The sequence below is a fragment of the Callorhinus ursinus genome, unplaced genomic scaffold, assembly GCF_003265705.2.
Source record: "Callorhinus ursinus isolate GAN/ISIS: 27379988/994484 unplaced genomic scaffold, GSC_fseal_2.0 scaffold44, whole genome shotgun sequence".
Taxonomy (NCBI): Eukaryota; Metazoa; Chordata; class Mammalia; order Carnivora; family Otariidae; genus Callorhinus; species Callorhinus ursinus.
The window spans coordinates 6,804,597-6,863,843 of record NW_027397106.1 but is presented as its reverse complement, the minus strand read 5'-3'; the positions used below and the strand labels follow the sequence as shown (position 1 = coordinate 6,863,843).

At 58.2% G+C, this 59,247-nt stretch overlaps 4 protein-coding genes across 6 annotated transcripts in view; 1 reads left to right on the top strand and 3 right to left on the bottom strand.

The window, feature by feature from the left end:
* The window catches only part of RAPGEF3 (Rap guanine nucleotide exchange factor 3), a 29,042-nt gene extending 22,967 nt beyond the window's left edge, over nucleotides 1-6,075 (bottom strand). Inside the window, exon 1 of the mRNA XM_025883153.2 lies at nucleotides 5,965-6,075. The gene's annotated coding sequence lies outside the window, so the exon portion shown is untranslated. The remainder of the gene's footprint in view (nucleotides 1-5,964) is intronic.
* Nucleotides 6,076-12,591: 6,516 nt separating this feature from the next.
* On the top strand, nucleotides 12,592-20,527 carry SLC48A1 (solute carrier family 48 member 1). The gene is made up of 3 exons (XM_025882726.2): nucleotides 12,592-12,839; nucleotides 18,519-18,686; nucleotides 19,304-20,527. The coding sequence occupies exons 1-3, from the start codon at nucleotides 12,704-12,706 to the stop codon at nucleotides 19,438-19,440; spliced, it is 441 nt and encodes a 146-aa protein (XP_025738511.1). The 5' UTR covers nucleotides 12,592-12,703; the 3' UTR covers nucleotides 19,441-20,527.
* Nucleotides 20,528-21,571: 1,044 nt separating this feature from the next.
* Nucleotides 21,572-57,333, bottom strand: HDAC7 (histone deacetylase 7). 3 transcript variants are annotated; one of them, XM_025882724.2, is made up of 26 exons: nucleotides 57,194-57,333; nucleotides 41,242-41,292; nucleotides 38,126-38,310; nucleotides 37,908-37,998; nucleotides 37,528-37,639; nucleotides 36,778-36,893; nucleotides 36,460-36,585; nucleotides 36,014-36,105; nucleotides 35,711-35,821; nucleotides 35,376-35,556; nucleotides 34,960-35,156; nucleotides 34,539-34,712; nucleotides 33,141-33,360; nucleotides 31,641-31,774; nucleotides 31,368-31,488; nucleotides 31,110-31,159; nucleotides 29,783-29,890; nucleotides 28,710-28,765; nucleotides 28,455-28,542; nucleotides 27,294-27,413; nucleotides 26,988-27,085; nucleotides 25,631-25,749; nucleotides 24,797-24,930; nucleotides 24,407-24,491; nucleotides 22,959-23,097; nucleotides 21,572-22,827 (listed from the first exon to the last, which is right to left on the bottom strand). In XM_025882724.2, the coding sequence occupies exons 1-26, from the start codon at nucleotides 57,210-57,212 to the stop codon at nucleotides 22,782-22,784; spliced, it is 2,973 nt and encodes a 990-aa protein (XP_025738509.1). In that variant the 5' UTR covers nucleotides 57,213-57,333; the 3' UTR covers nucleotides 21,572-22,781. The 3 variants fall into 3 exon arrangements, with proteins under 3 accessions (XP_025738509.1, XP_025738508.1, XP_025738510.1); XM_025882723.2 differs by lacking the exon at nucleotides 57,194-57,333 and adding an exon at nucleotides 47,075-47,341; XM_025882725.2 differs by lacking the exons at nucleotides 35,711-35,821; nucleotides 57,194-57,333 and adding an exon at nucleotides 47,075-47,338.
* On the bottom strand, nucleotides 48,760-56,451 carry LOC141370747 (uncharacterized). Its single transcript, XM_073881859.1, has 5 exons — nucleotides 56,410-56,451; nucleotides 53,899-53,956; nucleotides 51,747-52,552; nucleotides 51,036-51,269; nucleotides 48,760-49,274 (listed from the first exon to the last, which is right to left on the bottom strand). The coding sequence occupies exons 1-5, from the start codon at nucleotides 56,449-56,451 to the stop codon at nucleotides 49,125-49,127; spliced, it is 1,290 nt and encodes a 429-aa protein (XP_073737960.1). The 3' UTR covers nucleotides 48,760-49,124.
* Nucleotides 57,334-59,247: the final 1,914 nt, after the last annotated feature.

Genomic DNA, 59,247 nt, shown 5'->3' with positions numbered 1-59,247 from the left:
TTTCTTTCTTTCTTTCTTTCTTTCTTTCTTTCTTTCTTTCTTTCTTTCTTTCTTTGAAAGAGAGAGAATGAGAGAGAGAGAGACCATGAGAGGGAAGAGGGTCAGAGGGAGAAGCAGACTCCCTGCTGAGCAGGGAGCCCGATGTGGGACTCGATCCCGAGACTCCAGGATCATGACCTGAGCCGAAGGCAGTCGCTTAACCAACTGAGCCACCCAGGCACCCCAAAATCTCAGTTTTAATGTGTATTTAAAAATCCACCCGGGAGCTTATCAAAATGAAAGTTTTATCCTCCCCACCCCCCAAAATTCAGATTCAGTTCTATTGGCATGTAACGGAAAATCTGTATTTTGAGCAAATACACAAGGTTATCTGCTGGGTTCACATTTTGAGAAATGCCCCTTCAGGGAAGGAGGGGAGCCTGGGAATAAATTTGGCCCCAGGCCCAAACCCACCCACCCACCCACATTCTGGGAATTTGGAAGAAGCGAGAACAGCTTAGTTGTTGGCAGAAAAGAATAACAGGCTAGGGGCACAAGGGTGCATGCAGAAGAGAGTTGAGGGGAGTTAAGGTTTTAGGTTGCTGGGGTTAGTGACCTGATCTAGAAAGTCTTACAGCGGAGTTTCAAGGGATGGGCAGTGGGGTCAGAAAGAGGTCCCCCATTTCGTCTTTATACCTGCCCTTGCTCGGGCAGGTGGAAAAGGAGCTGGGAAATGAAGCAGGGCATCTGCATACCTGCAGACTTCTCAGCAAGCCATGAGAGCCTGTATGTGCCTGGCACTGTTCCAAGTGCTTCATGTATGTAATCTCTGCCACTCGCTACCCTGTGAAGCCGCACTACCCTTATTCCCACTTTATATGCATGGGGAAACTGAGGCTCCAAGGTATTAAGTGACTGGCCAAGGTCACATAGCTAGCAAATGATGAGCTGGGGCTTCAACCAGGGTTGCCAGGCTCTACTTAACCCCCATGCTGTACAGCACTGTGCATCCACCATATTCATTCTCCTCTGGACTCTATGCCTAAAGGAGAAAGCTATGGAAAGGGAAATTGAGCATGTGCGCAGGGATTGGGGTGGGGGTGCGAGGGTCCAAAGAAAGCCATTCAAATCGGTGCAAATGGAAGTGTCTCAGACCCACTTTCCCCCCACCTATGTTCAGAAAGAGTAGTTCAACACTACTCTTTCCTTTTCTCGGGGCTCTTTCTCATTCCCCCTCTCCTGGGAGACAGGGAAGATGGCTGGGGTGATTGCCTGTTCACTGGCAGCCAGGGCGTTGGACCTCCCACTGGTCTCGTTCTCATTACTGGCAGGCAAAGCCTCCTGCCTTCCCCCCAACCCCCCCCACTCCCACTTCCCAGGCAGATGATGGGCCTGGGTTTTTCCTTCTTGGCGTTCCTGAGTGAGGGCTGCGTCGTCGTCATAGAACGACCACTCAACAGATGTTTAATCAGGGCTGAGGCCTGCAGGTGGCAGGGGACAAGGGGAGTGTGTCTGAGGAAGACATCCCAAGACAGATGGAGAGGCATCTCCAGAACAATCATGCCCTGCCCCAGTGCAACCTTCACCCTCCCCTGACTGTCATTAGATGCCTGGAGATGTGTTAGGACAGATAAATAAAAACAAGAGTTACCCTGCCTCAGGCCCTGCTCTTGATTCGTTACATACATGCATGTTTGTTATCATTACAGCAATCCTATGAGATAGGTCTAATTGTCATCCCATTTCACAGATGAGGAAGTTGAGACACAAGAAGGTTGGATGGCCTACCCAAGTTCCCCTAACTAGGAAGATGTAGAGCAGTGGGTTCTACCCAAGCCGTCAGGAGTCCTGTGTGCTTTTCCATTCTGCAATCCTGCCTCTCAAATACATCAACAGTTCCCATGAAGGGGAAAACGCCCTTATCCAGAGTCATTTCCCCCACAGCTGGATGCACAGGCTCCAGAGGGAAGGGAAGGGAGAGGCAGATGATGGAAGCTGAAGGGCAGGGCCCCTTGATGCAGTCTCCCCATACAAGGAACTCTCCGCCAACCCTGCACGTTCCCTTCAGGCAGATGGCAGGGGACTACAGAGACCCCCAGAGAAGAGTGGAGGAGGGTGCATGGGTAAGGAGAGGCCTCTCGGCCAAGCTGTCCACTCACGAGCTTCCTGGATCCTCCCAGGTGCCTCACAGGCGGGGGTGTGGGGGGGGGGGGGGGGTTGTCTGGACTCCCTCCTCCTGCCCTGCCTCCCCTCCCTGCCTGCTCCCTGCTCCAGGAGCCCCCTCCCCACACACACACACACACACTGCCTAAGCCACCAACTAGATTCCTCCCTCTCTCCTCCCACATCCAATCAGCCGTGCCACCAGCTCTGGCCGAGTCAACGAGTAATAATCTGTTACATTCAGCCCTTACGCCCCGCCTGCTGCAACTGCTCTGGCCCCAGAGGTGGCCTCTTCCAGCACTTACTACGCGCAGGGTGCTAGGTCACTTCATAGATTTTGTCTGAGAGAACACTCTCCACTTGCAGGTGAGGACGCTGAGGCACAGAGGGGTGAAGTAAGCCACCGGAAGCCCCACCATGGAGTTTGGTAGAGCCAGACCCGGGCAGCCCGACTGCAGAGTGCACACTCCACCACTCTTGGGGACTGCCTCCCCATCGCTGCTCTCAGCCTTGCCCTCCTCGCCCTCCTCACTCTATCCTGTGCCCTGCTGCACAATCCTCAGGTCATTCCCCCCCCGCATATACCCGGGCAGCGCTCCTCTCAACTGGGATCCTAGAACTGAGCAGACCCCCGGCTGCACGGGCACAGGGCCAAGTGGAATTTTCCTTATCTCCTTAACACACACATCTGGTCAGGCCTCCCTGCCCAGCACAGTGTCTGATGTAGAGATTAGCGGTGGAAATGAAATGAGTGGGAACTGTGGGAGACCAGCTTGCCCACCAAGGGCTGTACCCCAGGGCCAGGGGAGGGAGAGGGGCTGCTTTTCCAGCTCTCCGTGGTCCAGCTTCCGAGGCATCTGCTTCCATCTCCCTCCCTCCTCGCTGCTTCCCTGCCACCTACTCGGTTCTCCTGTCCTGTGCTGCAGACTTTGCTCACAGGCTCAGCTCTGTCATCTGAGGTTTGTTGGTGGGATGCATGGTGGGAGGTTAGAGGAAGGTTTAACCAATGGGCCGGCAGGACTGCAGGAAAGGGCCGGCTTGGAGACCAGAGGTTGGAAGGGCTCTGCCTGGGAGCCCCAGCCTGCTGCAGCCTCCCTTAGCATCCCTGGGATTCTCCCTGGGCCGGGGCCAATTGACAAGGGAGAGGAACTTGAGCCCAGTACCCTCATGGGGGCTCTGCCTCCTGGCCCTGGAAGGTTTCAAGTCCTCCCGTACTTGCCCAGGTACCTTGCCCTGAGGGTGGTTCCAGTTCAGTTCCCGGCTCCCCTCCCTGCCCATTCCTGGGGTGGGGGGCAGAGGCAGGGAGCCGGCATGCTAATGCTCACCAAGCCAAACCTTCTCAGGACAAGCAGGTCCCAGGCAGGCGCTCAGGGGCCACTCTGACAGCAGTGGCGCGGGAGGAGAAGAGCAACGGGCTCCTGCCTTCTCCGGGTGGGGGAGGTCAGCGAGCTGGGAGGGAAGGCTGGACAGGGCTGGGGGCCGCTGGGGATCTGACCCCATACTTTCCGGGAGGCACATTCTCCTGGCTGGTGCTCAAACTAGTCATGTGCGACAGGGGCAAGGAAACAGTCACTGAGCTGGCCCCTGGTGGTGACGGTAGTGGCTGGAGGGTGAGGAGAGGCGGGGAGAGCAGGAGGGAAGGCAGGGGCAGGTCTGGAGCTGTGTGGGAGGGAACAGGCCTGCCTAGCAGGCAAATGTGCTCTTCTATGAACGTGCATAAATAAGGAGCTGCTTTTGTTTCTCAAGGGCTCTGTGTGTGTGTGTGTGCGCGCATGTGTGTGTGTGTTTGCACGCTCGCGTGTGTGTATCCCAAATACTCAGGAGACACTGCATCTGACCTTGAGTGATCAGTGCTGGGAAGTGGCAGCTCCAGGCCAGTTGTAGCCACTGTCCGTCAGGCTCAGAGCGCCTCTCCTTCTCCCTCGCTCCTGCAGCTCTGTCGGAACTTCCAGCCTACACTTGCCTTTACCCCAGAGCACACCACTCCTAGCCTTTCCCTGAGGCTCACCACCCCCACCCCCTCCTCCCCCTTGCCTCTTCCCAACATTCCCGGCCTTCCCAGAAGCCCAGTCTCAAGTGCTCCAATCTCCCAGCCCATCCTAGGCTCACGGCCTTTGTTCAGGATTCAGACTCTGCACCCACATGACCCTCATGTTTTAGACCCCTGGCAGGAGCAGCTGCGGGAGCCTGAGGGAGGGCTCCTAGGAGGGCCCCAGCCCTGCTCATGAGATGCCCCGTTCTCTGCTCGTGAGATGCCCCATTCTCTCTGGATCTAGAGCACGGGCTGAGAAGGGACAAGGGTGTGTAATCAGGCAAGCAGGCCAGGGAGAGAAGCCCCTTCCTAGCCTCAGAGCAGACCTCAACCTGCCCCCAAATCCCAGTCAGGAAGTGTTGGGGCCAGAGAAGAAGCTGAAGAGTCCAAAGACTTCCTGGCACCAGAACCACTGCCCATTTCCTCTCTCCTGAGAGGACCTGGGAACAGCCCAGAGGAGGTTGCAGAGATGGAGTCCAGAGAGGAAAACAGAAAAGAGAGGGGTCTGCAGTTCTGACTGAGAGAGAGAGCCATAGGTCATTCCCTCTGCTCCCAGTATCAGTTTGTACCTCCAGGACAGGGAGACAGCACCAGCTGCTCAGACCTCCACCCCAGGCCTGGGCCTCAGGAAGTCCTTCCTGCCCTTAGCCTTGGTGCCTCCTCCTCTAGAGGCCTCACCTCCGGAGAAATGGAGAGTCACCTCCACTTAAACATGATGCAGGGGCAGGTAGAGAGGCCACCTCAGCTTTTCTGTTCTCATTCCACAGAGGCCTACTGGGGCCACACACCTGACACTCACCGCAGCCAACATTAAATCACTTCCTAGTTATGGTCAATGATTCCTCCTTCGAGAGAAGGTGAGCTCCAAAGACCGGGCTCTGCATGGCCAAGGCTGCATGCCCCGCCCAGTCAGGGCCTTGTGCACAGAAGGTCCTCAAGGGAGGTTTCTTGAGTTCAGCAGGTAAACGACCTTCCCCTTCTCCTGCATGGGTCCTTTTCACCTTCCTCGAGGCTCCCCCACATCTGCCTTCCTTCCTGGTACCTTCCCACCCACTCTTGACCACTCTCCACTCCTCACCCTGTGGCAGGCCATCTCTAGAACAGCCCTCCCTCCTCCAGAAAGCACCCTCAGATGCGGCCACTCTCCAGGCCACTTTTCTTGGGTCCCATGCTCTCCCATGCTCTGGACCAAGCACAGGTGTCGGCCTTATTTCTAGTCTCTCTTTTTTTTTTTTTTTAAAGATTTTATTTATTTATTTGAGAGAGAGAGAGAGAATGAGAGAGCACGAGAGGGAAGAGGGTCAGAGGGAGAAGCAGACTCCCCGCTGAGCAGGGAGCCCGATGTGGGACTCGATCCCGGGACCCCAGGATCATGACCTGAGCCGAAGGCAGTCGCTTAACCAACTGAGCCACCCAGGCACCCTTATTTCTAGTCTCTTTACCTCACCCAGTGTCCCTGCAGCTGGACTAGGGCAGGACCCACATGTATCGATTAAACCTCTGTGATGACTTTCTCATTCAATCAATCCAATTACCAAACTCAAAACAACGGGACAAGCTGTGCACCTCCCTGAGCCAGGCTGTGTCCTGCAGGAAACGTCAGCAGCCTCCCCTCCTGCCCTCAGCCCCGCTGGTCTTTCACTCCCCACAGCTCCGGAGTAGGTCCACCTCCACGTGGAGGTGAAGAGCAGTCTCTCTCTCCCTCCCCCCTCTCTTTCCCTCTCTCCCTCCCCCCCTCTTCCTCCAACAGCAAGCCCACAGGGAAAGAGAAAGAGAGTTGGAGTAGGTACCTGTGATGGAGGGTTCTGGTCGGAAGATGGAGGTCACCAGGACACACCAGGAGAGGCAAGCCGGCCTGGGCCCCACGCTGCCCTCCCAAACAGTACTGCGGCTGTGAACACACACACACACACACACACACACACACACACACACACACACACTCTCTCTCTCTCCCCCTCCCCGCCTGCTGCCTCTGGCTTTGCCTCCGATGCTCACTTAGCACTTCTCACCCTGCATCCTGCCCACTCTGTGGACTTCTAGGCCTTCAGTGGGCAGGTAGAGGAAGTGGGGTCTCAGTGAAAAGGCAGACTCTGAGCAGTTTCACTCTCGCCCTAAGAAGCAAAGACATCCCCTTCTAGGGGCAGAAGGCAGCCACAGCCCTGGGGAGGAGCCCGGGGGCCAGGGGGGCAAGGTGGCCCCCAAGGAGCCCTCAACTCAGGATGTTTTTCTACAACCTGGGCAGCTGGGACGCTTATGATGGGGCCAGATCCTCCCTTCAGTGAGGCACCTGCTCCCCCTCTTAGAACAGTCCTTTCTGCTCTGGTCTATCAGTCTGGCCTCAGGAGGAAGACGAAGCTTCAGGAGGTGGGACTGGAGTGAGGGGGTGATCTTATTCAGGGTCCTCGGCCTCGAACTGCACAAGAGCTGGGGGTGGGCAAGGGGGCCATGCGATGTCTGGGGAGAATCTTGTGGAACTCACCACCTAAATTCAAGCACAGGAGATTTTTAGCCCAACCTCGGAAAGCTGGGCCTAGAGGCCCAAGGTTGGAGAAGGCCGCCCCCTAGAGCTAGGATCAAGGAATTCTTTATGGACAGCCAGCCATTGTTACGCTGAGCATACAAATTTTATTGAGTTCCTCCCTGTGCACCTGGCCTTAGACTAGGTGCTGGGAATGCGGAAGCAATCAAGACAGGCAAGAGCGGTACCACGGTTTGCTCTAGACCAAGGGACTTCCCGGGGGGGGTGGGACTTCTAGTGGTAAAACCAGGACGGTCCTGGGCAAACCAAGAGGAGTCAGACCCTATCACATAAAGCCCCTGCCTTCATGGAGGTTATATTCTGAAGGGATAGGAGAAGTGGGGGCTAAAGGTAAACAAACACAATTTCACATAGTGATGGGTGCCATGAAAACATATAACCGGGTGGCAGATCGTGCTTGATATAGGGAGGACAGCATTGCCTCTCTGAGGAAGTAGAGTCTGCGCTGACGAACGATGAGGAGGAATCAATCTTCTAGGCACTCAGAGAAGAGATTTCCGGGCCCGAAGTCCAAAATCCCTGGGGCAGGAACAAGTGTGGCATGTTCGAGAAACAGAAAGAAGGCCCGTGCACCGGAATTGGAATGAATGGTGAGAATAGCTGCAGCCAGCAAGGCCCCGGTCACTTTACTCCACGAGAGACGGGAAGCTCACGGAGGGATTAATCGGGAGAGTACCACGTTTCGGCTTGTTATTTTTAAAAGACCGTGCCAGCCGCTGGCTGGAGAATGGACTGGAAGGGAAGGGACAAGCAGAGGAAGACCAGTTCGGAGACCCTTGCCAGTGGGCAGGGGCTGGACGAGGGTGGTGACAGGGAGAAGAAGAATGACAGGGCAGACTCCACTGTACTCGCTAATGAATTGGATGCGGGGAGGAAGGAAAGCAAGGACTCTGAAATGACGCTGGGGTTTAGGGCTGGAGCCCCAGTAAGCAAGGACTTGCCCCGGAAGGCACGCAAGATCCCTCTGTGTGGGGAGTAAGGAGCAGAGAGGAGGAAGCCCTGGCAAGTCCAATAAACTCAGGCAAGCCGAGTACAGCTCAGTGGGGTTATCCTTGACGCAGCACTGTGGGGCGAGAGATGTGTCTGGAATGTGCCTGCTTTGGGGGAGTGAGGAAGGAATGTCTTGGGAGGCAAGATGCCTGCAGGTGGGAGTTAGAGCCTGTCTTAATATTGGTGGAGCCCAATTTAAAAGTGACTCCTGAGGGACTGAGAGTTCAAACCGGTTAGCCACATGGGCTGTGTTTACACAACCTGAAATGGGATGAGGGATGGTGTCTTAGGGATGGTAATCGGGTAATTGTAACAAACAACCTGCAAACCTCAGCGGTTTAGTACAACAAAGGTGGGCTTTTTGTTACCGTTGCATGAGGACAGAGTGAGAGGTTTTGTTCCATTCATTCATTCAGGGGTCCCAAGCTCCTTCCATCATGTGGTGCCACCATCGTCAACATGTGGCCTCCCAAATTATGACAGAACGGAAATAGGGAATTGAGAAGGGACAAGGGTGTGTATGGGTCCTGCCTGGAAACGGCACGCATTGCTTCCGATTAGATTCTGTTGTTCAGAACTCAATCCCATGGCATCAGTTTCACCGCAAGGACACTGGGAAGGGTTCCAAGTTCAAATTTAGTGGGTGATGTGCCAGAAGAGTCCCTAATGGTGAGCATTAGTGAGCAGGGAGAGTGGCTATCTGTCTTGTTGGAGGGAGCAGGCAGCGGTGTCTTGTCTTGGGTCGGGATGGGAGTGTGCTCTCTGAAAGCACCTTGGAAAGGAAGCTAACGTGGAAAGACGTGTATGTGTGGACACACTCATGTGCTTTGCAGAACACAACAGAATCCTTTCATTCTTTCCCATTGTCATGGCCTTTCTCCAGATAAGACCTTAATTATCCCACACCTTACCACTGAAATAGTCTCGTGACTGCTTTCTCTTCTACAATTTTCTTTTCCCGTCGAATCTAAATTAGACATCACAGTCTCAATAATCTTCCTAAGACATGGCTTATGTCCTGCTACTCCTATTCAATGAGGACAATAGCAACAATCTTAAGAACAGCGAAAATAACTTGTTGGATTACTGTGTTGAGGGCTCTAACTGCAGTATGTCAATATATCTCAATTGTTGTAACAAGCCTACTAAGCATCATCATCCTCCGCATTATACGAGCAGAGCAACAGGGCTCCCGAGAGCTTCCTGGGCTATCACAGTAGCCACTAGCCACCTGTGGCTATTTAAATTTAAAATTAAAAACAATTAAACACTCAGCTCCTCAGTCACACTAGCCATATACCAAGTACTCAATAGCCACATGTGTGTAGTAGCTACCATTTTGAAGAGCAGAGACATAGAGTATTTTCTTGGCAGAAAGTTAGAAAGTTCTGTTGAGTTATGGGAACCTGCCTAGGGTCACACTTTAAGTGGTGACCCCATCTGAGTATGAAATCTTTCAACAGCTCCATATTACCTCTACAATCAAGAGGAAGATTCAGGGGCCCCTGGGTGACTCAGTCTGCCTTGGCTCAGGTCATGATCTCAGGGTCCTGGGATCAAGCCCCGCATCGGGCTCCCTGCTCATCAGGGAGTCTGCTTCTCCCTCTGTCTCTCCCCCCCCCCAACTCTGACTTGTGCTCTCTCTCGCTCTCTCTCTCTCTTAAATAGAATCTTAAAAGAAGAAGGTTCAGCCTGCTTTTAACCTTTCTGTATGACCTGGGCCAGCTACAGTTAGATAATTTTTTTCTCATTAATTTCTTGTACGATCTCATACTTCGGAGCGACACATTTGCTCACTACTCTCCAACACTCCCACTATGTCCACTCAGAATATTTTCACCCTCCTCATTTCTGTCTGCCCAGATAATGAATTCCTAAATGACCTTTAAGGTTCAAATAGCTTCAATATCTGTCAAATCAGTTCCCACTTTTCCCTTCTCATTCTTTCAGCCAGAACCACCTTTCAGCTTCCCCTCATCTCTTGCCAGGGCCTCTGTACTGCACTGCTATAGCTAATCATAGTTACTGAGCACCTACTATGTGCTAGGCACTCTTCTAAACACCGACTCCTCGTCACAACACTGGAAGTAGATATCCCTGCTGTCCCCATTTTGCAGATGAGGTCACTAAGGCACAGCGAGGGGATGGACTTGTCCAAATGAGCTCTCTGCTTCCAGTCTTTGCACAGGCAGCTGGTCCTCATGCTATTACCCCGGCCACATTTCTAGAACACGGAGCTCTTACTTCCCTCCCCTTAGCAGAGCACAAAGGCCCTTTATGTTCATAATATTTCTAACTTCAAAACCCACCACTCCACCCACAGACCACAAACTATTTACAGTTTCCCCAAATCTTTGCCAGGTTATTTCTTCCCTCCGGGCCACACACATGCTGTTCCCACCGCCTGGAGTGTTACCCAGCCAGCCAGGGCTGAAGCCATCCATGGCAGTGTACTCTGGACCATGGGGCTCGCTCTCTTCTCTGACTGCATCACTGGCTCCCAAAGAAGGGCTGAGTGCTGAGCTTACCACATGAAAATTACTTCTTATTAAAAAATACACTTCCAGGGCACCTGGGTGGCTCAGTCGTTAAGCGTCTGCCTTCAGCTCAGGTCATGATCCCAGGGTCCTGGGATCCAGCCCTGTGTCAGGCTCCCTGCTCAGCGGGGAGCCTGCTTCTCCCTCTCCCTCTGCCTTTAGCTCCCCCTGCTTGTGCTTTCTCTCTCTCTGTCAAATAAATAAATAAAATCTCTAAAAAAATAAAAAATACACTTCCCAAGATTCAAATTTAATAAGCCATGGATGGATGGGAGCCTGTTTTTTTGTTTGTTTTTGTTTTTGTCTTGATTGAGCTTTTATTTATTTATTTCTATTATGTTATGTTAATCACCATACATTACATCATTAGTTTTTGATGTAATGTTCCGTGATTCATTGTTTGCCTATAACACCCAGTGCTCCATGCAGTACGTGCCCTCTTTAATTTTTTAAGAAGCTCCCAGACTATTCTTAAGTGAGGCAAGTGTGGTTTACACTGGTTTATATCACTCCCTGGGCAATTCATCATGCCCTGCCTGGACTTCTTATGACGATCACCTTTATCATTATTTAATGCTTACCTCATTCACTGCCTTTACCTATTCAACAATGTTCATTAAGGGGCTACTAGGTGCCAGGCACTCTTCTAGGTGTTCATGTGAATGAAAGTGGCACAGTCCTTATTCATACAGTTTACATTCTGGAAGGTTGTGGTAGGCAGAATAATGCATCCCTAAGATGTCCACGTCCTAATCTCCAAAATTTGTGAATATGTTACTTTACATGGCAAAGGAGATTTTGCTGATGCGATTAAGGTAAGGAAGTGGAAAAATTAGCTTGGCTTATCCAGGTTCTTTTTTTTTTTGAGATTTTATTTATTTATTTAAGAGAGAGAGAGAGAGAGAGAGAGCACTTAGGCGGGAGAGGCAGGGAGGGGGGATCTCAAGCCCAGAGCCCCATTCGGGGCTTAATCTCAAGACCCTGACCTGAGATGATGGCCTGAGCCGAAACCAAGAGTCAGACGCTTAACTGACTGAGCCACCCAGGTGCCCCAGATTATCCAGGTTCTTAGTCACAGTGTCCTTACGAGGGAAGAGGGAGGCTGCAGAGTCATCAGTGGACATGTGACAACAGTAGCAGAGATCAGAGTAATGTGATTGTTAGCTTTGAAGATGAAGGGAGAGGGCCATGAGTCAAGGAATGTGGGTGGTTATAGAAGCTGGAAAAGGCAAGGAAGCAGATTCTCCCCTCCAGCCTCCAGAAGCAGGGCAGGCCTGCCATCGCCTTGATTTTAGCCCAGTGAGACCCACTGTGGGACTCCTGACCTGCAGAACTGCGAGAGAATAAGTATTTGTTGATTTAAGCCGTTAGATTTGTGGTGATTTGCTATAACAGCAAAAGGAAACTAATAGCCAAGGGCACCTGAGTGGCTCCGTGAATTAAGCATCTGCCTTTGGCTCAGGTCATGACCCTGGGGTCCTGGGATCAAGCCCTGCATTAGCCTCCCTGCTCAGCTGGAGTCGGTTCTCCTTCTCTCCTCTCTCTCTCTGTCAAATAAATAAATAAATCTTTTTTTTTTTTTTAAGGAAACTAATAGGGATACTGGCTGCTTATTTTGTGCAGGGATGTGATGGGCCTCCTCAACTAGATTATCTGTGCTTGAGGGCTCTGTGTTAAGTTTGGTTTTCCCTCCCAGCTTCCAGGAGGAAGCCGGGCTCACAGTGGAAGCTCAACATACTCCTGCTATAGATTCTGAGAGTCGGGGTGATGTTTGCTAGGGATTTGGGGTGGGGGTGAAGCTTTTGGGGATGAAAGGAAGGGGAAGCTATCAGCCTGGGTGAAGTGTTTGAGGTTATGAGGTGATGGTCACAGTGCCCGGGGTTCTCAAACCTTGGTGTGAAGAACCTTCTGAAATGCGCATAACGTCTAGGGGAGGGCATCTGGTTCATAGGGACAGGGTGGAGGGAATCTATTCACTGTGTACTTACATGTTTCTCAATTTTTATATCTTAATTTTAACGAGAAATTTAAATTTTAAGCGAGAATTTTATTCAGAGAGAAAAATGTTAAGTCTTGGCCGCAGCTGGCTTGTGTACCTGTAGATTGCCGGGCCCCGCCCACCCCGAATATCCCGACAGGGTAATGAGGATGAGCCCCCGAACGTTCCTTTTTTTTTTTTTTTTTTTTTTTTTACCAGGCACCCCCAAACGCCCCGCGGCCCCAGGCCCTCACTTGGCGAAGCTCCGGCCGCGCGGCGCGGTTCCGGGCGCGGGCGGCCTCCGGCCGGGGAGGGCGCTATGCCGGAGGCTCGGGGGGGGGGGGGGCGGGCCGGGGGCGGAGCGCGGGGCGGCCGTCGGCTCCCGGCTCCCGGCTCCCGGCTCCCGGCTCGCCGCCCCGGCCCCGGCCCTGCACCTGTGACTGTCGCGGCGCTCGCCCTCCCCGCCCGGCGCCCGCAGCCCCATGGCCCCGTCCCGCCTGCAGCTCGGCCTCCGCGCCGCCTACTCCGGCCTCAGCTCTGCTGCCGGCTTCTCCATCTTCCTCGTCTGGACCGTGGTGTACAGACAGCCGGGGACGGCGGCCATGGGGGGGCTCGCAGGTACCCCGGGGCGCGCGGGGGCCGGGGGTGGGGGGGGCGCGGGGTCACGGCTGCGGGCGCGCGGCGGCGGGAGGCGCTGTCTGCTGCTCCGGGAGGCTCCTCGCGGGCGGCGCTTCCCCGGGGACCGGGGCGGGAGAGGCTGTTTACCCAAACCCGTCCGTGGGCAGCGCAGGCCCCGCGAGGGCCCGGGCGCCTGCGGGAGCCGATGCCCCCCCCCCCCCCCCCGCCCCCTCTGCCCTTGGCACCCTCCTGCCGCGCCGCCGGCCCAGCCGCCCGGTGACAGCGTCCTCGCTGCGCGCCTGCTTGCCTGCCACCCTTCGGCCCCCCAACCGCGCGCGCGCTTCTGCCCGGGGACCTCCGCTCCTCAAGCGCCCCTTCCCTGGGGTCTGGGTGAGGCAGAGGAGGAGTAAGTGGAAAGGAGGGCGGGGGGGTTCCTCAGGGAACCCGTCTCCTCCCGCCAGGGCGGACCCCACCCCCCGCAGAGTCCTCAGCCGAACCCGGGGGACCGCGCTAGGGATCTGACGGAAACTGGACATTTTCTTCCTACCGCGTCGGTGTCTCTTTGCCACACCTCCGCTGTGGCTCCTCTGCCAAGGTCTGCAGAAGCCTGTGCTGGGTGCCTTTTCTGTGCTTTAAAGAGCAGAGGGGAGCCAAGTGCTAGAGGGCGAGCGTCAGGGTGCTGGGAGGCGGGATCCGCACCAATGCTGTGTCTTCCCTGTGCACCTGCGGACACCCGATGAACCTCTCTGTGTTGTATGTAGCATTGGTGTGAAGACAAAACATATTCTTCCTGCTCGCTAACACTTTTTTCTAATACTTTCTGTGTGTCAGTCACCGTGTTAAGCGGCGGTTCCATCATCTTGTTTCATCTCTACCTAAGTCCTATGCAGTGGGCATTATTATTGTGTCCATTTCACAGATGAAGCTTGAACTGAGACTTAGAGTAAGTAAGTAGCTTCCCCAGGGTTACACAGCTACACGAAACACTGTGTGTGGAAAAAGAACTTTGGAGAAAAAAATACATGTAAGGATATTACTTTTACATATGGTGATCACATTCCATTCCTAAAATCCTCTGCCCGAGAGAGTCCTGAGTGTACTCACTGAAAGTAACTAGATTTAGTCATTGCCACCAAGCCTACTAAGTGCCATCCCTGGGCAGAGAAGGAACGGGGCGGGGGGGTTGGGTTCTGCCTTAATCGAGGGGCATACAGAGTGACAGCCTGAGCAAGGCCAAACAGAGCCCTCTGGGAAGCCCCCTGGCTGGGATGCTCTCATGCCTGCCTAGATGCCCCCTCCCCCACCTGTGGGTTCCTGTCCTCCCTGGAGGCAGCCAGCCCGGCATTGCTTAGTTCTCTACAGACCCCTGGCTCCCCCTCTGCACCCCCACGAGCTGCTCTGTTCCTCAAGGTTCTCTCCTTGCAGTTTTGTGTGTTTGTTCCTGGGAAGGAGGTGTCGTCAGACCTGTGGCTGAGTGACACCTGAGGTGAAGGGACTGGTCGTGTGGAGGAGGGAGGGGAGTCCATCCCTGGGATCTGAGCTGGTGTTGTTAAGAGTCTGGTCCTGGGGAGCTGAGCCCGGTGAAGCTGAGCTGAGCCGATGCCTCCTGGACCTGTTTACTCATCTGTAAGGAGTGGGAAAAGATACCACTGAAAGGGGTGATCTTGGACACCCCCTCCCGGTTGGCAGTAGGACAGCTTAGAAGGCTCCATAGCATTCATCCCACAGTCTTAGGAGGCCGTGGAAAAGGCACCGTACCTCGAGCTCCAGGGAGTGTGGGCTTTCCCTCTGACCCAAACCCTGCCCTCTCTCCCTCCTTGAATGCTTCCCTCAGGCAGGCCAGCTGTGGAGTCGCCTGCGGGGAGGGGTGCAAGGGCAGCAAGCAGCTGGAGCAGGGCCTGGTGCCTCCCTGACAGTCTGGCCTTGCAGACAACCAGGAGGTGGCAATGGACAGGCAAAGCCACTTGGTAGTGGTGGTGCCAGGGGCGGGCGGGCGGAGGGCTGACCAGGTCAGAGCCACCAGCCCTCTCCACCCCGAGTGTGTTCTGAGAAAGTCTGTAGTCAGTCAGCCTCCTTCCTTTTTGGAGGGGGTAAAGCATCAGCAGATTTACTATTACGTGTGAGCACCCCACTTCTGACTCAGCATTTTCCAGCCCAGAAACTGCTGAGTCACCAGAGGGCAGCCCCAACATGCTCCTTCTCCCCTGCCTACCAGGCAGGGGCTGATGGGGGTGCTGGTTTCTGAGACAGGGCTAGCCCCCAGGGGCCCCTGGGCCCAGCGGGAAGCCTGTTCATGGGCGGAGACCCACTGTCTCCCATCCTGATGGGTGTCTGGGAAGAAGCGGCTTGGAGGAAAAGCCATTGTAGAGAAAATGGCTTTGCTGGGGGAATCCTGGGGAAAACAGAGACTCTTGTTCCGGGTCTAGTAGACCAAGAAAAGGTGAAAAGAATGGAAAAGTTGCCCCAGGAGTCTAAATGGCTTTGTGTTCTTCCCACCTGAGCTGGGAGGGAGAGGAGCCCTGGGGCTCGGGCCTGGCTTTTCCCCAGGGCTGGTATAGAGGGTAGGGGTGCACTGGCCCAGGGTCCCACTTGTCTGAGTTTCTCTGTGGGCTCCTCTGGCCTCCTCCCGGCTCCTCACCTCCAACCCAGACCCTAGTGATACTCTCACTGACCAACTCCGACCCTTCCTTGCCCTTGGTTTGTCAGCTGCGAGCCCCCAGTGGAGCAGGGGCTCTGCTCGTTGAAGCGGTGGGGTGGGGTGGGGTGGGGGTGAGGGTGAGCACGCAGCCAGGTGGGCCTGGGGAACTGACCATCCTGCCCTGAATTGTACAGACCAGGCTTCCTAGAGTCCAGAGTGGCCTCAGGAAGAGAGCAAAGCTGAGGGACAATTGCTTCCTGCTTGAGGTGTGGGAGGGGACCAGTCAGGGCTCCTGCTCATTCACTGACCACCTTGGTGGAGCTCCCTGTTCCAAGGACAGCGGTGGGAGCCTGGGTGGGTAGGAATGGGCCTGCTTCCAGAAGTGGCTTGTCTTATCTGGAGGCAAGGCCTGTGCGCAGCGGGAAGTGAGAGGTGTTAAGGTTGTGCCTGCTTATTAACAAAGAACTAGTACATGGGACACCCAAAATGGCCATCTTCCTTTTCGGTACGTGGGTGTATGGCGGCGGCGGCGGCGGCGGCGGCAGGGAGCTGTCTGGGGGCACTCCTGCAGCGCGCCCAGTGGACTAACACATGGCATTTCCACAGGCCCCTATTTCAGCATTTCCTAACCCAGAAATTGCTGAGTCACAGAGGAATTACTCTGACCTTATTTTTCTCCTGAGCTGGCTCCAGGGTCTTTGAGTGGTGACGGATCTTAGAGCTCATCTCCTCCAGCAACCCCCCCCCCACATGGCATACTGAGGAGACAGAGGGCAGGTGGAGCTGTCCCAGACAGATGCCCATCTGACCGTTCCTTGGATGCGCTCAGTAACAATACGCCTTCTTCCTAAGGACCCACACGGCATCCCCAGACGAACACTTAGGATGCATGTGAGAGGTTTGGGAAATGCTTCTGGCATATGCTGCAGATCGTGTGAGATGTCAGCGGAAAAGCCATGAGATTATCATTCTGTCCACCTCTGGCCTGCTCCAGCTTCCTGTCTGGGCGGGGGTGGAGAGACGCTTGTTCTGGCTCACCCTGACCTCAGGGGTGGAGGGACCCACGTTCCAGGCCCCAGAGCCCCGCAGAAGGTTGCGGTGGGGAGGGGCAGAGCTGGGAGAGCGGGGGTCAAACAGGGTGGGACGGGAGGCTGGGGGCGGGGGGGGGGGGGGGGGTTGGCTGGCAGGGCTGAGCCCTCACTAGGGAGGAACCCTGGGGTGGCCAAGTTTCCGGGCTGGCAGGACCTTTGGGCTCACTCGTTTCTAGACGTGGAAACACCAAGGCTCTGCGAGGTCACGGGCAGCACAGCAGTGCCAGGCCCCAGACTTCCTGGCTCACAGTCCCGTGGCTTTGCGTCCCGTGCCAGGCTGTCCGGAGTTGTGACAACTGCTGAGCTGACAACCAGAGCATAGTTCTGTGACAATGCCCCACCCCCCCCACCGCCGCCACCAGCCTCTTCTCCCCTCCTAACTTAAAAAAAGAAAGAGAGAGAAATATCTTGGGCATATAAAAAAGGATAGATGATTTCATGAACTCCCTTATACTTAGCACCCAGCCTAAGAAATAAAAATACCACAGAGCCAGTCAAAGCACACTGCCTCCCCCAATCTCCCGTCCACTTCCCTTCCTTCTCTCCCTCGCTCAAGATAACCACTCTCCCCCGACTAGATGCCCGCCCTCCCTAAGCACAGATGCTCCCCTGTGTGTAGTGTGTGCGGCGGCCTGCTGGAAACGTCCCCCGACTCCTAGGACCCAGCAGCCTAGGAGTCGCCTAGTCGTGTGTGTCACCCCCACACACGGACAGAACTCGCAGCCGGCTCTGCCTCTTTCGTCTGTCCTTCCTTGCCGGGACCCTGTGGCCCTGCTCCAGACCCTTGCCAGTGGGACTGATAGTTGTTCCACTCCCAAGGCTGCGCCGGCAGGCATGGCCTGGCACAGAGAGCACTGACTGTGTCGGCCGAGTGGTAGCTGGCTTCCAGGGGAAGTGCCCAGCCAGGCCTGGAGGGCAGGCCTTGCAGAGGCTGGGGGCATCTGGCCTGCCCTCTCAGCAAGCTAGCGGGAGTCACATGGAGTCTGGTCAAGAGCAAGACGGCCATGTGGGTGCTGGGTGGCCTTGTGGGGGGTCTCACTGCTGGGCGTCTTCGCTCTGCAAGAGCAATCCGCGGAGTTCTGAAAGGGCCCCGCCGGCCTAGAGCTCAGCCACAGGCCTCTGAGGGCCAGGTGGAGCTGGAGCGTCAGCCCCCCCACCCCCGCCCCAGGTGGTCGCAGGTCCCGGAAAGCAGGCCAGACTGCAGGATTCCCAAACCTTCCGATGTCAGGACTTCTTCACACGCTTGCAAACTAGTGAAGCCCCGAGGAAATCTTGCGTATGTGGGTTATAGATCTCGAGCTGTACCACACTAGAAATTAAGACTGAGAACATTTCAAGCATTTTATTTTTTTAATCTAAAAATATCGATTGTTGTTTATTGTCATCAAATATCCAGTGTCCTAATTTTTCCACTTGTTTCATAACATTTAAAAAAGTCTTTTTAAATTTTTTAAAAATTTAAATTCAATTAATTAGCATATAATGTATTATTTGTTTCAGGGGTACAGGTCTGTGATTCATCAGTCTTATAGAATACCCAGTGCTCATTACAAGCATTTTAAAGTAATATTAAAAATAACACTGCGTTAGCGTAAATAACATGTTTGTGTAAGAAAGTCATGTTTTTTAAAACAAAAAAATGAGGGAAAAGAATGGCATGGTTTCCTATCTTTGCAAATCACTTTAACATCGGGCTTAACAGAAGACAGTAGATTCTCTTATCTGCTTTTGCATCCCTGTCCTGGTGATGCCAGAGGCCTCGTAGCCTCCAGAACATTCCACTCCACAGTCAGAGAGTAATGCAAGTGGAAGGCCAGCATGATCTTAGTATTGCTATGCAGACAGCCCTGGCCTCTGGGGCCGGAGGGTCCGCGGGGTCCCCGGGCTGGAGGCCGGGGGAGGCGGAGAGGGGAGAGGCGGCTCCGTGGGCTGACGGGTCTGTCCCGGCAGGTGCGCTGGCGCTGTGGGTGCTGGTGACGCACGTGATGTACATGCAGGATTACTGGAGGACCTGGCTCAAGGGACTGCGTGGCTTCTTCTTCGTGGGCGTCCTCTTCTCGGCAGTGTCCATCGCCGCTTTCTGCACCTTCCTTGTGCTGGCCGTCACCCGACACCAGAGTGAGGGCCGGTCAGGGAGGGAAGGGCGGGGGAGGGCCCCTGGGGGACTTAGGAGTAGACGCGGGATTCGGGTCCTGGTTCCAAAGCTTGTGTCCAAGGAGCTTGGGCAGATCACTTAACCTGCCCGTGCCCGGGTTTTCTGTGAGGAGAAAGGAGTCCCCAGCCGCCCCTCGGGTCGGAAGGGTTCAATGAAATGCGTGGGAGGTGTTGAGCGGGGTGTGCTCTGCAGGTCCTCAGCCCGGAGTGCTCTTACTGGCCCTACGGGGTTAGTCCTTCTGCCCAGCTCTGGGATGGGAGCGCCCCCTGGTGGCCACGGCCAGCAAGTAGGCAAAGGCCCTTCCTGCCCCTGAGGAGTCTAATGCTCAAAGCAAGTTGCAAGTTGCAAGTGGCCCAGGGTAAATGTAGAAAGGCAGAGTAGATGATACAGACCTGGGACTGGCCAGCCCTGACCTTCCCTCAGCCCCAGGGCCTCCTGCCTGCAAACCCTGAATGCTCTAAAAGTGCTTATCACATTCCACCTCTCCTGGTGGGGAGGGGTGGCCCTGCACTTGTGGCATGGTGGCTGGGGTCCAGGGCAAAGCCCTCTCAAGTCACCGTGGGGTTCCTCTCCCCTGCAGGCCTCACAGACCCCAACAGCTACTACCTCTCCTGCGTCTGGAGCTTCATTTCCTTCAAGTGGGCCTTCCTGCTCAGCCTTTATGCCCACCGCTACCGGGCTGACTTCGCCGACATCAGCATCCTCAGCGATTTCTGACCCAAGGGGTGAGGCCTCTGTACCCTGGGGGTCCTCAGGACCTGGACTCAGCCTCTGAGACACTGGGCAGGCCTGCCACACCCCCTGGAAACCCTGGATCTGTGGCAGAAGAAACACAGCAAGAAGACTGCGGTCTCCTAGGAAGCTGTCTTGTCCCCTTTGCGGGACACCTGGGTGCAGTGGAAAGGGGTCCTTCCTGCCGTGTTGCTTCTCATCGGCCTGGCTGGAGGGCAGTTTTAGACCTTTTCAGATGGATCTATTTTCTTAGCACTCAGTGAGGAATCTTCATAAGCAGGGCCAGGGCAGTGAGTCAAGGGGTAGGGCAGTGAGCCTGGACCTCTGCCTGGGGGCACTCTCCCTCGGGCCAGGCTGAGAACCTGGGAGGTCAGGTCAAGTGAGGGATCTCTACGGGAGACCTCCCAGCCCCGGTCCCAGCACCCCATCCTCTTGTCCTCTGAGGGTCAGGTAGCTTAACTCCTCAATCCCAGGGATGGCAACACTTGGCTCTCTTTTCCCAAGGCCTGGGGACCTGAGTGGAGAGGTGAGTGTCCCTCTCCCCCCCAGAGCCGGTCTCCCATGAGTGCTAGAGCCAGTCATCTCCTTCACCATACCACACACCACACCCCCCCCAAAGAGGGCTCCCCGAGCGAGGCCAGACGAGGTGTCTGGGGAAGGTGCCATGCCCCCAAAAGGGCTCCAGGCAAGGGGGCAGCATGGTGCAGGCTGGAGGGAACCCCACAGATCTGTGCCTGTGCACCCACAGCCCTGTATTTCCGTCACTTCTCACACGTATCACCCCTGGCCACGAGACGTCCCCCCACTGCCCCGCTCACTGCCCTTTGCCTAGAGCGTTCATCTTTTTAAATCTCCCTTCTGAAGGACAAAATCTGCTTTTCTGCCTGTACATGGGCACAAGGGCTCACTAACTCGGGAGGGAAGGAGCTATTGTTACGAATATCTTTTTATGTTAGGTTGCCATTTTGCACGGTCTACCCTTTTCCCACCTGATGTGTCCTGCCCTTCAGCTCTTTTGCCTTATCTGTGTCACTGTCACTTTAGCGGAAATACATTGGCCCTTTGTATCCCACAGCCTCTGGTGGTTTCTTGTGGGGCGGGAATCTTGCGGGGAGTGGGAAGGGGGGGTGCTGTAGGAGTGGTAAGCGGGACGGGTGGGGGTGGCGGCGGGTCTCAAGGTGTCTCAGGAAGCCATCTCCTTAGCTCACCTTGTGCCCTGCAGGGCAGAGGAGGGATCACTGTCTCAGGGGCTGGAGGCCCTCCCCCTCTGGCCCCTCTTGGCACAGGGGAGCCCAGCAGCCTGGCTCTCAGGCCACGCCGGCCAGGGGGAGGATGCTCGGAGGCACGGCCTCAGCACCACTGGTGGCATGTAGTGTCTGTCACCCAAGGGGCTAGGACAGACGGAAAGGGGCTGAACTTGCTTCCCTTCATATTCTCCCGGGCTGAGGGCTTGGGGCCCGGTCTGAGGGGATGAGGCTGCTCCTCCTACAGGCTGGAGAAGCCTGGCTGGCTCAGAGCTGTAAAGACAGGCGCCGGCAGCCTGGCACCTTCCTCTCCGGTGGTTGGATGAGCTTGTCCCAGCCTGCTGCCTCATGCATTGTCTCTTCTAGGCTCAGTATATGTTAAGAAGCCATGGTGCAGTCGAGCGGGAAGGGACCAGAAACAGTGTCTATTCCTGGAGCCTTTAACTGATAAACAGGGGCCCCAGGAGGTGACGTGACTTACCTGAGCTCCCAGCTGGGACCTGAACCCAGGTAGGTCTGATTCACCACTCTCTGGGGATGCCTTCTGGGTCCGCGTATCTCTAGCCCCGCCCGCTCAGTGGGCCTTCTGTCTCTGGACCCAGCCCAGAGCTGCTGCCTCTTTATTACCCCAAGGTGGGGCGAGTGGGGGCCAGCTAGGGTGTGTTCAGAATGGGTTCTTCCTGCAAGGGAGCTACCCACAGAAGGGCAAGGAGCTAGAGGGGGGCTGGCCCGCAGCCCAGCCTGGTCCCTTTTTTTCCCCACATCAAAGGAGACGCACACTGTGCTGTGTGGCCGAACGCCCGCCGCCCGCCCCCGCGCTGCTGTCCGCCCGCGGTTCACCCCGCATCCCCAGAGGCCCTTTCACAGGCACCTTTAAAGCAAATAAAACATTTATTGTTCAGATTTTTTTTCCATTTTTTTTTTCTTTTTTACAAAAACATGCATACATACACAGGGTATGGTGGTCCTGGGGAAGACACACACACACACACACACACACACGTTCTCTCTCTCTCTCTCTCTCTCTCTCTCTCTCTCTCTCTCTCACACACACACACACACACACACACACACACACACACACCCCAACACTTTCCTTCTTGGCCCCAGGCCCGGACCCCAGAAGCCTTGAAGACTTTGCCAGGGCAGCCTCCCCTCCCCCAGGTCTTGCGTCCACTCTCCCACCCCCTTTCCCCTCAGCCAAGCTAGTCCTATGTAGGGCAGGAGTCAGAGCTGGGTGAGGGAGACCCCAGAAAGAGAGAAGTCTCACGGAGGGGGGCAGTGACTGAGGGGCCCCTGGTGGTCATGCCGTGCCGCTGAGGAGAGATGAAGAGTTTGGCACCATTGGCTTAGGAAGCACGGGACTCCCAGAGCACCTGTCTGCTCCACCAGGGCACTGAGATGGCTGACGTAGGGTGGCCTCTGGTGGGGCCAGGGACCAGATGGGAGGCCTGCTGATGGCTGCTCCTGGAAGGAGCTTTGTCTCCCTGCACAGTGGCGGGGCGGGGTGGGGGTGGAGGGGAAGCTTCCAGAGTCATCTGAGGAAGCAGGCAAGAGGGACGCCCCCTGCCCTCAGGGATGGCAGACCCCCTGGCTCCTCCTACCCAGCCCCCTCTCCCCCACTCCAGCCCAGCCCTCAGAGCCTAGGAAGGACCACCCTGGCTGAGGCCAAGTTCACATTTCTGTGTGGAGCCTGGGGCTGTGTGCAAAGCCCAGGGTCTACAGAGCCAAGAATAGTGGTTATCGGTGGGCCCGACTGAGCTAGTCCTCCTCTGTGCAGTCCTGAGGAATGGGGGCCCAGCCAGGGGCCCGGACCCCAAAGGGGTAGACTCTGTTCTTGAGAGAGCCCTACTGAGGCCTGCCTGGCTGCCCAGCCTGCCTCCTCTCCGGGTCCTCTTTGGTCCCTATCCTAGACCCAGGGCCCTTCTCAGGCTCCTTGGGGTGACTGCAAGGGGCTGTTCTCTGGCCCCAACTACCTGCCCGAAGGCTCTCTGAAGACCCCGGGAACGGGTACTGTTGCCAGAGGTTAGAAGAGAACCAGGTCCAAAGGGCAGGGTGGGCAGGCAGATCCGTTCTGGAGCCTTAGAGATTCATGGGTTCTTCCTCCTCCACCAGCTGTTCTGAGGGCCTGGGGGAGAGACAAGGGTGGGGGCTGCTGGAGGACCTCAGGAGGCTGGGGCGGCTGTGCTGGGATCTGGGGTCCTCGAGTTGGGAGGGTCCGAGGGGTGGAGAGGCTGGGGGCCAGGGGGCGGGCCTTACCGCTCTTCAGCCAGGATGCCCACGGAGAGGGACGCCAGTGCCGTCACTGCCTCCACTTCTTCTGTGTCGGCCCCGGGCACCCTGGGCGCCCAGGAGTCTGGACAGGAAGCCAGGCGCTGCATGCAGCCCCAGTATTTACCTGGGGCAAGAAGCCAACTCAGGCAGGGTCGGGGAAACGAGCCCCCCCACCCTGCCACACCACGCGCCCTAGACTGATCTAAGGCTGGACCTCTCAGGCCGAGGGCCCGACAGCGGCAGGCACACCCTCAGTTTGGGGTCAGCGTTCTCACCCGCTTCTACCCTCAACATAACACGTCCCCTCACCTGCCCCCTCGGCCCCCCGCAGCCCTGCCAGGGGGAGCAGAGCTGATTCGCTGTGGCTGCTGGGGGGCCCTAGCAGGTGCCCAAGCTATTCCCCCACCCCTGAGCCATTCCCACACTGTGGGGTTCACTCTTCCCTAGACGGGGTCCAGCACGTAAGGCCAGGACAGCCTGGGAGGCGCGAAGGACACGACCCAGAGAGCTGACCCCCACCACGCTGCTCTGTGTGGCCGCCAGCGGGTCACTCACGGCCCCGGGCTTCCACCGCCCCCGCCAAGCCATGGACACGACCATCCTGCCCACTGTTGTCAGAAATAACGTCCATGGCACACGCCCAGCCCAGAGCCTGGCCCAGCGTGAAGACGCCATACAAAGGACCAGCAGCATCGCTACTGTTACGCGCACTTCCTCTACTGGATGTGGGGAAATCTACTTTTATTCCGTTTTTGTATCCCTAGCATTGAACCCCTTGAACACGGGTCTTTACATAAAGTGCTCCACAGATGCTAAGTTGCAGGGAAAAATTTAAAGTGCTTTCCAAATGTAGGGTTATTCCTTTTTTTTTTTTTTTTTTTTTTAAGTAGACTCCACGCTGGGCGTAGAGTCCAATGCAGGATTTGAACTCATGACCCTGAGGATCAAAACCTGAGCCAAAATCAACAGTTGGATGCTTAACCTTCTGAGCCACCCAGGCACCCCCAGATGTGGGGTTATTCTAAGACCAGCCCCCAAAGCAGGCAGAGCTCCCAAGATCCCTGTGGACAGGACTGAGGGTCAAGGTAGAACCAGGGCTTTTGGCAAAAGGCCTATTGCTATTGGCCTGGCCCTGGCCTAGGGCTGCAGCTGGGGATGGGAGGCCCGTTCTGCCTTGAGGAGGCAGGTGGTCCCCACTGACTGGTGGTCCCCACTGGATCCATCTGGAGGGCGCTGAGAGTACCCATTTGCAGGGAGGGAGGCAGTCCCACCATTACCGTTGGGGTAATTCATAGGAAGCCTACTCTGGCGCAGCAGCGGAGCCCCTCGCCTGGCGGGCACTGGAAGCCATGGGGCCCAGGTTACTGAGGGCAGGAGATGCCCTGAGGTTCTCCCAAGTCTGGGGCCAGCAGGTGCCCCCTCTCCGTACTCACTGTGCACCCGGATCACGGCTTCCAAAGAGCGGATGGCATTGAGGTTGGGTTTCTGTTTCCAGCCCTCTTCTGAGAGAGGATCCACCTGTAAGAGAAAACAGCACGTCAGCTCTTGGGGACCCACAGGCCCAGCTCTCTCCCACCCCTAGGGCCCTGGCTTTCCAGGAACAAATATGCATGTGCTTCCGGCTCTGCCTAGGGCTGGAAACACTGGTCCTAGACCTGACCTGGGGAAGGGGTACCCACTCTATCCCCCTCATTCTAGGCCTGCTACCCCGGCCCTATCTGCGAGCCCTCTGGGGGCACCCCATCTTCCTGCTTGCTGGGGCCATCCTCGGGGAGCTGGGCTTCCTGCCCTAAGGATGCACAGACCGGGGGCGGGCTGCTCACCTTGTTGCCCAGAAGAGCAGCCACACAGGCCTCAGAAGCATCACAGATGGCTGTGAGGTCATGACCACCTTCCAAGGCCAGCACCACTGCACCTCCCGCCAAGCTCATCAGCTGCTGTGTCATGTACCCAAAACCTAGATGGTTGGGTAGGCAGGGAGAGGAGAGGCAGGGCTGGAGGGGAGGTGGACCCTCTCTGTGATTTCCCTGCTGCCGTCCTCCTTTATAAATAATGATCAGATGCATACATCTCTCTTTCTTCCAGGCCTTTCACACGGACTCCCAGGCCAAACCTATTCGTATGCCCCAGTCAAGGCTTGTGGAGCGTGAAGGACTTGCATGAGGCCCACAGCTAGTAAATGGCAGGGCTGGGACTGGAACCCGGGGCTTGGACTCCAGCCCGTCTTTTCCACTAAGCCACACCATCTTCTCTTTCTGTCCCCCAAGCCCTGGGGCCCAGCAGGCTGAGTGGGCTCCCTCTGTTCTGAGAACATGCTCCTTCCCATCCTCCTCCAGGAGAAGCTGCCAGCCCAGCCGGGGATGCACAACCGGGGTATGCATTGGGAAGGGCATCCCATGGCTGAGCTTCTGGGCTACCAGACTTCACCCCCGGATTGTGGCTTAGGCCTCCCATGGTGATGGCCCTGTCATGAGAAAGGGCTCTGGGCAGGGCTAGGCGAGGAGGGCCTAGGGAACGCCAGGGCCAGCTGTCACCCCCCAGTCCTCACTCATGGCCCTGGGCCGGCCATTGCTACCTTCCTCTGGACTTGGGCAGTGCCTCTCCTCCCAGCCTAGCCCTCATTCCCTACATCGCCTCCTGGGCTGGGCCCTCCTTACATTTAGCAGAAACATGGTAGCCACCCAGTGGGGCTGGGTGACCATCGGCGGCATCAAACCCAGCCGACACCAGGACCAGGTCCGGAGAGAACTCTCGGGCGATGGGCATCACGACCATCCTGTGTGGGTGCCAGAGGCAGGGGCTCAGCACTCTGTGCAGGGCTGCCAGGGGCAGACGCCCCTGCCCGCCAGCTTTACTGTGGGTACCCTGCTCTTAGGACTCCAAGACACCCAACCTCCCAGCAGGATAAATGGATCCCTCTGACCTCCTTGACCTGGCTGGCCACCCATATCCCTAGCACAGCCTAAGGACTCAGCCACCCAGAACCGAGGCAGGAAGGAGTCAAGGAAGGGGCACCAAAGGGAAAGAAAGAAGAGGGTGCATGCACGCATGGGTGCGCGTCTGTGTGTGTGTATGTGTGCGCACGTGTGTGTGTGTTCATGTGTGTCTGTGGGGTGCAGTTGGGCAGGACCACAGTGGGGGCACGTCACTAAGCCTCGGGGGCTGAAACTATTGGTCCTCAGCTGTCACCCGCTTTGGACTGAGTTGACCACACCTCACCACTTGCTACCTGAGAGCTGACTCTCTTGAGGTCCCATGCCACCCAGATCCATTCTCTCATCCTCTGCCCCTCCCGGCCCCCCACAGCTGCCTCCCTCCATCCCTCACCCAACTCTGGGGTCCATTTTGATGTGTTTCAGAGCCCCGGGCTCAGGGCACACAGACACTAGGAAGCCCAGTCCAGGGCTCTTACAGAACTAGCTCTCAGGGTGAATATTTCCAGAAAAGTATTTGAGACCTACTTCCAGGGTTCTCTTTTCCCAGAGTATAGGCATGCCGGAATGAAACATATAAGGGCTCCTAAACAGAGCCCAAAGCCCCTCTTCTAGAATGCCCTTTCTTAAGCAACTTCCCCAATATGAACATCATCTGCTTTCTGTCTTTCTCCACAATTTTAAATTTCTTATCTCCTATGCAAAGCCCACCTCCTCCGGGCAGCCTTCTTTGACTGAACGTGGCAGCTATGCTCACTACACCCTGCCTCTCTTCCGGCACTCAATTCAACATTGGCTTTGGGTAACGTGTGACTTTATAAAGCACCCTTGACTTTTTCATTCTGTGTTTCCTGTCTTCTCATGGGGACGGGAGGCTCCTAGAGACCAGTGTAATAGTGCCTTTCCTTTTGTTTGTCTCAGTCTGGAAGGCCCACCCCAGGACTGGCTTATAATGTCCAGTAATTGGATGAGGACGGGCTGCCAAGCCAATCCATCACCTCCGGCCTGGTGCTGTTGGGAAAAGGGGCAGGAAAGAGTGGCCTTGCTGGGCAGACCTCCCCTGGGCCCCCAGAGCACTTACCTGAAGGCAGCCAGATACTCAGGATCCCCCATTGGGGGGTCCAGACCTCCGGCCCAGGCCACGTTGACATTGAAGCCCTCACCGCTACCAGCTCCCACCTGGAAAATAGGAAGCAAGAGACAAGAGGAGAGCAGAGTCCCAGGAGAGGAATCCCAGGATGCCAGTGCTGCGAGACCAGCTTGTCCGACCTCTTCACTTCCCAGTAGAGAAGTGGAGCATCAGAGAGGCTAACCAACCTGGCCCGGATCCCACAGCTAGCTGTGACAGAGGCAGAGTCCACGGGGCTGGGAGGGAGCATGTCGTTACCTCATCCACGGCCCCGCTGCCGGGGAAGAAGTTGCCGTCATCATGGCGATGCAGGGAGATGTAGAGGACACTGGGGTCCTGGTAGAAGGTCTGCTGAGTGCCGTTGCCATGGTGAACGTCCTGGGCAGGGAGATGGACAATGATTAGGGAAGGCCTGAAAGCACACAGATGGGGGCCGGCGCTGCTCAAAAGGGCTGTGAGCGTCCCTCTTCTGAGGGTCAGGATCCTAGACTGGGAGTAGGGAGACTGGGGTTCCTAGAGCGACACTGCTCGGTGGTCCCAAGTAGTCCGCTGGCCCTCTCCATGTGCGCACAGAAGGGGAGGAGGCGTGCCAAGGGCCAGCCGGCCCGCAAGAGCAAGACACGTACGGCAGAAGAGGGAGGGGTCTGGGCTTACACGTGTCAGGAACCTTCACTACTGTGTCTTGCCCAAGGTCAAGGAGTGATAGGTGATGGGAAACCAACCTCAGTTACAGAGGGGCAGGTCCATGAGGCCCGGGGCCACGACGGCTAGGAAGAGCTGTGGCCTGACACTCGGTAAGTCAGAGGGCCACACGTGGGCACAAGGGTGGAAAGTTCCTCCACTGTCCTCAACTGCTGCAGAGGCATGTCCCATTCACAGACGCTCATGCAGAGTATACAGCTTCGTTAGATGCATGGACTCCAGAGCTAACTGGCCTGGGTTCAAATCCCAGTCTCAGGACTTACTAGATGTGTGGCTATGTGCAAGTTACTTAACCTCTCGGGGCTCACATTCCTCATCTGAAACCAGGTAACAGTCAGGCTCAAAACCCATCACAGGTCAAACCACAGGGTCTGGATGTGATTAGGGGCACATTGAGGTGACCTGCTATCACACTGTGACTGTAGGGGCAATGTAGCCATTATGACACCTGCAGAAAGAAGCCCCTAGAGGCCAAAGAGCACTCAAGTGGCTCCTCCCGCCGAGGGAGTTCGAGATGGCTGAGGACCTTCCCACACGCCATTACCCCCAGGCCTCCTGGCAGCCCCCCGATGTGGCTCTTATCTTCGCCCACATTTTATACAGAGGGCCCAGGAGGCTCATGCGGAACTCGGACAGGAAGCCAGATCCTCTGATGCCAGGCTCAGGGCTCTTTCCACGGGGCTCTCAGATCTGAAGGGGCTAGGAACCGGGACCTACCCAGTCCATGATGAGGATCTTGTTGGCCTTGCCCTGTTGTTGAAGCTGCCGGCAGGCGATGGCCACAGAGTTGAAGAAGCAGAAGCCCCTGGGAGGAGGAGAGAGAGGCTCTGCCCGCCCATTCCCCCCGGGTCTCCACCTCTCCAGCCTCCATCCTCTGCCCACCCCTGGCCCGGCCTGGCCCCAGAAGGCTCAGGGGACGGAGGGGGAATGCCCCCCCATCTCACCCCCTCCCAGGCTTCCCCCCAGCCTTACATGGCTGTGGAATGGTCTGCATGGTGTCCTGGGGGCCGAACCACAGCAAAACCATTCTGGAAACAGAAAGAATGATTGTCAACCAAGGGCCCAGCACTCAGACCCACAACTCCATGAAGCTGCCCCCAACCCCAGGCTCATCCCTTGAGGAGGGGCCATCAGACAATAGCTGTCACCAGATCTGACGGTGGCCAGGCTGGATCTGAGGTGCCCTGGGGCTTGGCCACCAGGCCAGGCCAGGCATCCTCTGCCTTTAGGCTGGCCGTGAACACAACCCCCCCACCCTGGTGTGTCTGGACTCTTACCACTTTATAACCACAGTTAACTGTTTGTCGGGCAGAAGCTACATGCCCGGCACTGTGCCCCAGCTCTCTATAAACGCAGGACTTCATCCTGACATCTCTCTGAGGTAAATGTCATCTAATCCTCACAACATCTCCATGAGATAAACAGGATTCTCTCTAGTTCACAGCTGAGGAGAAATCTGAAGCTTGGGCAAGTTAAACAGCTTGTGGGAAGTTGCCCCCTTTGTCAAAGGGTGAAGCCAGAATGCAAAGCCCAGTGCTGAGCTCTTCACTGCATGCCCCTACCGCCCGAGGAGGAGCTAGGACACTGAACGTGTGACCACCTTGGGCTGTGAGCTCTTCAACAGCTGGGGGTGCGGACCTCAGCACGAGCCCCTGGAAGGTGCCCAGCCCAGAGCAAACAAGCACAGGCACCAACCCAGTCTATAAAACCTCGGTATTGCAAAGAACCCATTTGCCAATGGGAAAGGTCCAGAGATGCTCTGCAACGTGCCGGTGGTCACAGAGCAGGTCTGTGTGTGAAATGATCCTGAATAATTACGACCCTGGGTCTCTTAGAGACCAGCGGCTTGACTCCCCACCAAATAGCATGAGCGTAAGGTTCGAATCTCAGCTTTGTCCCCAGAGCTCTCGATTTCCCTTCCCTTCCCACCCTGTGGCAGATATCCAAGAGGAGTGAGAGGTCTGGGGCTCTGGGTCTGGCCTTCCCTGCTGCCCCGTCCTGCCACCTCCTCTGCGGCTTACCCACCTCGCACTCAAAGCTCCTACCTTTAGCTCACGGGAAGCTACTTTGAAGGCAAGGTCGGTGACGCTGCCAGCAGCCCAGCGGGCTGCATTGGACGAGTGCAGCTCGTTCCAGATGGTATCAGTATCCACCTGTGGGGGCCAGAGTCAGGGCCCGCATCATCCAAGGCCCCCCTAGGAGCCAGGGCCCACTTGGGCGGTGCCCACCCCACGGCCAGGACCCCAGGGGCAGGGAGCTGGGCAGACAGTGCTGCCTCCCCAGTGCCCCACCACCCAAAGGCAAGGCCTCCTGTGTCCCCCAATCCCAGCATGACTTCTCCTTCCCAGCTTCAGTCCATATCACCAGCCCGTATCTGGCCAGCACTCTGCCGGCAGCATCGCGCCTGCCTCCCCGCTCAGAGGAGGGGGCATGGCGTTACCTGGGCGGGACTTGGGGTTTGGACCGGGAGGGGGTTTTAAGCCCCAGCTGACTCTGCTCAGGCCCTGCGGGACGGTCGGAGCTCGAGGGGCCGTCTGCACCACTGTCTTCCACTCAGGGCCCCTAGCCCAGGCTGGGAGGCCCCCCAAACCCAGTCCCTGGGCCTCAAGGCTAGGGAGGGGCCGGGGGGCATGATGGGGAGATGGGGAGGGCGAGGCGGACCAAGAGAGGCGAGGAAGGCAGAGAGAGTCGCAAGAGGCTGGAGAAAGAGAGAGAGAGAGACAGACAGAGAGGGAGAGGAGGGAGGAGAAAACAGAAGCAACAACAGTTGGAAAAATCAGAAAGTGGCAAGAAATGGGAAGTTGTGAACAGGGCGCTGACCGGCTCCCCAACAGCCCCCCAGCTACAGCTCCCACTTCCCTCCGGAACTAGGCCTCCATCCCCTGCCTCCACACTCCTGTCTGGGACACCACCAGAGGAAGCAGGGTGAACTGGGAGGAGGGGAAGCTGGGCCGTGGGAGAGAATTGCCTGGGTCACCAAGGACCCTGCAGGCGCCCCCACAGCCCCAGGCTGAGCAGACCGACTCCACCTGGAGGCCGGTGTGGAAGGGCGAATCCCGACCACCACCAGGGTCTTACGAAGGGAGACGATCCCCTGCTCTTTGAGCCTCACTCCACATTTACCAAACACCTTCTAAGTGCAAGGCAAAGGGCTCCCCGCTCAGGAGACACTGACGGGTGGAGGACACACCTGTCCACAAGGAGCTTCTAGCCGGCAGAGGAGCATTATGGGAGAGCCCCTGGCCCAACAGGTCTGGCAGAACCACAAGAACAAGCAGGTAGGGGCTGGGCCTGGGAGAACAGAAGGGAGGCGCTCCGAGAGCCCATGGCAATGGCTGCTCAAGCCCCCCCCCCCACGCCGGGCACACTTACCCCTACCCCACCACAGGGCAGCATCACAAACATCCGCTGTGCCAGGAGCCCTGTGGGGAGAGGCCCAGGGTGTGTGAGCTGAAGCCTCTCAGCTCTGGCCTGAAGAGGGCTGGGGCCGGCTGCCCAGGGCAAGGGGGAAGTGGGCCTCGGCGTGGGGACGCCCAGGATGCTGGAGGGACAAGCTGGGCAGAGCTGGGAACGCAGCGGCTGGGTGAGTCAGGGGAGGTACGGGGATCCCAGGTGCCCCTGGGCCCCTACCTGCCAGCTTCCCGTTGTCCAGTTTGAGGCGGCTGAGCGGGTTGGTGCCATAGAGGAGCACATGCCGCTCCGAGTGCACTGACTGCAGCTCCTCCAGGGAGGCCTTCCGGCCCCGGAGACACTGAGGGAGGGCCCGCAGAGCTCCTCAGCCCCGGCTCACCCCCACCCTGCCCCTGCTCACCTCCTCCCTGCCGCGCCCACGGCCCGCTGGGCCCCTCCTGCCCGCAACCCCTGCCTCCTTGGGTTTCGCATGCGCCCACGCTGCCGCCTCACCTCACACTGGCTCCGGAGACCCCGCTCCTGCAGCCGGGACCAGATGCTCTGGATCCGGCCCGCATGCTCCGGGTGCCTGCTGTTGTCTCCGCAGGAGCACTGGTGCTTCAGCATGACCGAGTCATAGACCAGCCCTGCCGAGAGCGGGGCTCAGAGCTCAGGGCCCAGGCCCGAGGGAGCCCCCGCCCACCGCCCCCCCATGGCTGCAGATGCCCACACCCACGTGGAGCCAGACCTGACAGCCCCCCACCACTACTCACACAGCCCCGCATCCCCCATCCGGCCCCTCAGCCCTTCACGCACATACACACACACCCCAGCCTCTTCCACGGGCAGCCTCAGGTGCCCCCCGCACACACCAGCACGGCCCCAGCCACTACCATGGCCATAGCGCCACTGCCTTCCTGCCCTCTGACCCTCCCCAGAAGGCTCCCTATGGTTACCAAGACCTCAAGAGCCCAGAGCCTGACAAAAGGAGGCCTAATGTCGGGGGTCTCACACTGGATGTCACGACCCAGACAGGCTGCCACGGGGGCGTGAGAGAAGAAAGAATTCCTCAGAAACCCCCAAGCTAAGAGCTGAGAAGCCCACAGTGACACTGGGCCATGTGACAAGACAGATGCAGTTTTGGGGAAGTGACTGTTTCGGCCTGACAAGTGGGCCGCCTAGAGGGCCCTGCACGCTATCGGTGGGTGGGTCACTTTCAGCACGCCTCAGGACATCGGGAGCCTCAAAATGTTCACCCCACTTGACCCAGGGATGCCACACTCCTTAAAAGTAGCCCTTGGGAAACAACGCCAGGGATGGGTAAAGATTCATGGACAAGGAAATTCACATGAGGAAAAATGAGTAACCACCTACTGCCCAACCAATAAGAAATCTTCAACAAAAGAAAATACTGTGATGAAATACTATAAAAATCTCATTTTTAAACATTAATTGTATCAGGGTGTATTCATAAGACGTTAACAGAATAAGCGGGGCTCAACACCCAACCAGCATGCGTATGGTATCTGAATACAGCTGCCGCAAAGATGGTGAGAAGCTAGAGCAGCATTTAGGAGAGGTGCCTCGGGGTGGTGGGACACCGGTTGGTGATTTTTATTGTGTCCTTACGTTTTTCTGTATTTCTCAAAATTTCTAAAATGCTCTTGAGCTCTTTTTTGTACCAACAGAGAAACCATAGTAAATATCATTTTTGAAAGGTCTGAACGAGTTGTCAGGAGACCCGGATTCTTAATCTGGCTTGACCATCAGCTTGCTCTTTGACAAGCTTGTCACCTTAGTTTCCCAAGCCCAGGCCTCCTCATCTGCAAAAGAAGAACTACCACCCGCTCCACCTGCTTCGTGGGATGCCCCGTGTGGATCTGACAAGGCCAAGAAAGTGCTCTGTGGCCTCGAAAAATGTCCCGAGTAACAGCATGACACGACATGGACTTGTGCCTAAGCCCCTGTAGGCCCCCAGCCCCTTCTCCTGCCCCAGTCTAATGTAGGCCTCACCTGTGGTGAATGGCAGGGTCCTGGCAGGGGTCTCTGAGCTGGGCAGGACACGGGCCTGACTGGCGGGCTCTGGAGTTGGCAGTGAGGCAGGTGCAGCTGGGGACGACTGAGCCCTGGACAGGGGCCGGTGACTGCCCTGGGCCAGGGGAAGCAGCCCAGAGTCCCCCGTTCCTCCCCGGGGGGGCCGCCCAGCCAGTCGCTGCTGCTCCCAGAGAAACACCTGAGGGACACAGGGGGCCTCAGTCTCCAGGTCTCAGGATTCTGCTCCGCCTCCTGCTGCCCAAGGCCTTGGAAACCTCCAGGCAGGCCCCTTTTGGGAGAGAGTCCAGGATGTCTCTAGTCCAGCCTCCTGGCGGGGCTCTGGCCTTTGATCTCTGAACCTTCGGCCCCCTACACCACCCCCAAAGGTCTGTAGCCCAGAATGACCACCCTGTGCCACCAGAGCTCCTCAGACCCTTGGGACTGCAAAGCCAGAACCCAGGTAAGGGGCCTCGGGCCAACTGCCCAAGGACACAGGGACGTGCGTGAGCCACTGCAGGTACGTGGACTGTTGCCACGTGCTGTGGGCTGAGTTGTGGCCCTGCCACTTCCCATTCGTGAAAGCCTAAGTCCTAAGCCCCGCCCCAGGACCTCAGCATGTGCCCTTATTTGGAGATAGGTAATTACAGCAGTAATTTGAGTTGAAGTGAGGTCATTGGAGCCTTAATCTAATATGACTTTTGTCCTTATAAGAAGGGAAAGGTGAGACACAGGCAGGCGGGGGAAAGATGACATGAGGACCCAGGGAGAAGATAGCCATCTACAGCGGAGGACAGAGGCCGGGAGCAGCCCTTCCCTCACAGCCCTTGGAAAGAACGAACCCTGATGTCAGCCTCCAGGCCTCCAGAACCGTGAGACGACGTATTTCTGTCCTCTGAGGGGCTGGGTCTGTGGTACTTGTTCCAGCAGCCCTAGCAAACTAATCCCCCACGGCTTGCTGGACTCAGGCTATGAGAGCGCCTTGGCTGAAACGCTCACGCCTGGCTGTGCCCCGTTTCCGGTCCCAGCCCCCGTTCTGGACGCGGGACAACCGGTCACAGGGCAGACGGGCCAGGGCAGGGACATGCCCAGCTCTGTGAGAGGCCAGCCTCAGCGCCAGACAAGGGACATGGCTTCCTCTCAAGACGGGCAGGCTGCCGGAGTGTGCATGTATGTGTGCGTGCACACGCGTGCATGCATGCACGTATGCAAACGTGTGCATGGCGGGGGACGCATGTCTGCACCTTGGTGCCGATCTGGTAGGGCAGCCTGGGTCCCAGACTTGTCTCCTGCACTGATGAGCTAGAGCCCGCCCTTCCATCTATGCCAGGCCCCAGAGTCTCCTGACTATACCTTCCCAGGGACGTGGGCGTGCCATACCTGCTGGTGCTGCTGGAGAGGAACAGGGCCTCTGGCTTCATGCTGCCCGTGGCTTGACTCCCTGTGTTCCAGGCCATCATCCCCCACTGGCCCCACTCCCCCACCATCCGTCTCTAGGTCCTCAGCGGAGGGTATCTGCCGCAGTCGGGGCTTCTCACTTGGCTTGGCTGGCCTCTGGGGAAGGGAGATGCCCACTGAGAAGACATGCCGGGGTGCAGGCTGTGTGGTGGGCCATGGTGGGCTGGGCTGCGTGGCCACTCATCTTGCTGGGACTTGAGCGGCCACGTGGCTCTGGGCCCTCAGGAGCCATATCCTGTCTCTGGCTCTCCAGGTCCCAGCCCTTCCTGAGCCTCCCTTCTTTCAGCCCCCAGGGGCCCAGTGAAGCAACCCCTCATTACCTCCCCTACCCAGTTCCCCTCACCTTGATCAGCTGGACGTGAGGTTTGAGCCGTTCCAGGCGGGGCTGCAGGGGGCCCAGCGGTGGGGGGGCGGTGGCGCTTGGGGGCAGGGGCTCTGAGCGGGTCCGGCTTAGTGGCCGGTGGAGGCCTGACCCAGAGAGCCGCTCGGTGGTCAGTAAGGACTGGGCAAAGTGGAAGGGCAGGGGCCCAAGCCGGGGCACTGGAAAGAATGGGGTGGGGGTGGGGCATAAGGAGGGAACCCAAGGGAGGAACGGAAGGAAGCAAAGGCACGGGGTGGCAAGGGGGCATGGGCTCAGCGGGGAGACACGCAGGATGGGGGCACTGCAGAGGGGGGCAGGAAGGAAGGGACCCTTCCCGAGCTTGGCCCTTAGCAGGATGCAGGGACCAGCCCCTCCCCTGGAGAAGCCTTGGAACTCACCAGTCAGCAGAGGGGCGTGAGACACTGAGGGATCCAAGAGGAGGATGGGCTGTAGTCGAGAGGGCAAGGGGCCTCCAGCCTCAGACTCCAGGCCATGGGGCAGGAAGAGGGGAGCATGGGGGCTCCCCAGGACCGGCCCCCGAGGGCCCAGAGTCGGATGGGCCCTGCGGTCAGCATCAGCCTGGGGAGAGGTAGGGAGAAGTCACGGGGGCGGGGTGGGGGGGGACGACCCCTCGCCGAGAGAGAGCAGTGAAGGTGTTGGGGTGAGGTGGTAGGAGAAGGGAGCGACAGAAGCTGGGGGCTGGCGGCGGGGAGAGGGCGCCTCAGCCACTCACCCTGGCAGGGGCGGGTAGCCCCAGCGTGATTGCGGGCAGCAAGGACACTGTCGGCAAGGCGAACGGGGCCAGAGAGGTCTCCTGCAGCCGCAGCCGCGGGCCCAAGAGCGCCTGCCGTGGGGAGCAGGGCAGGGGTCACCGGTCCCAGACCTCTACCCCTGGGCCTGCCTTCCCCAGAACCCCCAGGAGGCTCAGTTCCAGGCTGCCCAGACCCTGCGGCCCCAGCTCGGTCAGGGCTGCTTGCTGAGAAGAAGGCTGAGCCTCAGAACCGCCCCCGAAGAGCCTGGCCCAGCAAGGCCTTACCTCGGAGCCCAGGACGGGGTTGGGGCCGTGCTCGCTGTCATTAGGGGAACTGCAGCCTGACGCCGGCGTGCTGCTGCTACTCGGGGAGGAGTCTGGGGTGGCGGGGGCGGGGGGGCACCGTCAGCGGCCCATTGTGACCAGGACAACGGGGCCAGTCCCCCTTCCCCAGGGGGTGGCCTCTGCTTCCCGCTTTCTTCCCAGAAGGGCAGGAAGAAGGCAGGCCACCACTCGCCTCTGGTGCCTTTGCACACGTTTTTAAGGTGTCCCTTCCTCTGGGCAGATGTCAGCTTAGCCAACCAAGCAGGGGCTGGCTTTCAGCCTCAACCCCACCCCCTGGCGAGCGTGTAGGACACATCCCGTATAACCGTGCACAGCCACCCTGTCTGGGCAGGACCTGACCCAGAGCGACAACACCAGCCACCCCTACCCACCCTGTGGACCCTCACCTCCAAGGGTTTCCGCAGGCCGTCGCCGGAGACTGGGTGGGGCGCTCTCCTTTCTGAGCAGTGGATTCTTCCTCCGCTCCAGGGACTTCTTGGGCTTGTAGCGCAGCTTCAGGTTGGGCTCAGAGACTGTGGGAGCACCGGTGTTACATGGCCCCACACTACCCTCCTCCCTCCGTCACCTCTGGGTGAAGGCAAGAGAGGGCAGCGTCTGGGACAAAAGCACCATGGGCTGACCTGCTGCTGCCCTGCCAGGCCCTCCTGCTCCTCCACGCTCCTGACCCTCCCCTGGAGGGTCCCCCACCTGCCCGTCCCACTCACCTGTCTTTCGGAGAGGGAAGTGTTCTGGGGGGTCACTGGGCAGGCTGGGAACAGGAGGCAGAAAGCTGCTGAGCATAGAGCGAGCAGCTCCTTCCGTCTCCAAGGGCTCGAGAGTTCTGTGGAGGGAAGTCCAAGGCGGCTTCAGAGGGGCAGGGATGCCCAGGGACCCGGCGGCCAAGGGCTCTGTGAGGGCTCTTCCTGAGCACGGGGCCCCAGGACCTGCCGGGGGAGGCAGTCGCTGACAGGGCCAGGCGTCGTGTGGCCACCAAGAACAGGGGCCATCTCCAGGTGGCAGCACCGGGCCACTCTCCCTCCCAGCAGCCTGCAAGGCAGGCTGGGATCTTGGCATAGGAGCCAGGGTCCCGGGACTTGGGTGAGGGCCAGTCACACTGGGGACTCTGTCCCCTGTGGGAGGAAACTGCTCTAGGAAGCAGGATATTTTTGTGCTTAGGGGAAGTCCTAAAGAGAAAAGGGACTCTTGTAGGAAGAAGAAAGCCAGCCTGGTATGTCTGTGCTGGGTGGGGGAGGGGTGCAGCTAGGAAGGGCTTCAGGTGGGGTAGGGAGTGATAATTAAAGGAGAAAAGGGGGCAGGTGTTGGGCGGGAGGAGAGAGGTTGGGGCAGCATTATAATTAGAGGTGGGGGTACAGGTCTGCTGATGAGCACCCGGGAGGCAGGCGGAGTGAGGATGAAGGCTCGTGGGTTGACACTTCAGGAGGCGGGGGCATGACAAGGACACAGGGGAGCGTTACCTGTAGGGAATGCTGGGGCTACTGGGATGGACCGTTCTCTCTAGGGCAGCCTGCTGTTTCTTTAGGATCACCTCCGCCAGTTTTTGCTTGACCGCGCTGCTGGCTACGGCACCTAGCAGGGGGTCAGGAGTGGGTTGGGGGGGGTGGGCAGTGTGGCCTCCCCGGCCCGCAGCCTGCCCACCGCCCTGTCTGTACCCGCAGTTGGAGGCAAGAGCCAAGCCTGGGGCCCTGCCCCTTCCGCGAAGCCTCCAGACCCCACCCACATTCGCACGCAGCGCCGGGCAAGCAGAGGGAGGCCCGGGCCGGCGTCGCTCCCGCCCCAGCCCGACGTGCCCCCCGCGGGCGGGCCATGGACCCCAGGCAGGAGGCTCCATCCTTACTCCGCTTGCTCTTGTCCTTATGGAGAAGCTGCCGCAGCTCCTGCTCCTGCTGGCCAGCCTGCGACTGGGGCACCGGCGTGTCCATCGGGAGCTGTGGGCAGGGCCGGCCGCCCAGGAAGGGGGGCAAGGAGTTGAAGATTGAGCCGAGGGTCTGGGGAGGCTGAAGGCGGGGGGGCTGAGCTCGAGGCCACCGCGGGTCGGGGGAGCTGGGACTTTACCCTCATGGACTCTGCTGAGCGCTGCGGCAGGCCCGCGAAGAACAGGTGATGGTGCAGGCGCTGCGGGTGCTGCAGGGCCAACAGCGCGGGCTCTGGCGGGGGCTCCACGGGGGGCCGCTGGCCCACCCGCAGGTCCATGGGCTGGGGCTGAGGGCCTGGCGTGTCTGCACGGGGCCTGGGGTGGCCTGGGGGCACACAGAGAGGGGGCGCAGTCAGGGCCTCCCTGGCCTCCTGCAGGCTCCCTTGGCCACGGCGAAACACTCTGCAAGGGGCCCTTCCTCACTTCTGTAACCATGGTCCCACGAGGTAGGTATTTCCAGCTTCGGCTCCATTTCACCCGGGCGGGGGAGGAGGGGTGTCATGGAACCACGCAGGGTTAGTCTACACAGGCAGTGCCGGAACGGAGCCTCCTGACTTGAGCACTGTGCTTTCCCACTAAACGGTGTTGCCCCTCCGGGGCAGGGGCTGGGAGCTGGGAGGATTTAGGCGATGAGAAGATTTGGCCAGGATGCCCCCTAATGAACTGCACTCAAAGACAGCTATCCGACAGTCCCCTTTGTTCAGCCTCCAGCCCCAGAGGGGCTCTCCCAGTTGCCCCCCCCCCCACGCTCTCTCCTAGGCCAGAGGATAAAGAAGCAGAGCCTTGAGCCCACAGCCAGCCCTGGCCCACCACCCTAAGCCTGCACAGCCCTATCCACAGGGCACCTTCCTCGGCTCACTGGCCCCTATGCCTGTGGGGCCTGCTCCCGGCACCCTCAGGCCAGCTCTGGGCCTGGCACTGTGAGGACGGCAGGCTCAGCCGCCTCTTTTCAAGTGTCCTCTGCAGCCACACCAGGAGGACCTGCCCAGGGCCGTGGGGGCAGGAGCTATTTATAACCAGCCACCAGACCAGGTCCTAGGCCCACACAGCCAGCTGGGCCAGGCTGGACTGAGCAGCTGGAGATGCTCAGGGGTAGAGTGTCTGCAGGGCCATCATCCTGGAGAAGGGGAAGCCGGTTGGGGGGGGAGGCGGCGGAGAACAGGGGCCCTAGGACAGAGCACACAATTGGGGAAAGCTTTCTGGAGAGGTCTCCTTCGGCTCAGCCAACAACGCTTGGCATCCCCCATCAGGGCAGCCAGAGGCTGAGGGGTGCTGGAAGGCACTGTGACAGCACCAGCTGGGGAGTCAGGGAACGCAGTCTCCAGGCCCAACTCAACCATCACTAACCATTACCTTTGATCTACGGCACACGTGCGGGCATGCCTGCAAAACCCTTTCACCCTGAAACCCCCATAGGCCCTCGGAGGTGGTCATTGCTATTCTGTTATCCCAAATGTGGAAACTGAGGCTCAGGGGACGGGACCTCTCCAAAGCCACCCAGCGAGAGGCATGGTGAGCATGGGTTCTGGTTCTGCCGAGGCCAGTGCTCTGGCTCCATTTTCCCCTGGACTTTCAGGAAGCCAGCACCCCTCGTGGGGGTTTCTCACTGGACAGAGGAAGGTGGGCTTGCAGTAGGTTGCTGCTAAGGGGCATCTGCTCTAACGTCCTCTGCCCGTGAGAGAGAGACAAGAGGAGCCAGGCAGGGAGGTGCCCACCATGACTATCCAGATATTAAGAGACCAGAGGGGATGGCTGTGCATCCAGATGTGCCCTGCAGCAGGCAAGCATGGCCTCCATGCCCCCGCCCCTGTTCAAGCATCCACTTGGGGAACCCAGATTCTCATTCAGCTTGAGTCTCCTGCCAGGAAGGGTCTCCGTCTTCCACATCTGGTGTCCTGGTTTCCTGGGGTGACTCCCCTGATGAGGTAAGAGGGACCTCAGAGAACCCCAGGCAGGCCACAGGACAAAGGGCTAGCTGCCTCAGCCTCACACAGGCGAGAGGCCCCGTCCACCCCCTCCAAGCACAGGGCTGCCCCCTGGCGGTACCGTCCTCACCCCTCAGATTCTACTTTTCCAGATCCCGCCCCTTCTTTCAAGTCCAGCTGGAATCTTCCTTCTTCCCTGCACTCAGCCCACTGCCTGTGTTCCTCCCTCCTCTGGATTCCAGTCACGTTGGTGGTTCGGCGCCCCCCAAGCCCAGTGCGGGCAGGGACCATCAGAGTCCAGCTCCAAGGGCAGGAATTTGTTTTGTTTTTTACTTCTCACTATCCCAGCACCTAGAATAGTACCTAGCACATGACAAGAACCCAATAAATGCTGGTTGAATCAATGAATACACCTCTGTCTCTGCCCCCCTAAAATGCCTAGGAAGGTGCCCTGGCACAGAGATGGGGTTCATCAATACTTCTTTTTCCAATTTCTGTATTTTTTGGAAATTACATGTCTAGGAGGACTACGTGACAACAGGTGTGAATTTAGTGTTTCTTGAATGAAGGGATGAACTCGGTCCGCTGTGCCCTCCTTTGGCACTGGTCACCTACTGCATTCTACTCTTGGTGAGTCCTGTCTCCCCAACCTGCCTGTAAGCTTTTGGACAACCAGGAGGGAGGCGAGAGGACACCCGGACTTCACTCCTCCCAGCCCTGCGTAACTTATAGGCATCAGACACCAGTAGGCCCTCCGTGGACGCGGGCTGAGGCTGAGGAGGGGTGGCCCTCAGCCCCTGCAGCCCCAGCCCCGTAGGCACATCCTAAACCAGAGCACAGCCAAACGGCAGAGGAGGCAAGGGGCGGTGAGAGGACCCAGGAGAGGGGTCCCTCCCCCCACACCCAAGTGGCAAGAGGCATCTCTCCACCTGCGAGGGGTGCTGTGCCCACTTTGTGGGGCCAGTGTGAGGACTGAAGCCAACAAACAAGAAGCAGGCGCCCCGCCCAGAGCCTGATGTGAGACAGGGGGCTGAGTATAGACATTAGCGTCCTACTTGCCTTCCTGCTTCACTGCAGCCAACAAGAAGAGGAGCGTCCTGCCTTTTCTTTTCCTGTTGTGCTTCGCAGCCGTGGGACCAGCCTAGATCCAGAGTTGCCTCCCCGGCCCCTCTCCTCACCCCACCCTCACCTCAACTTCGCCCCCACCCCCAGGACCCCAACCTCCCAACCCCCCCGGTCCATCAGCCAGCTCCCCGGCTTCTGTCGCCCCTCTGATGTCCTCCCCACCCTCAGCTTGCCCTCCCCACCTCGGGAGCCCTAGGGTCTCTTACCTGTGCCAGGGGGACTGGGGCAGCGGGCACCCGGGCTCACCTGGGTCCCATCTGTAGAGAGAAGAGAGGGGGCATGAAGGGGCTGCAGGGAAGGGGTGGGGAAAAGGTGACAGGGCCAGGCCAGGCGGGGAGGCCTCACTCTAGCTTGAGCACCCCTAAACCCGGCACCTGCATCAGAAGCTAACCAAAAAGCAAGGATTCCACCCCATTCCTTCTCTCGAATTCCCATGCTGAATGCGAGCACTCGCCAGCCCTCTCTTCCTTACCCAACTCAGCCAGTCAATCAGACATCCTGCCCTGCAGAGCCCAGTCCACAGCAGGCCCAAGGAGGCCCCAGTTCACCCAACGGTGCCTTCAGCCCTCCTGGATGTGCTCCGACACCATCCTCCTAGGGCCCGGGCTCCCAGAACCCAAAGGGAAAGAGAACTGGAGGGGAGGCGGCCAGAGGTGGGAGAGCATGGCCGGTGAGGCTGCCAGGAGGGAGATGGGGAGAAGCGGACCCAGAGAAGGGTAGCTGGGGGCTGCTCAGAGGCTTCCTGGGTGGGAGCAGATAGGAGCAGGTGGCAATGGGGAAGCTTCCACAGTTGGGGAGCGGCTGGGTCATGGCCTGAAGACCAAGTCAGAAATGGTGGGAGCTGTGAAGTAGCAGGTCTGGAGCACACAGCCAAGGCCCCCACGGTAGGAATCCCTTTCCTCCTGCCGCCCCAGCCCGGGTCCTGCAACCTCTGTGCCCCCACAGACAAGAACCGCGCAGCATTGTTTTTTTTGTTTGTTTGTTTGTTTTAATAACCTGAAATAAAAGTCTTTGCTTTTGGAAAGGGTCGCTTCTCTCAGGCTCATAAGCCGAGCCCAGAGCGCCCCCACCCCGTTCAGAACCCATGAAACCCATGGTAGGGCCCGAGCTGGGCAGCAACAGAGGCACGAAGTTGCCCAGAGGCCCACTGGGGTAGGGAAAGACGGAGATGAATCTGAGGTCACCTGTCGCAGATGGACCCCTTTCCCTTCTGCTGTCCCAGCTCAGGGCCCAGGGGACAAGAGTCCAGGAGACTGGAAGGCCACGTGGAAGGAGCCCTGAGGGACACACAAAGACGTCCCTAGGCCAAGCTTGGGGCAGAAGGGATATTTTCTGAAGAGCAACTGTTGGGCGCTGTTCTTTTGGGTCTGTGTTAAAGGGGCAGAAGCTAAAGAAAGGCGAACTCCCTGCAGGCAGGCATCGCGGGAGGGGGCAGCTCTAGGCCCAGAGAGCCTCGGGCCGGCTGCCCTCACACACCAGTGCTCCATGCTCCAGCTGCTGACGTCGGGTAGGGAAGGGCGGCCCTACCTCCCCAAAGTCGGCGCAGCCCAGGCCCACGGGCTTCCTCATGAAGCTCCCCCCGACCTCCCTCCCGCTCCCCCCCCAGAGCACCCACTCTGCATCCGCCCCCTCAACACTCCACTAATCGTGGTCTCCATGGTGTCATTTGGAAGCTGCGCCCGTCTGCACCTACCACCTTGCTGCACGCATGCCAGGCTCCATCAGGAAGGAGTGACTCAAATGCCATGGTGCTCCCCGCGCACCCCCTCCGGCCCCCTGGCTAGGACGTGGCATGAAGATTTCTCAAGCTCTGTGAGCCCCAAGGAACACTGGTGCAGCAGGCGGCATCCCCTCCCCAGGATGCGGTAACCCCCTCTCTAGGCTCTCTTAGGACCTCCTCTTTCTTCTGCTGGTCTCCCAAGAGAGGTTTCTGAACTGGGCTCCCAGGTATACTCCCAGAGGCTGAGTCAGGCCTGTGTGTCAGTCCGGGGCCTCCAGCCCCTGCCTAGTGGGAATTCTCCCCTACCTCCCCTCAGCCCCTGCCCGCGGGCTGGTCAGCAGCAATCACGCTTGGGAGCAGAGCCAAACCTTGCTCCCCTGGTAACCATGGAGTCAGGACACCATGCACTCTCTGGATAGGAGACAACCTAATGGCCCTGAACTCTGTAATGTTTGTTACTGAGCCCAAAGGGATGTTTTGTGATGATGATCTAGGATAGAAACTCTGTTCGGAAAAGCTGGGAGCAGGCACGCCTGTGTGTGTGCGGGTTGCCAACAGGGGCTGCTTCCAGAAGCAATTCCTGGAAAAAGTTCTGCTTCTCCCCCAGTGCCCTGGTTCTGTGCCGACAGCCTTTAAGTTCAGAAGAGCCCAAAGCAACAAAGGTAAGACCTGTGCAACAGCTCTCCCGTGTCCCAGAGAGAGGAGAGGTGTCTAAGGGGACCCAGCTGCTGGCTGAACTAAAACCAGAAAGCGAACATTCTGCAAACCAGGCTTGGCCATGATCTGGGGGACACTTCTTCTCATTGGCCCCTCTTGGGGTGCTGTTACCACTACTCTGGGACCAGACCAATAAAATCAGGAGTGAATGGACCTGAGGGCCTGAACCGTGCCTAGGCCTGGACCCTTCTCCACACAGCTCCCCGCCAGGGTGGAGAGCTCTCCATTTTGGAATCCTGGCTCCCTCCCTGATCTCTACCTTCAGAAGCCGCCACAGTCAGACTGAAGAGGTGGTTTACTTGGCACCGAGGCACCTGGGCCTACCAAGTTACCTTCCCAAGCCAGCGTACCTGACCTCACACAGAACCAAAGAGCCCCAGAAATACTGCCCCAGTGGGTCCACTGCAGCCCTCAGAAGCCCCCAGAGCAGACACGAAGGCCCCCCAAGCCCCTGTGCAAGCTGGTCTCCCACTCCTACTTTGTGGGCCTGGGCCTCACCTCCCCCACAGATGGGACTTTGCCCCAAGGCAGGCGCAAGGTGGCGGGAGACCTGAGCCCGGCCTGCTCACCTGCTCTCCCAGGTGTTTCAGGCCCTTTGTCAGGAAGAGGGCTTCCCTAGGAGCAGAAGCCCCCTGCCCACGCCTCTGATGTCTTTTCTGAGGCCGTCCCCACCTCCCTGATCTCCCAACCAGCTGTAGAGGAGTAGCAGGAAGGCCTGGGCCCCAGCGGGCAAGAGGAAAGAAGACAACGGCAGGAGGCCAGGTCCCGGGTTCAGGGCTGGCTCCCTCCACACCCCACATTGCGGCTCTGGTTCTGTTTCCCTGACACAAGCAGGACAAAGCTTGACTCTGCATGGGGGCTGGCAAAGAAGATGAAAGCTGGGGCTGAAACGGCTTCAGGAAGATCCAAGAATAAATAAACACGAGAAAGAAAGAAATCACGGTTGCCAGGCCCTCCTGACACAGACTGAGCACTGAGCACCAAGGAGAGGCTCTTCTCTTCTCTCATTCCCGTCACAGAATCTGAGAACCTTAGGAGCTGATGGGGCTCGAGCGCCTATTCTGGCCAACCCTCTCACTTCAAGAGGAGGCAAGAGCGAGGGAAAGGGGCTAGGTCACGGTCCCCCAGCGGGGGAGCCGCCTGGCCAGGCCAGGGCAGGGGAAGGCCAAGAAGGCAATCCCAAATGCAGGCATCCAGTACTCCCATGTGAGGTCACGGCTCCAGGCCTTGAAGACATGGGCGTATGAACGAAATCGCTTCTCACTTTCAACGAGTTTCACATAGAGCCCACAATTTTTTTAAAAAATTAAAAAGTAGACGACTTGCAGATACTAAAAAGTTCAGAGTCTCGAAAAGTGTAAGACAAAAACTTCCTCAGTCATCCAACTCCCAAGAACTTCCCTAGAATCAACCCTTTTTCTAACGGTTTCTTATCTCTCCCTCACCTTCCAGAAATTCTCTTGCTCATTATTAATTCTATTGCTCATTATCTTGGCACAAAGCTGCTTATTGCTCAGATTTCTCCAGAACCCAGGGGGCTGCAAGCTGGCTAGAAACTCCTGCCACACAGAGTAATGGAAGCGAGGGTCCACAGCATAGAGGACGTTGGCTTTGAGGTCAGACGGACGTGGGTTCAAACTCTGGCTCCCCTGGTGACCCACAGGGAGAGCCAGGGACACAGTGTAACCTAGTCAAGCCTTGGCTGCCCCAAGGGGCAAGAATAACATGCACTTGGAAGAGGTCATCTGAGATTAGCAACGCTGTGAGTGAAGCTCCTAGCACACGGTAGGTGCTCCCTCAATAGTCTGCATTACTACCATTTGTCCCTGAACTGGGCTGCGGCCTCCCTTCTGGCATACGCATTTCAGCGTCTGGTCCCAGCTGCACCCTCTCCTCTTCTGCCCCAGTGCATTTTCTCCCCGATGCATTCCCTGCCCCACCTCTTATGACGGTACTCCCTCCCTTTCTCTTCCATGGGAACTTTTGTAAACAAACACTTCACTGTGGGCCAGTTGTTCTGAGTGCCTTACATGTGCTAAGTCATCTCACCCTCACCAGAAGAGGCAGTTAGTTTTTATCCCCATTACATAGATCTGTAGACTGAGGCCCAGCGGGATTAAATAACTTGTCTCAAGTCCCATAACGTGGGAGTGGCTCAGCTGGGACTTGAGCCAGGCACCCGGGCTCCAGAATCCATGTTCTCAACCAATACCCTCCCCGGCTCCTCCCAGGCGCGTCTGCTCCCACAGGCCGGCAGGTAGGGAGCAAATGCAGGACTTGGCTCAGCACAGGGAAAGATGGAAAGAGCACACAGCCCCGCAGAGACCAGTCCCAGCGGCAGATGCCAGGCCTGCTGGAGGTTAGAGAGCAAAAGCTGCCTATTTCATCTCCGGGTCCCCAGGAAGACTGTCCTGAAGAATCACTTATGGACAGCAACTGCTGACTTCGAAGATCCCAAGCAATGATTTCAGACTGCATGTGGGAGCAAGGGGCTGGTGACAGGTTGCAGTCTTGGAAGAGCATCGGCTTCATTCTCCCTGCTCTCCACTGCCTGCTACGTCCCCTCTCTAGAAGCTCCCAAGTCCCTCTGAGACTCTCATTAGCGTCCCAAAGCAAGCTGGGCTGCTCGCAGGCAGAGGGGCTAGCTGCCCTTGGGGCAGAGGCCTGCCTCACAGGTGAGTGGCCTGGGCCACGGCCACCCAGACAAAGGCCCCCTGTCAGCCCAAGTTCGGGGGGGGGGGGGGGGGGGGGGGGGGGGGGGGGGAGCAGCGAGGGGACTGAAGCCCTGCAGCTCGCACAGCCTGGATGGGAGGCCACAGGCCGGCCCTCCGCCCCTGCGGTGAGCATGCCCCTTGCCCCTTGCCTGGGGCCCTAGGGCAGCTATTTTTAGCTCTTGACACCTGGGTATTTTGCAGCCGCAGGATGTCCGGTTTGGAGTCTCTTTCTGGGAATCCCACATGCGGCTGTTGTAAACAGCCCCACGCAGCGGTGGCCCGAGCTGGGGGCCGGCACCCCTCCTTCTGCTGTTTGAGATGAATCAAACAGGAAGCAGACGTAACCATGGCAGCGGCAGCTCGCGCTCCCTGGGGGTGGGAAAGCGTCCTTCCTGGCTCCTTGCCCCCCCCCCCCCCCGGCCCCCCCCCCCCCCCCCCCCCCCCCCGCCCCCGGCCCCCCCCCCCCGCCCCGGACCCCCCGGACGCTGAGGCCCAGGGAACCAAGCCATCCCGAGTCGTGTGCAGCTGTCGGTGCCTGGGACTGGCACTCTCGGCGGAGCCTCGCCATCCTCTGGCAAAGAGAAACAGGGGCTCGTCCAAGCCCTGCCCACCTCCGGGGGCCTCCCAGACCACCACTCCGTCTTCCCTGCCTGTCCTCGGTAGAGGTGCAAAGGGGCAGGCAGAGAGCCTCTTGCTCAGGGTGGCTGGCCTCAGAGAGCCTGCATCCACTTCCTGTCACCCACCACCCTCTCCGGACAGCCAGGCCGGCCCTGAGCGCTAGGGAATTCCTGAGCCGGCACGTTTCCCCCCCAACTCCCAGCCCCCTGGTCAGACTGCCCCAGGGTTTCTCAGGTCCTGAAAGCCCTCAAAGGCTAAGAGCCCACTTACCCTCACTCCCCTGCTCCAGGAGCTCCAATCCCTGAGATAGGAAGTTCACCATGGTATCTAACCACCATCTTTCCTATCGTAAGCAAAACATCCTGAGCAGTCAAGATGGGGGCCCCATCTGTAATGGGGGGAGAGGAGTGGAGGTTCCGTCAGCTTCTGCCTTTGTCTCTCCCCTCCCCCAGCCCCTGCTGCCCCACTTAGACCAGCTGCTCCCTCTTAGCAGCCAGCCCCAGACAGTCTTTCTCAAGGGCCAGCGCTTGCCCCAACAGGAAGCACAGTCCCCGCCCCGGGGCTGCCTCTCCGAGCCGCTCCTTCTCCCCTCCAAGGTCTCATATCCCTTCCCTCGCACTGCTCCTTGTTCCCTCGGCTTCTGGGCCCCCCCTTAGCCAGGTCCTGCCTCCCACGTCCCCCAATCCCGCTCGCCCCCCACCCTCTGCCAACCGCATGAGCCACAAGATGTGCCTTCCCTGGCTCCTCCCACCTGTACCACCGGGAGGCCACTCAGCCCACTCCAGAGACTTGCCAGGGAGAAGTTCAAGCCATCAGATTAGTACTATTAATAATTAGTAACTTATAATTATTAACGAATGAGATTAGTGACAATCCACAACTCTGTACCAAATGCCCACTGTGTGCCTGTTACCGTGCGAAGCATCTTACTCGCACTCTCTCACTTGGTCCTCGTCCTCGCAAAAACCCTGTCTGGTAGATGCTCCAAGCATCCTCCTTATACAAAGGGAGAAACTGAGGTGTGGGGTTTTTAAGAAGCTTGCAGAGGCCACACAGCTCGTAAGTGGGCTCCTGGGGCCCCAGGACCTAAGCTCATAATCGTGACCCTGGCACCCAGGTCCGCCCACCTCCCCAGGTGGTGAGGTGGGGTCACCGAGGGGCCAGAGGACACAGTGAATCTCAGCATCTGAAGGCCTGGGTGTGCCCCCCAAAGGCGGTGTGTTCCCACAGCGCGCTAGTATTCCACCCAGAAAACATCCACGGCAACAAAAATAACAGCAGAGATAGTCATCTCCGCCTGTGTCCTTCACAGGCCTTTTGTCTCCAGGAGGCACTCCCAAACCCATCTTCACTTCCTTTTTCATCTTCTGTTTTCCCTGTTTTTTAAACATACATGTTACTATTTCATTGTTTCCTGTAAGCAGGCTCCAGCAGGATATAAGCAAACAAGCAACCCTCCCAGGGCTGCCAGGGAGGATCAGATGCTGTGTGCAGGCATTCTGGAAACTGTCAAGCACTGGAGAAAATGCAGGTTGCATAACCAGAGCAAGTCACCCATGGAGCAGCTACTTGGGAGTGAATTCCCTTGGGAAGAGAAGCTCGCACTCCCTCCCTCTCCCCCCCCCCCCAACTCCTTCTCTCTCCCCAGGACTCAGACACACAGGCAGATCTTGGGCAGGTGGAAGAGACGGAGGCACCCCCCAGTGCAGAACAGAGCACCCTCCTTGAGGGCAGACTCCTGGGGACCAGGAACACAGCCAAAGACCATCAGTGCCCTTGGAGCTGGGGCAGGGGAAGGCAGAGGCCACTGTGGAGACCAGGGCCTGCTCCCAGGCCTGGGGGCATCACAGATAGAGGAGGCCATCACAGATACAGGAGGCCATTAATAGCAATAAGCTATGAATGCTGGCACTCACGGGGTGCCACATTAATATTAATGACAGTAAGTACCCAGAGATCCCCATCCCATTTGTGCCTGGGCATCCCCCTCATTTTGCCTATTATTTTTGGAAGATGGCAGAGGTCTGCTAGGCAGATTCTCCCGGTGACAGGATTCCCTTCTGCGGCCAGGGTTCTGCGGCTGCCCTTGGGATTTGGTGGGCCAGGGTTTTTCCGGACCACAAACGCAGCCAGCGTGTTCGCACAGCCTTCAGGGAACTCAGTAAACAGACGCATGGTCCCGGGTACTGATTTGGACAAACCAGCTGGGAAGGACGATCTCTGACCAAGTGGGAATTCGATGAGATTAAAATTTACTGTTGTGGAAGGTGGCAAGCACTGAAAAACCAGCATGTGCAGTGTAATCTCATTTTCATAAAAACTATGACCTAGAAAGGCATGTCGGGAAACAGGGAGATGCGAAGAGGTATTGTGGCAGTGGCCTCTGACCGCTGGGAGTGGAATGCTTCTCAATTTTTGAATTTTTGCTTGTCTGTGCTGTCTGATCATCTACAATGCACAAGAACTGCCTCTGTAATAATAAAACAGAATACATATGTATATGTACACACACACACACACACACACACACACACACACACACACCCCACGGATAAAGATGTCACAATGGGCCGTGAAGTCAAGGTTCAGCTTCTGGTTCCCACGAGAACTAAGACAGCAGGCTTTCGTGGACTCCATGCACCGTATTCTTGGATGCTGACAGCCTCTGAGGTTCTGCGTTATTTACAACCTCGCAACCCCTGCCTCTCCTCAATCACACAGAGGGCCTAGCACAGGGCTGGGCACCACATCAGGACTGACTTAATGAATGCCTGTAGGCTGAATAATGGTCATTTCCTGAAAGAAATGCCTCCTGCCTCTTCCAGGGCCACAGTGCTGGGAATACTCACTGCTGACATCACTGACCTTCCCAGCCCTCCTCTGCCTTATGCTCCTCTTAAGAGCTGCCAGGGAGGGGCTAAAATAAAGGTCACCCCAGCAGATACTGGTAAGGTATCCCACATGAGGCCCATCAGGGCGGCCCCATCCCAGACCCTTCCCCAGTGCCAGCTGGCTGGGAGGCCCCGAGGTCGGCTGGCAGCCTGCCTCGCTGGGGGAGCCCGGGGGCAGCAGACTACAAGAGAGAAGAAGGGGTCCACCCTGTGACTTCTGGCTGCAGACTCCTGCTATCCCAGGCCCTTATGGGTGGAGGAATCTGGAACAGTGAATTTGGCCTGGTTTTGTCTGTGAACTGGGGCTGGGCCCAGTTTCTGTTCTTCGTGTCTTCAACGGTCCCTATCCCTGACCTTCAAAAATATGAACAATAACATCGATAATCATGAATATTCTGTGTGCACCGGCTTCATGCCAGGCTTGGCGCTGACATTATTTACTTTCATCTTTATAGCAGCTCCATGGGGCTGAAACTGTTGTTCTCTTTGGGTTACAGACATGGAGAAACTGAGGCACCGAGCGCCACGTGCCCGAGGTTACACTTAGCTGTCTGGGAGAGAAATGGGGACTCTGCCAAGGCCATCCCATCCCTCCCTCTGTGTCCTTACTGGAAGGCTCTGATGCCCGGCTTTGCAAGGGGCACAGGAGGGTCCAAAGGTGATAATTAACATCTGTAGGGTGCTTTAGAGTCCACCCCGTGTTTGTCTCCGCATCTGAGAAAATTCCCACTTGAAAGACTGGGAAACCAAGACTCAGGGCCCTTCCGCGGCTTCACACAGGGCCACCCGGAATCCAAGCCAGGTGTCTGGCCTCAGAAGGGTACGTTTCTTCTCACCCCCCCCCCATCCTACAATCCCGGTGGCCCAACTCTCCAGACGGCCCTCAAGGCCTGGAAGGGGGATGCACATCCTCTAGAACCACAGCGACGAGGCTGCTCTCAGCCCCTCGCCCCGGTGGGGGTGGGGGTGCAGTGCCGGCACCTCCTCAGCGTCTCCACCGTGACTCACTCCTGGGACCCAGGGGAAACACAGCCCTGCGCGGCGGGCAAACATTGCCCGCCTCCTGCCCCGCCTCCAGCTCCCCGCCTCCACATTTGCTAACCGAAACCCGGCTGCTGCTATTTTTAACCCTCCAGCTCCCCCTCGCTGGGGGCTCCCCCCTGCACCCCACCCCCACCCCCTGCCCCAACCGGGTGCCACCAGCCTGTCATTCTGAGAGCAGTTCTCCAACCTGAACGCCCCGGCGGCGCAGCGGATGCCCGGGCAGCTTTGTGGGGCAAACAAAACAGGACGGTTACAGCCCAGTTGCCGAATTCCCCCACCCCGGACTCTTTCCGAACCTGCGGCTCCCAGCCGGCCCCGCCTTTCCCAGCCTTCCTGGGAGCTGGAGAGGAGGCAGGAATGAGACTTCCTGGGCTGGGAGTGACAGCAGGAGCCAGCGCTGGGCTCCTTGGAACGGGCTCTGCAGGGAGCTGGGCTGTACTCCTGAGCGGGAATGGGGTAGCCCTCGCTCTTCCCAGGGCAGAGGCTCTCCCTGCAGGCCCAAGGTCTCTGACCACCAGGGTTTCCAATCCCTGCAGGCAACATGGGGGAAAATAGGAAGTGGGAAGGAGGCGGGGTAGGGATGGTGAGATTAGCCCTGTGCCCTCCTTACTAAAAGTCCCCTCCCCATCCTACCGCAGGGGTTATGGAGGGGCTGGGATTAAGCTTGGGAGTGGAGTCCAGGGGGCTTGGGCACTGAGCAGCCTAAAGGAGGCCCCGGGTAGAATGCCAGCAGAGGCAGTAGGGGGAGGGGGCAGAAGAGGGCTCTTCTCGTACTTGGGGGGGCTCCCCTGATGCTTCGGTCTCTAAGGAAAGGGCTGCAGCTCCCCGCAGCCTCAGCTCTATGTCCCCCAGGGAACACACCCCCCTCTCCCCCACTGCAGAAGAGGTTGGAGGTGAGAGGGTCTGAGGGCTCCTTGCCCGATGTGAAAGTTAGCCTCCTGAGAGGCAGAAGGGGTAGGACTGCAGGGGGACTAGCTGACGTCTGCCCCCTGGGCTGCGAGGCTCACCCAGTTTGGGAAGCAGACTGCAAGGGCCCAGGAGAGGCTCTGGGGCACCCAGCCAAAGGACTCCTTCACGCCTTCTCTCCTGCTGGGACCCCAGATCCGCCGGCCTCGGCTCTCTCCTTTGCCAGGTCTTCTCCGGCTCCTGCCCCAGAGCCTCTCTCTGGTCTGTCCTCTCTTCCAGGGCCAGGTCCTCTCTAAGTCTTGACCCTGTCCCCAGTGGTTCCTGAGCCAGGCAAATAAATCCCCCGTGGCTACCGAGGCAGCCAGGCTGGACCCAGAGAGGAGGGACTTGGCACAGGAGTTCCCAGGTGGGGAGATGAGGAGGAAGGGGATGAGGCGGGAGGAAGGTGAGGCTGGAGCGGCAGGAATGGGGTGGTGCTTGAGAGCTGCTGGGGAGAGGCTGCTGCCTTCCCCACACCATGCCTGCGTCGGGCCCGGGCTCAGCCTGGCACGGGGAAAAGGTTGCCGCTCCTCAGAGCAACGGAGCAGCCTCAGTTTCAGCCCTGTCCAGCTCCCCTTTCTCCTCTCCCCTTCAGCCAACCTCAGGGGGGCCTGCTTGGGGAGCAGAGACCCTGCTACCTGCCGTGCCAGGAGAAAGGCTCCAGTCCTCAGCCAGCACTCAGCCCAGGGCCCCCACCGGGAGCCAGGCAGTTCCCAAGCACGCTCAGAAGCGCTGAGGGCCCACTTCTGGTCTGGGGAGGTGAGAGAAGGCAGCAATGTCACCTTCTCAAGCAGGCCTCCCCCTGGCCACCCTATCGAAGGAAGTCCGACCTTGCTATTCTCTATTGCTGCACCCAGTTCATTTCCTCCTTAGGGCTTATCACAGTGTGTAACTAGATATATACACTCATTTCTTTACTTGCCTACTTGTTTCTGTCTCCTCCACTAAAGTGGAAGTTCCCTGAGGTCAGAAGCTCTGCCTATGGGTTCACTGCGTATCTGTGCCTGGTGCCTGGCACACGGCAGGGCCAGTAAGCCTCCAATGAATGGATGACTAGCTGAATGACCGGCTCAGTAAATGGGGCCTCCCGGCTGCCAACATCACCTTTACGGTAGATGCTCAACAGTTCCAGGATTTCCTCAGGGGGGAGAAAGCAAGGATGTAACAGGAAGAGCAAGGTCAGGAAGCCTGGCACCCCGGGGGGAAAGGTCAAGGCCCAGTTAGTGTATACAGCAGCCCCATCTGGCCCAGTGTGGACACGTGTACACATGCACACAGAGACGGTGCTTGGGCAGGCCCAGGACTGGTCTTGAGAGGGTTGAGTTCTCCTAGATCTTCCTCTTCATAGCCCTGTGTCCTTGGACAAACCACACACCTTTATGGGTCTCAGTCTTCTCAAAAGAAAAAAACGAAAAGACTGGCCCCGATCAGTGGTCCTCAAACACGGCTTTGCACCAGAATCACCTGAAGCATGTATTATAATCCAGATTCCTAGGCCCCAACCCTGCAGATTCTGAGTTGGTCTGGAATGGGGCCCAAGGATCTTTATTTTTAACACCCTCCCAGGTGAAGCAAATGGTGCAGGAACTGGCACTGGAAGACAGTGCTTTTCAGCAAACATCTGGACTTCTATTAAAAAGCCACTCTTGGGGCGCCTGGGTGGCTCAGTCGTCAAGCGTCTGCCTTCGGCTCCGGTCATGATCCCAGGGTCCTGGGATCCAGCCCCGCATCAGGCTCCCTGCTTGGAGAGCCTGCTTCTCCCTCTCCCACTCCCCCTGCTTGTGTTCCCTCTCTCGCTGTGTCTCTCTCTGTCAAATAAATAAAAAATTAAAAAAAAAAAAAGCCACTCTTACACAGGTATACGTTCTCCCAAAACATGTCCATATATCCCACACAGAGCAATAAACTGCAAAGGTACACAACGATACGGGTGTTGTACATCTGTAGCACACGTGTGCATACTCTCCAAACACCCAACACAGAGCCACCACACGGGTCACAAATTGCCACGGAAACACCACATGTACATACAGAGCCCAGGAGGCACACAAACAGACCCCCGCCACAAACCCAGGGTGCACACACACTCATCACATGGTGACCCCCGCTAAACAGACGCTCCCCTGAATTTATTTTGCCTCTGGGAACTGGTCCAGGACCAAAGGTGCTATGCTCTGCTGATGAAAACATCCCTCCCGCCTCCGCCACCCCCACCCAGCCCCCGTGCGCCAGGCAGCAGGCTGTCCACCTTCCCCTGGTAGAGGGCGGGCTGCTGGAGGACGACAGTGGAGAGATGGAATGAGGGGAGGTAGAGTCCTCCCCAAAGTCCAGCAGACCCTCCTCTTCCCCTGCCCGCCCCCCACCCCCCACCCAGGAGATTCGAGAGGGCCTACACCCAGGTACCACCCCCATCAGTACTCGCTCAAACCACTTGCCTGGATTCCCAGGCCCTGGTCCTCAGGAGCCAAAAGGGCTAGGGAGGTGGCCCGATCTAAGGACTCCTCCTAATACTTAGGCTTCTAAGGAAAGGGCTGTCTGGGGGCACCTTCCTGCAGCCCGAAGGCCAGGGTCCCCCGGGGAAGGTTACCACAGAAACAGGGGGGAAATAGCACAGGGAAACACAATAGCCGGCAGGGTCACCTGCTGACCAGGCTTCCTGCTGTGTTGCCCACCACTACCCCCCCACACACACACACACACCATCTCGTTGCCCTGGTGGCCTCCTTCTCTGGCCTCAGCTTGGGCCTCCTCACTGGTGCTCTTCCTCCTGCCTCCCCTGGCTTGGGGGAAGCAGCCTTAGACAGAAAGTGCCCCTCTGTGGTTCTAAACAACATCAGGGATGGCCCAGAGCTGAGCCCCCCACTCCTAATCCTACCAACGCCCCCACCACAGGAAATCAAAGCTTCCTGCCCCAGAGGAAGTGCCCCATCTAGTGAACAAATCCAACACACACAAATGCATAGTCCTGGACAGATGCCCTTCCCCCCAGCTCCCAGGCCTTACTCTGGCCCCTGCTTCTAGCAATACCTCCCGGCCAGTCTTAAGTCTGACTAAGGACAGGCCAGAGCCAACGTGCGAAAGGTGGGCATGGGCAGGACCTCAGCCACGCCAGAGGAGGGGAAGGCCAGGGGAATGGGCACCAGCAGAGTTAGAGGGTCTGGTTCTGGCCCCACTCAGCCTACCATTCCCTGGCTGGGTGACCCTGAACCTTGCCTCAGCTCATCTTCTTTCGGGCCCCCGCAACTTCAAAATTACTAGCTCTTAATGAAAGGCCCGGAGAAAGACAACAGGAGGCTGGGGTTACGCCAGCTTCTGCCTTCCAGGTCCTTGGGCCAGCATGCCTACAACTATAGGAGGGTCCCCACCCCCATCACACATGCGTTCATCACTCCCAAGTGTTTTAAATGAGGACTGGGGAGAGAATGGAGAAAGAAAGAGTTCCAAACGCTCATTCCCAGAAGCCATCACGGACGAAAGCTGGGGTCTGTCCAGCATCCCTGAAGGAAGTTAGGGGCAGCATGATAGCCCCTACAGTGGACGCCGGTCCATTTCTTTCGAGTCAACCTCTCTTCCTCTGTGCTCTGGGAAGTGCACCTGAAATGTTGTCCCCATTTTATTGAGGGGGAAACTGAGCTTCAGTGTCAAAGCAGAGTGACCAGTTTAGATTCTTGGGAAGGTCAATGCAAGACCCAAATGCAACCTTGCCAGCCTCAGGATCCCAGCTCAAGACCAAGTGGCCAGAGAGACACCCACCCAGGGGCCGAAGCTAAGAACACAGAGGCCTCAGGAGAACACTGCCCCAGGGCCATTCTACATGTAACGCCAAGAGGCAGCTCTGAGCCTGTCCCTCCTGGGTGGAGGAACATCAGGGGACTAAAGGCAGGGAAGGAGGCCTGGTATGTCGTCCAGAGCCGGTTCCAGTCTAGGTTCACCGGGTACAACACAGTGACTGCTTTGTACCTTAGTTTCCCTCTAAAGTGACTACAGAAGAAGAAGAAAATCACTTACAAACTGAGGTGGATAGAGGGAACACAGAGCAGAGAGTAAGGAGGATGAGCTGATAAGCAATGAGGAGCTGAGAGTGGTTTGCAGAAGCCAGAAAAGGAGCCTGGGAAGTGTAAGAGGGCTGGGGTGAGGAGTGAGAAGTGTGTGTGGCAGCCAAACCACTTTAGGGACCTGGCCGATGGGGTCCTTGTTGGGGAGATATGGGCTGCCAAAGTACCCCTTTAGGGGGTAGGGAACTGAGTCACAGTCTCCTTTCCTTCAGCCCAGTGGCTGGGCAGTGGTCTTGAGGAAGGTCCCCATGGGTCCTGCTGCAAGTCTCGGAAACAGGCTGATGAGTCCAGATGTTGAGGGCCAATGTCTCATTCTCAACCTAAAAACTGGCAGGCAGAGCTGGGCCTCAAGCAGATGTTGACTCTGGGTGTGGGGAGGGATGGGCAGCAGCAAGACAGCCAGTGTCCAGATGCTGCAGGAGGCCTCGGTATGCAGGACAGCCAGCAGAGACAAGGGGATGGCCAGGACGGTGGTGGGGGTGGGGTGGGTAGGAGGGTAGCAGCGGTGGCTGGAGAGGTCAGATCCGAATGGGTAGCCAGAGAGAAGGAAATGGGGCTGGGGGAACTGGGTGGCCTGCAAGTTCCAGAGGGCTCTCTCCTAGCCCTGTACAGGCCTAGGAACTCAGGGCATCAGAGCCCGGCCCAGCTGCCGGATTCGCCCCCTGCTCACATTGCCCAGCACCAACAGACCCGAGGCCTGGGGGGCGCACATCCCGTCCCCCACCCCTCAGTACACAGTCTTGCGGTCCCCACCCTCCCGCGCCGCTGCCCGCACCTCAGCAGTTCACTTGGGCACAGGTGTCTCTTCGTCCTGATGGGTGAGCGAGGGCGGGGGACGGTCCTCAGAGAAACCTCACGGTCCGGGACCCTCCCTCCAGGGGATCACTTCCCGCCCCCCCCCCCCATGCCGAGGGGTCGGAGTTCGGCCCTCCCGGGACCCGCGGGATGGGGGCGCTGATGTCCAGCGCCAAGAGGCCGGCCCCAACTCAGCGGGTCCTGCCCTTTGCCCTCGCGCTTCCAAACCTTCCGCCCCGGAGCACCGCCCCCTCCCGGGCCCCGCGGCGGCCGTCCCTCCCTCCCGGGTCCGCCGGTCGGTCCTCCCCGGGCTTGGGGGTGATGGGACGCCCCGGCCTGCGCGCCAGCGGCCCGGGGCCTCCAACTCCCTCCCTCGGGCCTGTCGCTGCCCCGGGGCGGGCGGATGTGGGCGCCCCGCGGGAGGCCCGAGCCCTCCGGCCCCGGAACCGGCCCCGAGCGGGGGCCCTGCCAGAGACCCCCCGCACCCCCCGCGGAGCCGGGCGGGGCGGGCGCGGTCGGGGGGCGCCCTCCAGGCCGGGCCCGCGGGCCGCGCGGAGCCCGAGCCGGAGCCGGAGCCGAGCCCGAGCCCGGGCGGGCGGCGCTGGGTGCCGCGCGCGGGGCGGGGCGGGCGGGGCGGGGGGCGGCAGCCCAGTACTCACCAGCGCCGGGGCTGTGCATCCAGGGGCCGGGGCCCTCAGAGCGGGGGGCTCATGGCGGGGCGGGGGGGCTGGGGCGCCGGCCTCACATCCCCCCAGTCGCCGGCGGCTGCAGAGCGACTGAGAGACGGCGAGAGGAAGGGAGGGGGCCGGGAGGGGGAGGGCCCTGGCAGCCCGGCCGGCCGGGTAGGATGACAATGGAAGGAAATGCTTTATCTGAGTCTGAGAGCGGGCCAAGGGGGAGGGGAGGGAGGGGGCAGGCGCTCGCGGCCCGGGGACACACCACCGCGGCAGACACTGCCCGGCGCGGCGCACGGGCGGCCAGCGGACACCCCGCGCGGCCCGGGAGGCAGCGCCGAGCCCGGAACGCGGGACGCGGCCCCGACCCGCGCGCGGCCGCCGCGCTGCCGCCCAGCCCGAGGCGCGGCGCGCCGACCGGCGCACAATTCCCGGAAACCCCGATACCTGAGCGCACGCAGCCTTGCACACACAGCGTACACGAGCGCACAGCCCTGTTTACACAGGGGCAGAATCGTTCACACAGACACACTTCTGGGAGGGACCCCCGCGCTGGCAAGGGCGTGCACGTACAGCCCACCGGCCAACAGCCGCACATAGGGACATGGGACACTCGTGGAGTCCCAAGTCCCGGGCAAGGAATCCCAGACGGACACCCCCGCCGCGCCCCCCCCCCGCATACCCCTCACCAACACGACTTGCCTGAGGAAAGTTCCAGGATCTGATTTGAATCACCGCCCAGCCCTCCCCCCTGCCCCCCCCCACGCCTGCTGAGGGGAACAGAAGGGTCCAGCCTGTTCCTATTAAAAGAAAAAGGGGGTGGGGGTGGTGCTGATTTTGAAAGTTTTCTTTTTTTAAAGAAATTTCTCAAGGGATTTCCTTCCCTCCTCTCCTCTTCCTCTCTTCCTCCCATTCCTCTCCCCCCCACAACCCTCCCCCCTTCTTTCCCCCTCCCGGTCCCTATGAGTCAAACTTCAGCAATGTGCCCAGTGTCTCCCAGTGCATTACAGCGGATCACAGAAATGTTCCAGTCTGTGAGTCGGAATGCAGCCGCCTCCAGCCCTCCCTCAGCTAATAAACTCAGCTCTGGGCCAGCTCTGCCCAGCAGTTCTCTCTGCGCCCCCCACCCCCCTTAACAGGACCAGAAGGTCAGACTCAGGGGTCAGGGGCTGAGGACCTCCCCATTGTGCTTCCCTGCCTAGCCTATCAGCCCTGTGGCCTCTGGCAGTCTGCTGGGTGGGAGACACAGCGGCTGGCTCTGGGAAGGGGAGAGGTCCACAACCAGAAACACTAGACTCTCCTGTGGTGGGAGGCATCACCTCTGGAAGGCAGGATGCAGCTTCCCTCTGACTTCCTACCCATCCTCCCTCCCTCTATCCTAGGAACCCCAAGAGCCTCACGATTCTACAGAAGGAGAAACTGAGGCAGAGCCACATGGGAAGCAAGAGTCCACAATGGCCTAGGAGGGCTTAGCCATGGCAAGGTCCAGCTTCTGACCACAGACCCTTGTTCCCACAAGCACAGCTCGGGCCTCACCACTTGTTACTACCTGGGATTTTTAGAAGCTGCCTTCCTACCATAGTTCCTTTCCTTGTCCCAGGGCCCACGTAGCAGGCAGATCCAACCCCTCTGCTCTTGTTAACTTACCCTCACAAGCTCCTTGCCTGGCATCCAAGCCCTTCTACAACATGGCAGCACACTTCGCAAACATCCCCCGCCCCCCCCCCGTCTCCCTTTTTTTTTTCTCGCTATTCTGCCCAGTGGCTCCTGGTACGCAGTGCTCAATATTAGTTGCTGTTATTTCTTGGATTATTTCAGCTAAACTGGGCTGCTGTCTGCTCCCCATCATGCCCCCGTGCCTTCCTACTCCCTTTCTTTGGCTCATCATGTTTCCTCCACATGTGATGCCCTTCCAGTCCCTTGCTGCTCCTGTTGAAATCTTTCCAATCCTTGGGGTCTAGAACCACCTTCTCCAGCAGCCTCTCCAGGATTCCCATAGCCAGAGGGATTCTCTCCCTCCCTTAAAGGACCCCACCCCA

Excerpts from the sequence above, each read along its gene's own strand:
- SLC48A1 (XM_025882726.2), top strand. The coding sequence starts at position 12,704 with ATGGCCCCGTCCCGCCTGCAGCTCGGCCTCCGCGCCGCCTACTCCGGC. Across the intron at positions 12,840-18,518 it reads GGCCATGGGGGGGCTCGCAG|GTGCGCTGGCGCTGTGGGTG; the intron begins GTACCCCGGGGC and ends CTGTCCCGGCAG. Across the intron at positions 18,687-19,303 it reads GGCCGTCACCCGACACCAGA|GCCTCACAGACCCCAACAGC; the intron begins GTGAGGGCCGGT and ends TCTCCCCTGCAG.
- HDAC7 (XM_025882723.2), bottom strand. The coding sequence starts at position 47,126 with ATGGTGAACTTCCTATCTCAGGGATTGGAGCTCCTGGAGCAGGGGAGT. Across the intron at positions 35,157-35,375 it reads TCACGCCCCTCTGCTGACTG|TGCCCCGGCTTGGGCCCCTG; the intron begins GTGAGTTCCAAG and ends CATTCTTTCCAG. Across the intron at positions 31,775-33,140 it reads GACCCTGCCATTCACCACAG|GGCTGGTCTATGACTCGGTC; the intron begins GTGAGGCCTACA and ends CGCTCTCGGCAG.
- LOC141370747 (XM_073881859.1), bottom strand. The coding sequence starts at position 56,451 with ATGTGCGCCCCCCAGGCCTCGGGTCTGTTGGTGCTGGGCAAT. Across the intron at positions 52,553-53,898 it reads GCCTGGCGCACGGGGGCTGG|GAGGAAATGAACTGGGTGCA; the intron begins GTGGGGGTGGCG and ends ATAAGCCCTAAG. Across the intron at positions 51,270-51,746 it reads CAGTCTGCTTCCCAAACTGG|GGATTGGAAACCCTGGTGGT; the intron begins GTGAGCCTCGCA and ends TGTTGCCTGCAG.